Source organism: Phyllostomus hastatus, unplaced genomic scaffold (genome assembly GCF_019186645.2).
Source record: "Phyllostomus hastatus isolate PE091 unplaced genomic scaffold, TTU_PhHast_1.1 phas_scaffold_177, whole genome shotgun sequence".
Taxonomy (NCBI): domain Eukaryota; kingdom Metazoa; phylum Chordata; class Mammalia; order Chiroptera; family Phyllostomidae; genus Phyllostomus; species Phyllostomus hastatus.
This window is the reverse complement of record NW_025334012.1, coordinates 373,473-427,266: the sequence shown is the minus strand read 5'-3', so window position 1 is coordinate 427,266 and position 53,794 is coordinate 373,473. Positions and strand designations below refer to the sequence as shown.

General features: G+C 36.2%; 5 protein-coding genes and 1 pseudogene across 5 annotated transcripts; 4 read left to right on the top strand and 2 right to left on the bottom strand.

Annotated features, from left to right (window-relative positions):
* The first annotated feature begins 6,395 nt into the window (after positions 1–6,395).
* Positions 6,396–7,340, top strand: LOC123831429 (olfactory receptor 5M3). Its single transcript, XM_045858308.1, has one exon. The coding sequence runs from the start codon at positions 6,408–6,410 to the stop codon at positions 7,338–7,340; it is 933 nt and encodes a 310-aa protein (XP_045714264.1). The 5' UTR covers positions 6,396–6,407.
* Positions 7,341–17,704: 10,364 nt separating this feature from the next.
* On the top strand, positions 17,705–18,637 carry LOC123831472 (olfactory receptor 5M9). Its single transcript, XM_045858351.1, has one exon. The coding sequence runs from the start codon at positions 17,705–17,707 to the stop codon at positions 18,635–18,637; it is 933 nt and encodes a 310-aa protein (XP_045714307.1).
* A 4,158-nt stretch (positions 18,638–22,795) lies between these two features.
* On the bottom strand, positions 22,796–23,751 carry LOC123831471 (annotated as a pseudogene).
* An 11,413-nt stretch (positions 23,752–35,164) lies between these two features.
* LOC123831457 (olfactory receptor 1038-like) lies at positions 35,165–36,123 on the top strand. The gene is given in 2 exon segments (XM_045858336.1): positions 35,165–35,960; positions 35,963–36,123. Coding segments are annotated over 2 exon segments (957 nt in total).
* Positions 36,124–43,533: 7,410 nt separating this feature from the next.
* Positions 43,534–44,490, top strand: LOC123831456 (olfactory receptor 1038-like). Its single transcript, XM_045858335.1, has one exon. The coding sequence runs from the start codon at positions 43,534–43,536 to the stop codon at positions 44,488–44,490; it is 957 nt and encodes a 318-aa protein (XP_045714291.1).
* Positions 44,491–50,278: 5,788 nt separating this feature from the next.
* Positions 50,279–51,268, bottom strand: LOC123831489 (olfactory receptor 5AL1-like). Its single transcript, XM_045858371.1, has one exon. It carries the CDS (start codon positions 51,218–51,220, stop codon positions 50,279–50,281), a length of 942 nt encoding a protein of 313 aa, XP_045714327.1. The 5' UTR covers positions 51,221–51,268.
* Between the last annotated feature and the right edge of the window lie 2,526 nt (positions 51,269–53,794).

The window sequence follows — 53,794 nt, the reverse complement described above, 5'->3', positions numbered from 1 at the left end:
CAATCATATGTAACTCCCTCATCCCATCCCACTAACTATATAAGTTCTCAGGATAAAGGACCTGATGCTTTTTGCCACCCCTGCCTTTACCTATGCCCTTTGCCTATGCCTTTTACTCCCACCTTGGCAAGGCCTGGTCTCCTCCATGGAAACATATCTCTAACAAACTTTGCTTGCATACTAGTAGACTTGCTTATCTGTAATTCTTTCCTGTGTGGACAAGAACAATTGAGTTTTTCCTGCAACAATACTTAATATCTTATGACATTCACTTAAGATCCTATTTATGCCGTACCTTATAAGGACTATCAGAAGGTGATAACAATCTTGTTGGTGTTTTGGCATTCAGAGTGTATTTTTATAAATATATTTAAACAAGTTATTTTTAGGAAATTTGGGGAAAAGCAGAGATATATTTACTTTTTTTTCCCATTCAAGTGTATAAAGATTATGATGTAACATACATTAACATCAATCATATAGTGAAAATGAGAGTCTTTTTGGGTCAGAAATTGAGACTTTTACTTTTCCTGCTAATAGTTGCTGTGTAATAGAATGAGGTAATTAGCAGTGCAATTCTGGAATCATGTTCTGGAGTCAGGAATCTATTCCTTGATTTATTGAAAGTGTGACCTTGAGTAAAGCACCGGGACACTCTAAGACTTGGATTTTTTGCCTGTAAAAGAGAGAATAATATGAATATATCTTAGGAGATATTTGTGAGAATTAAATTAAATTGTTTGAAATGTGTTAACTTTAATAAGTGCATTATTGTTGCTATGATTAAGTTTCTAGTTTCCTTGTTTTTAAACTAAGTTAAAGCAAACGTATTTTTCCTCCTTTGATGAATTACAAATTTAATTATAAGGAATAATACTTGTTTCCTCTTTCTGTGGAAAAGCCAAGTGACACAGACTGAAGTACAGAACAAAAGATACCCTTAAGCAGACTGAGTAACACTATCACCAATTTCATTGTGATGCAAACCTAAAGCAAATTCCGTAATTGATCCCAGGACACATCCAAAGAACTTGAGTTTGGGGGGGCAATAAAATTGTGCAAATCTGTCAATTGGGACTACTGTAATAGCATAAACAATAGAAATATTTAAAAATAATACATAATTAATTATTTAAAAAATGACTCCTAATGTTGGCCTTCCTCCTTACACTGTCTTCCCTCACTGTCAAAAAAAGCAATTCTACATTCTCCTCTTCCTCCAGAGATGTACTTCCCCCAGGGTCATTTCTAGAGGAAGCTTCTTAATTACTTCTTTTCTCCTAAGGCAAAGATTTCAGGGAAATGTCTCTTATGATCCTCCAGTTCTCTTCTGCCTGGTATATATAAGCTGTTTTCCATTCTCTTTTTTACTCTGCATCCTTACTGGGGGCATTTTTACACATACTCAGGTTGATATACAAATGCATTTGTCTAGAACTGTCAGATGAAGGTTGCATCTTGGATTTTATGTTATTTTGTATTAATTAACATTAATTATTCCTTAAATGTTATCTGTGTGTAGGTGTGCTGTTTATATATGTGAAAGACAAGAGAAGTGATTGCAAGAAAGAAAGTTAGAGTTTTTTTATGGAGATTTGATGATTTGATTATTACAAACTATTAATGGAAGCTACAATTTTCAGGAGTTCATTTAGTAATAATTATTTCTTGTGTATTATTGTGGTAATGTGTAATGTTTCTTTTCATGCTCATAAACACAGATGAAATGATTACTATTATTGCTGTTACATCACATTAAGGCATAGAAAATCTAAAAAAAACAAACAAAAAATAAATCTTCCCCAAGTTCATAAAATATCATGGACTAAGCATTTAACCAAGATGATAGAATCAGAAGTCTTCAATTGGAATATTGAATATTTTTTTTATTCCTGGTCTTGGGGAAAACATCTACCTTTATTGGTAACTTAATTTGAAATACAGAATTTTACACTATAAAAATTTTGAATGTATGTTTTTGCTTTTAGATGGTGAAGAAAAGTGCTTCTAAGATTCCCCAAATTCAACAGACCACATACCCTCTAAGATCAGACCTAACCCTTCTTCCACTTTCCCCACCAGTTCACCATTGCTGTTAGTTGGCTAACTACCACTCAGTTTTTCTTGTATTTCACTTTTGTAAAATAGCAACACTGCCATCTTTTATAGACATTTTTTGTGTGTGTGTGCCGAGTCATCTGTGGTACTGTACAATCACATATGACTTTCTAAATAAAAATTTCTCTCTCACAGAGCTTTGCAAAATGCAGAAGGTTGAGTAGCACAGGCAGCCACAGGAATAGTCTGTTGATCAGATGTGAGTATGATCTGTTGACATAGTGGCCATTTCTTTTTGAGCTACAGAATCTGTACTCACCCCTGTATTTTCTCTATCATCTATGATGGTGTCTAAAACATTTTTCATGTCTCTGTCAAACTTTAAAAATCCAATTTCTTTTTAAAAATTTTTGTTTTAATTGTTGTTGCAGTATAATTTTCTATCTTTTACTCCCATCCCAGCCCACCCACCCAGCCCTCCCCTCCTACCTTCCATTTCCACCCACCCCTAGTTTTTTATCCATGTGTCCTGTATACTTGTTTCTGTAAAACCTTCCCCTTTTCCCTGAAATTCCCCCGAATTTCTTCTTCTTTAGAAAACATGTTTCTTTTCAAAAGTTAATGCTTTTATAAAGTGCCATGGTTTGGGTAGTTTGCAAATATATCTGTGATCTCTTTTTCCTGCTCACGGGATGCCTTTGGATGGCACACATTCAAAAGCAGTTCACAGTGACCTTTCAATCATTCCAGACAAACACTCAAACACAATTCCTCTTCCTCTAGGAGCTTTGAGAAGCATCTCCAAAACTGAAAACACAACACACTTCAGAGCATATATACAACAAGGAGGGAAAATATTTTATCGAGTTGCTTTCCGGCAGAGTATGAATTTCTTTTTCTTTTTCTTGAATGCAGGGTAGGGTAAAAGTAGATTTACTGTAGTTTGTACGTGAAACACAGAGTTTATTCTTGCATTACTATTGATTAATGATTGTATTATTTCCCCTGTGAACAACTGTAAACCTCCTCTTTTGCCCCACCCTGTAAATGAGAACAATTTTTAGCTTTAGACAAAGCAAAGCAACCAGTTTATGATTTTAGTGGACTTCAATATTTAAAAATTAGTTTAAAATTAAGCTTATGTTTATGTCAGAAAGGGTCCACAAAAATTGTAAAGAGAAAAGATTGTCAGGAAGACCTGAGCCATCACAGGTCACTGACCCCTGCAGAGTGAGTGGCAGTGTGCACAGCTCACCTCACACTGAGGGAGCACAGCCCCACCGTGCACTGTGTTCACTTAGCTGCTAGTCACAATGCAACTGAGTCACATGTATAAGTCACATGTATATCTTTGTTTGCCTTGGGTTATCATTTTTTACCTTAATGAAAGCTGTATAAGTGCTACACACAATTACTGTGAATAAATCAGGAATTTTCTAATTAAAAATTGTTCACATTACTAATGTCCACTCTGATCTGATGCCATCCTTTACTTCTTAACAACTCTCAAATATATTTCTTTAAGGTGGTAGGTAGTTTACCTTTTGTGACATGAATGATAAATTGGTAGATAAATAATTTTGGCCAATTTATTAATACACAACCTATTGAGTAGTAAGCTGAGCAATACCAAAGTGCTATTGAGTTAGACTCTAAAATAATTTAAAGGAAACTCTCCTTTATGCACAGGAGATTGAGAGCCACTTTAATTTAGTGCGATCACATGTACTTTCTAAGCTTCAGTTTATCTCTGCATGTCTGTGTATGCTTAAGTCCAAAAGGTCCTTACAAAATAAACATTGAAAATCTCTTGATACATTTAAATAGAGTGACTGGGTGTCTATGTATCCTTTTTAACCTGCAGGACCATGGGACACAGTTAAAAAACTTGAAGACCAATAAAAACAAAGCATTCCTCACATCTCCAATACAACAAGACAGGTTGTCTGCTTTGTCAATCAACAAGCCTCTCTAGACATGGACAAAGAAAAAGACTGAAGATAAAGTGGAACTCTGCAGTGAATTGCCAAATGGTAAATATACAAGAAACAATATAATTAGGGAATCTCCACCTGACTACCATCACAGTAATGACAGATTTACCTAAGAACATCACTGCCTGTTACCTAGTGGCTGAAAGTCTGAGGAGCAACATGGTATTCCCAGAGCACAGTCTCTTCCCCACCCCCACCTAAAAAATACACAGTAACGCTTAATTCTTGTTAAGTAATAAGTAGAAAATACTTGTTAATTACAAGTATGGTGCTGAGACCTGGCAGATTTCACAGCCAAATGAGAATGACATAAATACGTTATGTCTCCCTTGATGCGATAGAGGAAACACATCATCATTACTGGGGCAATTATGCCCAAAATACATGAATGATATTAATTCTTAATGACATAATAACAAATCAAAACAAAACCATTTTCAACAAAATCTCAGCTGGAAGCTTTTGGGAAATGTTGGTGTTGGGAAACAAAAACAGACTCAGATCCAGACACCTGGCACCTAAAGGCAGGACACCCTTCTGGACTGATCCTGGGACAGTGAAGGAAAAGAAAGAAGGGCATTTCTTTTCTCTCTCTCTGTCTCTCTCCCCCCCTCCTTTTTTCCCCGAAATTTGCCTAAGGACTAATTTTTTAGCCCTTAGTTAATGCCTCAACTTTTATTTAATTAGCCTGAGACTCTTTAATTATACAGTCTTGATCTGATCTGCTTTGATTGTTAGCATTCTCCTTTCTCCAGAGAAAACTTTCCTTTCCAAATGAGTTGAATGGGAGGTAGTGCATCACCTTTGTGGATGCGTCTGTTTATTTTCACTATGGCAGTGAGGTTTATCTTATTGCCTGTTTTTATTTTTCCTTGTCACTACGCAGAGATAAACCATGGATAGATCCCATCAGATTGTAATTGAACAAAGTGTAATTCTGGAGGTTAAAACAAGAGTTTTTGGAATGATATTTTGTCTTAGAAATGATATTGAACCTTGAAGGGCACAACACCATTCCATTATACCTTCATTGTGCCATTGAAAAGCTGTCTCAAGATTTTTATGGGATAGAATTACAGTGTGTGTTCCATGTTCACTGAGGCTGATGGGATCTCTCTCTCCTCTCTTCCTGAGAAAAGTCAGTGCAAAGCTAAACTAAATTTAATAGATTTTTTGAGATAAAAGTTCTCATAGTGTAATTTTACTAGGTAGATTGTGTGTTTCTAAATGATTGGATAGGATATAAAGATTTCTCACTATTATTTGATGAATGGACACTTGTGGATTTTTCTTTATAATCCCTAATAACATTATAAGAGAAACTAGTGTTTTCTTAGGAAAATAATTTGTAAAATATTGTTCTGGAGAAAGGTGCATGTGATACAACCTAGTATTGGAAAATAAGTTTGCAAAACATCCAGGAAGCTTTCTTATAACTCCACTGGATCTCAAAGAAGAGTCAAGCATTGCTTCCTTTCTTCCCTTGGGATATTTCTGTAAGAGTGTATCATGGTTTCAGAACATTTACTTACATTAATACCACTATAAGTAGTAACACTAATCTCCTTGTTTTACTTATTTTTCAATCTCCAGGACACTACAGTAGATGCTACCTAGTAGACTATAATTACATGTGATATGCAAAAGAGTCAGTACACAGGGAATATGTATAATGTATGAATACATATGTACATGAATAAGTGGTTCACCCTTTTAACTTGGTTTTGATGATGACTGTGATTAGTTTCTGTCACTTCAGTTTAACTGAGTTAGAAGTATGTGATTAGATTAAAAATATTATTTTATCTGGCATTTGGAGCTGATGGGTTATTTGATTAATTGGCTTTCTCATGAAGAATATATTTATAATAGCAAAAAAATGGTATAAAAATTTATTTTTGACTTATGATGAAAAGAGAAGTATAACTCTCTATCAATATCTAAAAAATGTGAAACTACCAAAACATGCCAGCATTGGAAAGGAGAGATGTCTAAAAGGTAGTCTTGGAATCTGGCTAATCACAATATTTAATATTAGCATGTTTTAATCACAATACTTAGTGTAAATGCTATATAGTAGAGCCCATGTATTTATTCACCTTAGTGACCACCAGAGATCTGCTGAAAATAATGCAAAAAGCAGTCATAGGCATGTACAAGGAAAACAATGAAAGTGGGCCTTGATAAAAGTATAAATTAATAAATAATTAAAATTTGATTTTCAAATTTATTTCCTTTTTGTGATCACAGAGATTTGTAACTAACATTGGGAAAATGGTCATAAATGATTAACACTTGGTTTTCAAATTTATTTCCTTTTTGTTATCCCAGAGATTTGTGACTAACATTGAGAAAATGCTCAACTTCACTGATGTGACAGAGTTTATTCTTTTGGGACTGACCAGTCATCAGGAATGGCAAATTCTCTTCTTCGTCATTTTTCTTGTGGTCTACATTATCACCTTAGTGGGCAATATTGGCCTGATTTTGTTAATTAAGGTCAGTCCACAGCTCAGTAGCCCCATGTACTTTTTTCTCAGTCATTTGTCATTTGTGGATGTGTGGTTTTCATCCAATGTTACTCCTAAAATGTTGGAAAACTTGTTATCAGAGACAAAAACTATTTCTTACAATGGCTGTTTGGTACAGTGTTTCTTCTTCATCGCCCTTGTCCATGTAGAATTTTTTATCCTTGCTGTGATGGCCTTTGATAGATACATGGCAATCGGGAAGCCTCTGCTCTATGGCAGCAGAATGTCCAGGGTTGTCTGTGTTCGACTGATCTCTTTCCCTTACATATATGGTTTTCTGACTAGTCTGGCAGCAACATTATGGACTTATGGTTTATACTTCTGTGGGAAAATTGAGATCAACCACTTCTACTGTGCAGACCCACCTCTCATCAAAATGGCCTGTGCTGGGACCTTTGTCAAAGAATTCACCATGATCATACTTGGAGGCATTAACCTCTCATACTCTCTGACTGTAGTTGTCACTTCTTATCTGTTCATTCTCATCGCCATTCTACGGATGCACTCAGCAGAAGGGAGGCGGAAGGCCTTTTCCACCTGTGCATCCCACTTGACAGCTGTCACCATATTTTATGGGACTCTCATCTTCATGTACCTCAGACGCCCCACAGAGGAGTCTGTGGAGCAGGGGAAAATGGTGGCTGTGTTTTACACGACAGTGATCCCCATGCTGAACCCCATGATCTACAGTCTGAGGAACAAGGATGTGAAAGGGGCCGTGAACAAAGTGATGAGCAGAATATGTGCAACAAATTAAAATAAAATTGAGTGAATTTTGTCTTCTATGTTATATTTGTCAGCAGATTGTGGCTTAGTACACAGCTAAAGACCTTTTACAGAAGCTAGAGACTGTACATTGAAAAGAAAAAAAAGAAAGACTCACATTACAAGAAAAATAGTAGATCGACCCATTTCTGTTGATGTAAGAAGTGAGGATAACTAAAACTTCATAAATTAACTAATGAAAGGTTATTTGAGTCAAAGTTCACTAGCACACTAATAGAAATTGTTCAAATTCTTAGCTAGAATGAACAGGTTTTTATCTTATTAAAAAATGCCTTAGATGAATTTGGGAAATATCAATGTGCTTATTGAGAGAGTAAACTGGGGCAGAAAAAAATAGTATGTTTTATTTAATTTTTTAGAATGAGAACATACAATATTCCTTGTAAAGGCTGTGAGATTCTGTGATGTTTATTGTTTTTCTGAATATGAAGTGCAGGTGTGTTTAATGACAACTACTTTGAAAATAAGAATCTTATGGTATTTAATTCCTATTCAACTTTTTGGGTTTTAAGAGATACAACATGATGTCTCTCTTTTACAGATTCTAATGACTTCCATAATTCATCCCCAAAGTTGCCAACCACACTGTGCACGTGTCGTGTGCCCCTACCAAGGGTGTCCTGTCTGAATGAAGTGTGGGTGTGACTGTTGGATGGATGGGCCATTTTGAAAGCACTGCTCTCCAGATTCCACTTAACACATTAAAATGATGTGCACATGGAATATTATGCACATCTGTGTCAATACAGTACTTAAATATTTTGAAATAACTTTTGTCTTTGAAAGAAATAAAACATTTAGGATGTTCTCTTTCTTATTACTGATAACCTGTCCTGCCAGGATAATGTTAACATGATTGGGATCTCTGTTTTGCCTCATTTTGTGAAGTACCAGCACGAAGCAGCAACTTGACAACTAGAACTTACTTAAAGGCTCTTTGTCCTCAGTAGCTGCACAAATAACCTGATGTTTTGATGCAGACATGGGTAGCTACAGAAATGTAGTTCACAGATTTAGACTACACATTTAAGTAACTACAAATTTATCTGCATGGATAAAAATATAAAATTATATGGTTGTAATATGAGGAAAAACATTTTTCATTTTTTCTGTTCTTATTTTCCCCAAGGAAAACCCAAAATGCATATGAACTCATTTCCACATACACACATATATATCATGGGCAACTCCTCAAAGCTATTCACATATAAACAAACCATTATTTTAGATTAAATTGCAGTGTTGCTGTGTCTCTGGTTACAAACCATAAACTCCATAAAGAATTTAAGATCTAACTTCTGTAATATTACTTTTGGAATGTGTTACAAGTAATTTGTTTTGAAATTAAAAGCATTTATTGTAGAACTCTTGATAAGCTGTGTTATAATATACTTAAAAATATAATATGAAAGCATTTTTGATGCGATTCACCAGCTGGCAGTGACTGCGGGACGCTGTGCATGGCTCATCAACACGCAAGAAAAACATACAGAGACAACCAAGTCCTGTGGGGAAGTAGGAATGAAATGGCCACTCTCTCTGGTGGGGAGAGAGTGCGCTGTGCCCCGTTCCCCCTCCGGAGAGGCTTTTAATTTGGTTTTCCTTTGCATAGGAGTTTAGGTAAAGCTCATGAAACATTGCCGGGAAGTAAGGATCAAACAATAGATAACAAGGAAGTCTGAGGGCCTATTTTGAGTCAGGATCAAAGAGCTGTAAAACTTTGAGGAACAAACTTACTTTTTCCTTGAACCCTTATCATTCTACTGAGCATTGTAAACAAAGCAGGTTTCACAGAATTTTATATATTCTTTCTTAGGCCTGATCATCCTGGGGAATCTGCCCTTTTCAGCATAGAGCTGCACCACCCTAGTCATTGTTTCAGGCTTAGGTGGAGCAAGGGAAGTAAGGCAACCAAGAGATAAGGAGATTTTCACCCAGACAATGAGGACTCAGGCTACGTCAAAGCCGAGGGGTGAGGGTCCATCACCCCCTTTTGCTGTAGCCCACAAAGTCCTTTCTTGGGGGCCTCCCACGTGATCATGCCTGTCCTAGATTGTTCCCCCCTTTGGGGAATCTTATACATCATTGGCTAACTGACCAAGCATTGGGGTTCAGTTATGAATGAAGCAGCAGAAGCAGCGTTCCTGCCAGGGAGATAAGCTTTTGTCTCCTTGCTGGTTTAGGGTCGAAGGCCACTCCCTCAGCCTTAGCCTTGGCGGGGGTTACAGCTTCTGATACCATGCAGGGCGGTCCCCAACACATTTTAATATTCATAATCTGTTAGCAGGTAAATTTGGATAACCTTTGTTGCTTCTGTTTTTCAAAGGCTAAATGTTTTCCCAACTGAATTTTTGAGAGAATTACTTTAATGTTACATGAAGAATGATGGCACCCAAGATCAATGTTAAATCATGTTCTAAATTTTAAATTAATTTGTGTGTGGTGGACAGTGTCGGGGGTGGGGACAGCATGAAAGAAGGTGAAGGGATGAGCCAAAGAACCTATCCTCACACACAGACACAGTGTGGTGATTGCCTGAGGGAAGGGGGTGGCAGAGGCTGCATGGAAGGGGCAAAGGGGAGGAAAATGGGGACATCTGTAGTAGTGTCAACAAGAAAAATCAAGTTTAAAAAAAGAGGAGAAAGCTAAAATCATTAGATCACTGAAAATTTAAAAAGTTAATTTGTGAGTGACTTTGGAGTATTCAATTTCTGTTATTCATCTAGTTAATTTTCAGGTTGCAGGCTATTATGTCCAATATCTTCTGGTTCATAATTCCCACGAGCTGACAGAACTTAAAAAGAAATTTTGACATTAGCTGAAAATTCAGGATATTTCTGTAAAACATGTTTTAAAATAGATTTTATTGTTACAGTAATTCCTACATTTATCATCTTTGTTATCTTTCAACATCTCCCCTTGTCACTCTTTCATGCTCTTTCTGTCTCTAACACACACACACACACACACACACACACACACACACACACACACACTTTCTTCTTTTCAAAGCTACATTTTCTTGAAAGGGTACATAATATATCATAATAACCTGGTGCGAAAAAGTTCATTGGATGCATTTTCTCCATAGTGAATTAGGAGGAACTCAGGAATTCTGGGTACTTGGGAACTGAAGAATTCAGGAGAAAACTGCTTGAGCACAACTATGTCTATAATTTTTCAGGTTACATTGAGATAGTATACAGTTTAGAGTTTATGAACAAGCCAAGGTTGCATTCTGGGTCTTCAGCTTGCTAACTATGTAAACCTGGTAGAAACACTTAATTTCATAGTTACTTCCCATATGCATATTTTCATTCTTCAACATATGGATAATATTAGTCACAACAATAGAGATGGTGGGATCATACTTATAAAGTGTTTAGAGGTGAAATTGCATAATTTCAGTTTTTTGAGTGTGTCATGTGAAACAGGCATTGTTGTGAAAGTTATCCTTATGTCATCTGAGATCATTAAGTCACACTGCAACATAGTAGTTTCCCCACTCTTCAGGTAAGTATCGAGCTTGGGAATTGTTACTTTTTCACAGTTACGTAGTTATAGTGGTAGAACTATGGTTTGATTCCTGATATGTCTGACCAAAGTTGATGCTTTACTGACTCCCCGAAAAGCTTAAAGTGCACAAGCCAAAATGCTCTGCAATTGACTACTTCATGAATACTTTTAACTGTATACTTTCTCCCTAAATGTTTCCAAGTGATCTATACTTTTGATGCTTCGGGCACCTGTAAACAAACAAAAAAAGTAAGCACAGGGCATGGGTTGCTATGATCATGCATCCTGACACGTGATGTTTATTAGAACTGTAATACAACAGAAAAGAAAGTGACTGCCTAAAGTTTTGCATGATGCAAGCCGAGAATACTTTTCTGACATGCATAAGCACCAAGTGTGAATGAAAGAGGACAGAACAAATATGAAAGTGAGAGATTGTACCATGGTATCAAGAATTTTTATTTCTTAATTTTATTAAAAGAATTGTTTTTCCAATTAACACCCCTTAGCTTCTCCTACCCCTGAGATGTTTCTAGAATTGTAATCATTATTCCTTTCATAATTACCTGGATTGTTCCTTGGGGGGAGATGCTATTAATGTTCCAGATTCCATTATATATTGTAAGAAATTATCATCTGCTTGTCCTCTCTGCTGAAGGTAGGTCCTTAAATTGTATTCTGTGCAATACAGATGAATGCAAGTCTAATTTTTATCCCTGTTTTGAAGAGAAGACTGAAACCTTATTGTTATTACAGTGTTTAAATTTGTGAAATTATATTACTGGTAAATATTTTTATTTCTATTCAGAGTTTATTCAAAACTTCCTAAGAATGATCTTGCTACAATAAGTATGTACAAAATTTTTACTCCTCATTTTTTACTCATCTATTATTCTTTACCAGTTCCATTAATTTGCACATCATTGTTTTAAAAATACATTAATGAAGTTTGAGGATATTGTGTCAGTAAGTATGATTGCACAAGTAATTTTTCTTCATGAAAAATTCCAGAAAGGTTAATAAAAGTGAACTTGGTTTTTTATTTATAAATTTCACATTCTGTATTTTTAATTGTTTTCATAGATGATGCACACTTGTGCAATAAACTAGCTCTATCTCAGAAGTGCCTTGCTTATCTGATCCTGGGTCTCTGGGATTACCTAACTAAGGAAAGATAGGGAGAAGCAGAGGTCCACTATCTTTGTAGTTCAGCCCGTTCTAGGGTCAAACTAAGCTCTTTCCATCAAGGGTTTCATATTAAAAGGATAGATTTATTCAGTCTTGGAGGATAATCAAACTGAATTTTGAATGTGTAAAAATAGAATAATAGGTTATCAGAGAGGTAGCAATATAAGGTTATTAGGGGGTACCACCCTGGAGTTAAAGTAATTGGCTTGTACCTCAGTCTGGTCAATTGGTAGATGTCTGACCCATGGAGACTTTCCTGGCTTTCAGTGAACTTGTTTCCTCATATGTAAAGTGACAGTGCTAATAGAACCTGTTTTGTAACATTTGCATGCAAGAGGTTTCCTGAGCCTTCAATAAAAGTGAATATTCTTACTAATATTATAAAGTTGAGATGCTTGTCACTAGAAAATTTTTTTTCAGAGAGTTTTAATAATATTGGAATATTATAATACATTATATGAAGATCTAGATAACTGGACACTTTTTGAAGAAATCATATGTGTGAATATCTCTGAATATTTGTTCTATGTAACATCCGAGCTAGGCATTTTAAAGAGTCCTGGGATGAACGAGGTAAACTCTCCTACCACAAAGCCAGTAACTATGTGTAGAGGAAGAGAAATAAACACATCACACAAGGACTGAAGCAAACTTAGAGAAGTAGTATTAATTTATGTTTTCTGATACTTTGATGCTTTTTATATGTTTTATACTGACAATGAGATAATAGTAGCATTAACCAAAGCGGAACTCTGTTCATTAGAGAATTATGGGATCCTCCAGCGACGTTAGGAATGTTTACACAGAAAAATCCCTGATCTGAGCTTTCATCTGCCTAAGCATTTCCATACTTATAAAGAGCAAAACAGATGAGATACAATCATGGAACTCTACAGGAAGGGGAAACTGAGATCAGAACTGAGACGGCAGTGTCTAGTCTGTAAGGTGCTCAATTCATTTTATGTATTATATATTTAATTTATGTATTAAGCATTTCAGCGGTAAGAAAATAGTTTATTGAGATTAATGAACTTCTCAAATGGGCCCTGCTAATAATGGAAGGTGCTATGATATCATCAAAGAATTCATGCGTTTTTTTAACATATAAAGGATTGCCTCCAGCAGCACTCATGTTCAACATGCCAGGCTAATATTTCCTCTCCTGAGCTTTTGCATTTGCATCCACTGCTTCCTTCATATTTCTACACAGCTGGCTACTTCTCACTGACTCAGTGGCCACCTCCTCAGAGAGGTCATTTTGACGAGTCTGTCTGTACTCCGCCTCCCCTTATTTCTTAGCATTTTTTAGAATGTTATACATGTGTTTTTATGTTTCTTTTCAGAAGCTTTAGATTGCTCATCATTTTCTAGGCTCTACATGCCTTGCTTACTTTTAGTGTGTTTCTTCTTTTTGGGAGAATTTTAATTTTTTCAATTTATTTATTTATTTATTATTGTTTTATTGTTGTTTAAGTATGGTTGTCTCCATTTTGCCCCCATGACTCTCCCCCACCCCACTCACCCCCATTCCCATCCTTAATCCTGATCCCCTTTGGCTTTGTCCATGTGTCCTTCATGTATGTTCCTTGACCACCCTTCCCCTTCTGTCCCTTGTTATTCCCCTTCTCCCTCCCCTCTGGTTACTGTCAGTTTGTTCTTTGCTTCAATGTCTCTGGTTGTATTTTGCTTGCTTATTTGTTTTGTTGATAAGGTTCCACTTAAAGGTGAAATGATCTGGTATTTGTCCCTCACTGCTTGGCTTATTTCACTGAGCATAATGCTCTCCAGTTCCATCCATGCTATTGAGAAGGATACGAGTTCCTCAGTACTTTCTGCTGTGCAGTATTCCATTGTGTAAATGTACCACAGTTTTTGATCCACTCCTTTACTGATGGGCACTTAGACTGTTTCCAGCACTTGGCTATTGTAAATTGTGCTGCTATGAACATTGGGGTGCATAGGTTCTTTTGAATTGGTGTTTCAGGGTTCTTAGTGTATAATCACAGCAATGGAATTGCTGGGTCAAAAGGCAGCTCTATTTTTAGTTTTTTGAGGAAATTTCATAATATTTTCCACAGTGGTTGCACCAGTTTACATTTGCACCTAAAGTGCAGTACAGTTCCCTTTTCTCCACAACCTTGCCAGCACTTGTTGTTTGTTGATTTGTTTATGTTGACCATTCTGACTGGTGCGAAGAAGTGTTTCATTGTGGTTTTAATTTGTATCTCTCAGATGGATAGTTATGCTGAGCATCCTTTCATATGTCTCTGGGCCCTCTATATGGTCTCCTTGGACAAGCGTCTGTTTAGGTCTTTTGCTCATTTTTTAATTGGATTGTTTGTCTTCATGGTGTGAAGTCATGTGAGTTCTTTATATATTTTGGATATCAAACCCTTGTCCAAGGTATCGTTGGCAACTGTATTTTCCCACACAGTTGGCTCCCTTTCATTTTGGTGTTGTTTTCTTTAGCTGTGTAGAAGCTTTTAAATTCGATGAAGTACCATTTGTTTATTTGCTCCTTTATGTCCCTTGCCCTAGGGGACATATCGGTGAAAATATTGCTATGTGAAATATCTGAGATTTTCCTGCTTATGTTTTCCTCTAGGACTTTTATGGTTTCATAACTTATATTTAAGTTTTTTCTACATTTTGAGTTTATTTTTGTGTATGGTGTAAGTTGGTGGTCATTTTATTTTGTTGCATGTAGCTGTCCAGATCTCCCAACACCATTTGTTGAAGAGGCTATTTTTACTCCATTTTATGCTTCTGTCCCCTTGTTGAATATTAATTGAGCATAGAGGCATAGATTTATTTCTGGGCTTTCTATGCTGTTCCATTGGTCTATGTGTCTGTTCTTATGTCAGTACCAGACTGTTTTAATTACTGTGGCCTTGTAATATAGTTTGTTATCAGGTATTGTGATCCCTCTTACATTGTTCTTCTTCCTCAAAGTTGCTGTGGCTATTTGGGTCATTTATGACTCTATACACATTTTTGAAATGTTTGTTCTATATCTGTGAAATATGTCATTGGAATTTTAATAGGGATTGTGTTGAATCTATAAATTTCTTTGGGTAGGGTGGATGTTTTGATGATGTTGATTGTTCCAATCCATGAACACAGTATATGCTTCCATTTGTTTGTGTCTTCCTTAATTTCTTTCTTCAGTGTTGTTTAGTTCTCTGAGTACAGATCATTTACTTCCTGGTTAGGTTTATTCCTAGGTACTTTATTTTTCTTTTTGCTATAGCAAATAGGATCTTTCCTGATTTTTGTTTATGATATTTCATTGTTGGTATAAAATGGGAAAATTTCTAGAAAAATATAATTTTCCAAAACTTAATGAAGATGAAGCAGAAAGCCTGAACAGACCAATAATATCTGGTGAAATTGAAGCAGTAATCAAACAACTCCAGCATACAAAAGCCTTGGACCAGATGGTTTCACAGGAGAATTTTATAAAATATTTAAGGTAGAGCTAATCCCTATCCTTCTCAGACTATTCAAAAAATCCAAACAGAGGGAAAACTCTGAAACTTTTTTTTGAGGCCAGCATCATCCTAATCTCAAAACCAGCTAAAGACACAGCAAGGAAATAAAATTATAAGCCAATATTGCTGATGAGAATAGATGCTAAATGTTAAAAAAAATGACAAACTGCATTCAGCAATACATTAAGTAGGTCATACTCCTTGATCAAGTGGGATGCATCCTAGGGATGCAAGGATGGTACAATATTTATAAATCAATAAACATAGTACATCACATAAACAAAAGGAAAGACAAAAATCACATGATCATATCAACATATGCAGAAAAAAAACATTTGATAAGGTACAGCATCCATTTATGATAAAAATATTCAGCAAAGTGGTAGTAGAGGGAGCATATCTCAACATAATAATGACCATATGCAAGAAACCTGTAGCCAACATCATACTCAATAGGCAAAAACTATAAGCTTTCTCACTAAGATCAGGAACAAGACAAGGATGTTCACTTTCACTTCTATTCAACATAGTATTGGAAGTCCTAGCCACAGTGATCAGACAAGAAAAAGAAAAATAAGGCATCCAAATTGGAAAGAAGAAGCAAAAATATCATTGTTTGCAGATGACATGATACTATACATAGAAAACCCATAGACTCCATCAAAAAAGTACTCGACCTAATATGTGAATTTGGCAAAACAGGGGGATGCAAAGTCAATATTCAGAAATGAGCATGTTTCTCTTTAAAATTTATTTATTGTTGTCCATTTAAGCATGTCATGCCTTTTCCCTGTTGCTCTCCCCTAACCTGTCCCACCCCTCCTCCAAAAGTCAATTTCCCCCATTGTCTGTGCCCATGTTTCTTCTTATCTTATTAGTAAGCTATACTTCTGTTACAGCAATTCCATCCTTAAATTATCTTACTTGTATATTTATTACTTATACATTTTCAACAAGAATAAAGTGTAATGGAATGTAGACTCTTATCTACTTTGTTCACCCTCATATTTTTATCTACAAGTAATTTATATTAGTTGTAGATGCAACAAATATATTTGACATGTAATTAGCTTTGATATTTGTAAAATAAATTAATGTAAGCGATTGCAAACAGGCCCATTTGTAGTTCAGCAATATACCCTTTAAGTACTATTATTATGCAGAGCTTAAATTCTCAAGATTGTGCTAATCCTATATTTAAATCCTTGAGAACTTATGGTAAGTGTTTAGCTCTTGGAGAGGTGCAGTAAGACAGGAATATGTTGTTTGAAGAGCTTTTTCTTGCAGTGACACCAAATTTATATATGAATAATAAGGCATAGAGTTGATTGGTTCCCTGAAACAAGACATACTAGTCATTACAACATGTTACTTAAACTGTACCCCGAGGCATTTATCTATTGATGTGATTTTGATAGTGGGTGCTAGGTGATTAGACCACTTGTAGTTTCCTTTTCTGAGATAATTGTACAACTGAGAGAGTCTAGGCTGTGAAGTCCCTCTTACCTCACCCCTGCAAATAGTGGCAATCAGACAAGCATAACGTAGCTAAACAAAATAAAATATGACTAGAAATTTCATATTAGGAAGCCTGTGATATCATATGCTGGCTTAAGTGGGACAAATATGTTAATAACTAGATTGTAATACCAGTGTGTTGAGACACTAGTTGAAAATTCTGACTACAATTTTATTTTCAAAAATCCATGTACATATGAATATTAACACTTTTTAAAAATAAACCAGTCCATATGGAATAGGATTTAACCATTCTTTGACAACCTTCAGTCTGACTTTAGTCATATTTGTTCCCTGTGATTTTAACATTAGTGTCATAATCTCGCAAAATATAAAGGCCTATTTTTAAAATGCATTAGCAACTAATGTAATTTTTTCTTTTACAAATAGAAAACTGATAAATATTGATGGTAACTACTTATAACACCTGTTAAAGAAAACAATTATGCCTATATATTCTTATCTTGGACATTGTGAGAAATTCACATCAATTTTTAGATTATTTGAATTAGAAAAAAGATAAATGTGACTTAAAATTTCAAAAATACAACAAATCCATTTATATTTTCTATTATTTTTAATTTCTCCACAGACTTTAACAGACTGAGTCTATGTGACGACAATGCCAAATTTCACGGATGTGACAGAATTTATTCTTCTGGGATTAACCAGTCGCCAGGAACTTCAAGTTCTTTTTTTTGTGGTGTTCTTAGTAGTTTACATAATCACTCTACTAGGAAACATTGGTATGATCATTTTGATCAGCATCAGTCCCCAGCTTCAGAGCCCTATGTACTTTTTCTTGAGTCATTTGTCTTTTGTGGATGTGTGGTTCTCTTCCAATGTCACCCCCAAAATGCTGGAAAACTTATTATCAAAGACAAAAACCATTTCCTATGCAGGGTGTCTGGTGCAGTGTTACTTTTTCATTGCCCTTGTCCATGTGGAGGTCTATGTCTTGGCTGTGATGGCCTTTGATCGCTACATGGCCATCTGCAACCCTTTGCTTTACAGCAGTAAAATGTCCAGGACTGTCTGTGTTCGGCTCATTTCTGTGCCCTATGTCTACGGATTCTCTGTTAGTCTAATATGCACACTATGGACCTATGGCTTGTACTTCTGTGGAAACTTTGAAATCAACCACTTCTATTGTGCAGACCCTCCTCTCATCAAGATTGCCTGTGGGGGCATCCACATCAAAGAATACACAATGATTGTGATTGCTGGAATTAACTTCACATATTCCCTCTCAGTGGTCCTCATCTCCTATACCCTCATTGTCATAGCTGTGCTACGCATGCACTCTGCTGATGGAAGGAAGAAAGCATTCTCCACATGTGGGTCCCACTTGACAGCTGTTACCATGTTTTACGGGACTCTCATATTCATGTATCTTAGGCGGCCTACCGAAGAATCTGTGGAGCAGGGGAAAATAGTGGCTGTATTTTACACCACAGTGATCCCTATGTTGAACCCTATGATCTACAGTTTGAGAAACAAGGATGTGAAAGAGGCAGTCAACAAAGCAATCATTAAGGCAAACTTGGGGAAGTGAAACTACTGTAGTTATTTTTGTGGTGTGATGCTACCTATTATAAATGCCCAGGCATAAAAGCCCTAGCTCAAAAAAGATTTTCTAAAGACACCTCTTATACATGATCAAAGGCTTAAACTAATACAGTGATGCTTTACCCCAAGAATAGACTTGAATGGTTAGCTTACTTCATCTTCTATATGCAACCATATTATTGAATCTGAATATTAATGTCATTCACAGTGTATACAAGATTGTGCTAAGTGTAGTCATTGGAAGAACTAATAAATAAGTTTAGATAGAAAATCTTAATTTGGAGGCACTCTTGTTGAAATCAAACATAGTTTCCTATGATATATTTTGCATATATATTTCATGAGAGAAAGAACAAGTAAGAATTCATCTCCTTTCTATGAATACAGGAAGCTGATAGACACTGATTTACCAAAAAAGTATTCTATAGTGTTTATGTACACATGGATTTTTGAAAATGAAATTGTTTTCAGGACCTACAACTACTTTCTCAATACAATCATAAGATTTGTCCTCAGTATGTATTGTTTTATAGTAAGTAATGTTTGTATTTCAACAATCTGTTTAATTACCCTTATTTTTTGTTTTAGATTGTAGTATAAATTCCCTGATGTTAAAAGGGTTAAATGTTTATGACTAAAGTTTTTCCTGCCCTCATCATAATAAAAAATAAATCAGTATAAGGTTTCTGATATTTAAAGTCTGACCTTTGTCCTATTAAACCTTTGGTTGACATGATTTGAAACTATCATTTGATGCCAATTCTTCCTACTCACATTCAATGTTTTGGTTGTGTTTCTCCCAGGTTAAGCCAAGCTTTTAGCACCTGGAGTGAATCACCCAGATAGCAAACACTGTCAACTAAATGCTGTTGCACAGAGCATGCATTCCAATGTAGTAAATACAGGTCAAAATGGTATCCCTTTGGGTCTTATTAAAAATCTTCAAAAGCTCACTGTTCAGTTTATCTATGTAGATTGGGGCATCTACAGCCTACATCATCTACACTCCGTTCTTTCTACAAGTAGAATACAAATCTGTCTACCTTTGCTGATTCTTGTTAACTTACCCATATAGGGCAAATGGAAAGTAGAAGTTATTGCTAATGAGTGAGTTTATCCTTGTATAAGTGCTTATCTAATTAAAAGGGGTACACACATGCATATGTGAGGGAGGACTCTGAGAAGCAGCATATAGTTGTAGCAATACCACCAGTAAGATGCACTAATTAAGAGACAGTATTGCAGCTCAGATTAACATGCCAAATAAGCATGGGCCACTTTTCCTTAGAATGGATGCGAGGAAAGGCAGATGGTGGAGGAAAGGGAATTCTTATTCATAACTTTAAAATCTGAGTAGGGGAAAAGGGTACCATTGGTTGGTATTGGAAACTATGTTAACAAAGCATTTTAAAAAATGTTTTTAAACAACTCATGTTTGTTTCTAAAGGGTTAGTGTGAAGCACAAAATGTAGGGCTGCTCATGGAATAACTGCTTTCATAGAGATTGACATTATGACCTGACATTCTAAGACCGTATTTTCTGTGATCCTCAGGGCAGAGATATTGCTACTATTTAAAAAATGCTGACCATCCAGGTATAAACTACAGTTCTCATTTTCTCTTAACAGCCAGGTCTATAACTTTGTTATGAAGTTTTGTCAATGAGCTGTTAGTAGAATGTTATGAATATAACCTAAGGATCATCACCTCAAGGTATAAGCCACTAGACCTGGATATTTCCTTTCCCCTGCCCACTGAAAAACGTTGCCACTGAAATTCTTGCCCTAGACCCAAACATGGAAGCCACACATTGAACGTCTAATGGTCTTACCTTAACCCCTAACTCACACTGTTGCCTGAGAGAGAAATACAATTCTATCTTATTGAATGAATCACTGTAATTGGGGGGTTCACTAGTTATACCACTTAACCTGTATCCTCATCTTCCCTTAAAGTGTTCTTATAATACTTTTTCAGAAATATGACTCTTGTCATCTCCTCTCTACTTCTTAGAGCAAATTTTTCTTTGAGGGTGATAAAAATCTCCTCAGATATTTGCCTATTCTCCTGGTATTGAATAAAGTAACCCTGGTCCTCTGTCCTAACCAGAAGGAGGTAAAAACCCAAACTTCTGGTCTTAGATTTGGGTTATAACCCTTCTGTCCCCCTGCTTTGATGAGTCCTTAGACTTGTCATGGCCTCCAATTGTCCCAACTTCTGGGCCACTTCTCTGCACTAGCATTTTTAGATATTTATAAGCCTTTTTCTTGACCTCAGGATTTCCCAGCTATTTTTTTCTGCACTGTTTGTAGGTATGGACTAAGTAAGCTTTCATCAGACATGTGACTGACACACATCTTTAGCTATTGTTCCTTATGGGTTGAATTGTGTCCCCCCAAAATATATATTGAAGTCCTAAGTTCAAGTACCTCAGATTAACATGATTTGAAAATAGAGTTATTTCAGATGTAATTAGTTAAGATGAGATCATGTTGTAGTAGGCTGGGCCAGCCATGCCCCAGTCCTCCTTCTCACTGTGATATGGTGGATGGAATGCCTGGGAAGATGACCCTGACTTTGATCTCCCCATTTCCTAGTGTCTGTCTCCACTGCCCAAGTCTCCATATTCTTCTGAGTGTCCCAGTTCTGATCTGTTAGGTAGAGTAGTGGTAATGGTTTTGAAGTGTTGAAAAAGGCATGCGGTGTAGGATTAAGACTTATTAGAAACAGTTTATTATCAGGAACGATGAGAAGCACATTTTTTCCCCATGGCTAACTGCAAATACAACCCAAAGAGACAGACAGCAGCCTGGCCATAAAAGTTCCACAGAGACTATGCTTCTGAAAACCCTTGGTTCACTCCCTCATTAAATGTGTCCCACTTTTGCCAGGGCCTTGCAAACACAAGATGTGCAAGTGTCCATGGGTAATAAAAACAAACTGGTGAATGGTTTATTTGTCTGTGTACATGAAACAGAAAAAAAATAAAATGGGAAAATTATAACCTATTGGAGAATGTTGGGAATGTTCATTTCCATCCCACAACTAGTCCAATGAATTAGAAAGTGGAATCATTCTGTAGCTCCTTGGAACCCGGTTATTATTGTATAGACTTCAGCTCATTATTAACAAAAAAATGGATTTATAACACATTACCTAAATATACTACTTTTGAACTCAAGTGCTTCATAGTTACTCTTGAAGATAATTTCCATTTTAAGGGATTTTCAACTTCTGACTTAATTCCTTTCTCAAAGAGGGGTAATGCTTAGTTCCCACAGTTCTTGAGTCCAGCCTTTGAGAAAGGCTTTTGAATACTTGAACCTGCTGTGACTGAGAGGCCCTGGACTCTGGGTTGTGACAGGCGCTGAGAATTAGTCCAGCAAGTATACTTTTAGTAGTTTTGTGACTTTGTAGCAACCTTATCTGAATCCCAAAGGAAAGGCACAGATTCCTGTATGACGCACTAACCTTTAAGTCCTACTCACATTGCCAGTCTCAGCTTGAGCCCTTGCTGCTGGTGGTCAGAAATATGGCTCTTGAGTCATGAATTCTTTCCCACCCTCCACTTTACTGCATAAACTTTGCACTACTGTCTTAGCTTTTTAACATTCTGCTATGGAATTACAAAACAAGTAATACCAAAATAACAGCAAAGATATTCTCTTTTCTTGAGTACTTGCCCTTGACAATTGATAGTGATGACTTTCAAGACTAATTTCTCTGTGATGGTGCCAATTCAGTTTAAGAGCTTAAAAGTCATAATTATAATTCAGTGTTTTCACTCTAAAATCTGTACCATTTGACATGAAGGTGGACAAGAAACTTACTTCATCACCCTCCTTATCCCCTTTCTGTCTTCTGCTAGTATACAAAACCAAAACCACATCTCCAAGGAACAGCTAAATCTTCTTATTAGTTGACTAGAAACTCTCCAGGTCTAAACTATGAGTCACATACCTAAACAGCAGTAATTTGTTAAAAAATTAAATTCTACTTTCTTTAAATATTTAATGTGTTATAAACTATATAAAAATAGAACTCATGTATAAAATAATATTACTTATATGAAAAATGGTAAAAATGTATTAACTTCATCTAAAGATCATAAAATCAACACATCTGCATATGGTCTTGTTCCAAGTCACTTTTTGAAGTTTATTAGAAGCAAGCCATAACATTTTTCAATGGATTTTCTCAAGGCACTTTTTACCTCTTGGTTCCTCAAACTGTAGATCATGGGGTTCAGCATAGGAATGACTATTGTACAGAACACTGAGGCCATTTGTCTGTGTCAAGGGAGTGGTTCGGTTTTGGCTGCAGATACATGAAGATCAGGGTCCTGTAGAATATAGTCACAGAAGTCACATGACAGGCACAAGTTGAGAATGCTTTGTACCTCCCTCCTGTAGACTGGATTCTCAGAATGGCAGCCACAATGTATAAGTAAGAAATAAGGACAGTGGTCAAAGGGCTGGTCATGTTGAATCCAGCGAAGATGAAAATCAAGACCTCTTTGAGGCTGGAGTCCCAGCAGGCAAGGAACATTAAAGGGACATCATCACAGTAGAAGTTATTAAAAATATTGGGGCCATGATAGACCATTTGGAAGGTAACAACTGTGTGGAGCAAAGCAACAGAAAAGCTGTATAAGTAGGGGCCTGTTACCAGCTGCAGACACACCTTTCGGGACATGATCACCTTGTAGACAAGAGGATTGCAGATGGCCACATAGTGGTTGTAAGCCATTACCACAAGAAGAAACATCTTCAAGATCAAGAAGTTCAGGAAGAAGCCCAGCTGTGTTGCACATGCATGGAAAGATATAGACCTGTGCTAGGTCAGGAGGGTCTCCAGGAACTTGGGGGCTATTGAAGAAGAATAACAAACATCAAGAAAGGCCAGATTACTGAGGAAAAAGTGCATGGGCATGTGAAGTTCAGCACCCATTTGGAGTAGTGAAATCATCCCAATGTTTCCTACCAAAGTTAGAGTATAGTCCACTGAAATGAACAGAAAGAGAATGATTTCAATCCCCCTATGCAGTGAAAAGCCCAAAAGAATGATTTCTGTCACCGGGGTGCTATTCCGTTCAGCCATTTATTCCAGGGTCTCAGCTGCTGAAAAAAGATAAGATAGAGCCAGAAACAAATCATTGGGACTGAGGAACTGTTATCTGGCACCAACTCTAGTGTGCTTTAGCTTCAGAAGCCATTGTTCATTGAAGTAGAATATCAGAACAACCAAATACATTTTCAAATTATCATCTCTCTCTATATATAATTTTACAAGGCAAAAAATTGAGAGACAATAAAAAATAAGTCAATTGAAAACTTTATAATAAAGATTAAAAAAACAAAAAGAACTTTCTATGTTTGTAGATATCTTAATACTTTAGATTTAGCTCATTTAAATTATATTGGATAAGGAAAAAACTTTAAAAAATTTCTGGTGCTTTATTTTCTTGGTGGAATGAAACTATAATGTACTATTTTGATCTCTTTGAATAGATTTTTTTCTATTTTAACAATTATATATTATTTTAAATGGAAAGTTAAGCAGGATATTCAGTGCAGAGAAAACAAAAGGGGAAATTTTCTATTTATTGGTCAGACAAATTTTGAATATATATATCTAATCATGTGTATATACTGTTTTCTAAAAAGAAAAAAATCTTGTGAACAGAGCTAATATATATATATATTTAAATGTAGTTCTCCAAATTAAAGTGTTCTATAGTGTTCTATTTTAACTACTTTCTCCATTTATAATCTTTGCTAAAGTTTCCGTGAAATGGCAAAAATTTCTGCTTTTAAAAGGTGGTCATCTTTTTGATAAGAGAAAGAATAATTTCAGGAAGTAGTACTCCAGTATTTTCATGTTTGAATGTTATCATTGATAAAGCGATGACTTTTGTCTTTACAATTATGAATATATCAGTATCACCTCATGGTCCAGGCTTAGGGGTTCAAGCTGTCAGTCAGTCAGCAACCTGTACAACTATATGAGGAAGAAGGGAAATAAGACAGAGCAAGACTGTGGGCAGTTTTCTTTAGGTTGCTAAAAGTCACCTCCCCTTATTCCGATTCTATGTTCATAGAAAATACAGAGCAGTGTCTTCCTCCAATTGCCACAATATTCATGAAGTCTCCTCACCTCCTCGACCCTCCATGTCCTCCCATCTCTACCTCCACACCAGAATTAATGCAGCTTATTTTTCTGCATGTAACTCATCTATGATTATAACCACCTTCAAGGTGTGTTTATTGGAAATTATAAGCCTTTTTCCATCTGTATGGCTGAGAAAGCTAACCTTAATTTTGGGATTAAAATAAAATAAGAAATTGTCACCATATCAAATTTGAATGACTAAGTAAAAAGTGTATAAATAGAAAGAATACCCCCTTCTCTTCCCAAAAATATTGTCCAAAAAGAAATGCTTTTTAACAGTTTGGTGAAAGTGCTCAGAAATTCTCTTTTCCTTCTATTGACTCAATTTAATAGTATAATTTATACCTAGTGTGTTCTCCAAAATCAAAACATCTCTCTCTCTCTTTATATATATATATATATATATATATATATATATATATATATATATATACACACACACACACACACACGTATATGTATACACAAACACACACATACATGCATACACATAAAATCTGACATGAAAACAACTTTCTCTCTTATCCATTTACTTTCTTGTTGGTGGAGCCAAAGCCTACTTTGTGGGAGGAGTGTTTGGATGAAATTGTTGAACTCTCTTGTCTTTCTGAACTGGCATCTTAATACAGCTATTAGAACCACAGCTCACTGTCTTGGTGTAGAATAAAAGGGGAACTGAGGAAGTATTGGCCTGGACAGCATTTTTCCACTTCCAGACATAGGAACATGTTGAATCTGGTCCTACTTGCAGTTTTGCACGATAAACATCACTTTTGATGTTTTATAAGTAATTAATGAAATTTTAGCATTGAAGTTCTTTTCTTTGCACACATACTGTAACCAGTTAATTTTCCTTCCTTCTACATCCATAGTAAAAGGAAAAACATGAAAACCTATACACCCTCATCAATTTCAAATTTTGAAAAGACCAGCTTCCATTTTTGCGTATTATTTTCACCTGTGAATGTCTGATACACATTTTTTTAAACCACCCAAATTTTCACCTGAAAGGCAACTCTCTCACACACACACAAATGCTCTTCTTCAACAGGAATTGGCTTCTGAAGTTTGATTAACAGATAAAAAAAGTTTTTGTCTTCCAAAAAAAACGTGCCTAAGTCTTAGGGGGCCAGTGAGGGAAACATTTTGGGAGAGTTACGAAGGTTATTTCATTTTGGTGGATAGATGTCAGCTTTACTAGTTGGAGCAGAGTAAGACAGGGTCATCTACTTTCTTTTTAGAGGAAAAAATGGTGGGTGACTTGAGGCAAGGGGGCTATGGAAACGACCTGTTAACCTACTTGGTTGTGGGAGAAATCTCCCCCTGACTGTTTCCACAGGGGTCTCCTCCCCAGTGACTCTCTGGGATAGGGAGGGTATGTGTGATACAGGCCTTGACGGACTGAGTCCCTATTCCCTACAGTATTAATGCCTAAGGTTCCCCAGACTTGACTGCCCCAAGGTTACGGCCCTTGTGAGTAGAAATATCCAAATATCAGCCTATAAAAACAAAGGTAAAGTTAGTTCATATTTGAACTAGAATAATCTCACTGTGAAATCACTAGTCTTTGGTGATGTGTATGCAATACAATTTGTATAATGAAAACAGAGAAAAGCAAAAATAAATGGCAAGCAATTTAAGTATTGAATCCACTTCTAATATATTGTCACCATTTGTTTACACTTGTCTCTCTTCTTTCCCTGTGGTCTGAGTCAGAGGGGTTCTGATGTCATCATTCAGTGTACTGTTTCTACCTTCCTTTCAAGTAAATTTGCTGTATGCATCCTTGCCCTCTCCAGTTGATTTTTAAAGAGTAATTATTTTAAACAATAAATTAGACAGTGAAGTTATATTATCTCACTCCCTGGTATAGAATCTTGCAATGGTTGTGCATTTCACCCCCAGTAAAATCCACAATTCTTTCTAGGTCCCACAAGATCCAGAAGCATTTGGACATTGGTAGGCTTTCTGACCTCAATGATCTTAATCCCTGCATCCCTATTTGCATCCTTCTATCCACACTGACTTCTAGTACTCCGGGCACACCAGCCTTAGGTATTTCTATTTGTTCCCTTTACTTGGAATGCTTTTTTTTTTTTTTAATCTCATGCCTTCTTCACCCCTGGGCCCTTCTGTAGAGGTGAAGATTATCTGGGTCACATAACATCCTGTGTCTTGTTGCCATCATCTTTAAAACAATGTAGTAACTGCCTCAAGTGCTGCTTTGAGGTTTAAATGAGCTAAAGAGTGTAAAGATCTAGAATCATGTATGATCTATCATAAGTCTTACAAAGCACGAATTACTACTATTACTCCCTCCCTTCCCTGATTTCCTCTTTTTCCCCTTCCATATCATTTACACATATATTTTGCTTGTGTAGTTTGTTGTGTCTGTTTTCTATTGGGTAGGAAGGGGTTTTCAACTCTTTATAGTGGCTTTATCTATTGATGGTCCTGACACAAACTGGGGACTCAGTCAGTCACCAACTCTCAAATAAATAAATCTCTCAAGAAGGTTTTGGCGACTTAGCTTCCAACAGTGCTGGATGTGCATGAACTTTGTGCACTACCTTTAATGGATATGTATATTTCACTTTGCCAAACTCATTCTTTAAAAATGGTGTTTTCTCTTTTATGTATATTTATTTAATCATTAGTAAAATGAGTATTAGTAGTAAACTTCATATTTTACTAGTGATTAAATATGTACATAAATTCATGTGTGTATACATACATATAATACAGATACATATAACGTATATGTATATACATATATAATTTATATACATAGAAATGAAATTTATATTTTACTAATAATTAAATCTATATCTATATCTATATCTATATATATAAAGGGAACCGGTTTAAAGCAATGAACTTGGCACTGTTGGGAGTCAAATTGCCAAAAACTTCCTGTGAAATGCATTTATTATTTAACTATGATGTACTGAACCCCCAGTCTGTGTCAGGGGCCACAGATAAAGTAGCTAAAAAGAAACTTCTGTTTAGTTGCTTGTACTTTTATTTTGAATTCCTGACTTAATTCACATATACTTTTTCTTCACTAAATTTTTGATACTTAATTCCTATGTTGACATTTGAACAATCCTCTGCATATGCTTTCCTTTGTATTCCTCTAGGTTTATTTAAATACACACACATATGCAATTATTTTCTTGGTGCTTTTAAATAACAATTTGATAAAATTTGATAAAAAATTTGATATTTTTGCAAGCAACTTTATTATATTTGTTTTTCCTGAAGTAACTTGATTTGATATCTTTTAATATAGTATTTCTACTGTGATGAGATTCTTGTGTCTTACTGTATTTCTGAAAAAATAATCAAACTGCAGTCATAAGCATTTTATCATAGTGTACTTCATAACCTGTATTCTGGGCGTTTGGAGAAACCAATTCTTTGCCTAATTATTGCAAATAGCAAAGCATCACCTCCACCCAAAATGGGTACACATGGCACATGTTATCTTTTATTGCTAGAATGTGTGCCAGACATGTGATATTTCTATTCTATTTACATTTGAATAGGACTTGACCTAGCTGACTTTTGTATGTCTTTAGTAAGGAAAGAATTAAACCTCCACTACCATCCTTAGATATCCTAGGAGGCATTAACATTCTCCTCAAGACTTCTGGGTCATAGCATATGTCAAAAACCTTAATTGTGAAAGAAGTAGTAGTTGGACACAGTATTTGAAAAAAAATTAATCAGTAAGTATATTTCCAAATTGTTTGGGACTGGTTTACATGCAGTTATCTCATCACAGAATTTAGAAGTTCCCCAGTGCCCACTGCCTGCCCATACTATGTAATATGGAAGCAATTAGGTCAGTGTTTGCATTTCTAGTCAGCATGGAAAAGTTTCAAGTATCTGGGAAAATTGAGAAAAGTGTCATTTCCAGTAGCTACCATTCTTCATCTGTTGACTTTAATTAAATAAAATGCTGATCATTAAGTAAAGAGAAACTGAAGTCAGAGTTTGCAAAAGTGTGGATGATGAAACTGTCTCTCTGGGTCTTGTTACAATACTCTTTACTGCAAACAAAATTCCCCACTGCAATTGCTGAAAGTGAGTTTATTTGCTAATCAGTTTCAAGGGGCCTTATTAAAATGACGCCTCTCAGTTTTTTCATGGGGACATATTAACTAAAACCAATTTCAACAAACAGAAAGTTTTATTTTAAGGTTAATGAATTTGCATTTACTTTGAGTGTATGGAGTTAATTATCTGATTCCTCAGGGATGGTCATATCCTCTACCTTGAAGCATCTTCCTTTGGGAGAGAAGATAGTGTCATGGGAAGAGAAGAGGATTTGAAGCCAGATCTACATTTGTGCTCCGGCTCTCCTACCATCAACCCATGTCCTCTGGGGAAAGTCATAAACTCCGAGCCCCGAGCCTGAAAAGTGACGTACTACTTACAGCCCAGTGCAATTTTGATGCATAAATCTATAATGGATATTAAATCACTTTAAAGCTGCAAATTGATGATATTCTCATGATTATGAGTAGAATGGTAATATAAACAATAATAACAGCACTGACTAGAATTTACTGAGCAATTGCTATGTGCCAAGCAAGGTACCAAAAGGGTCTATGTACATTATATCACTCTTCTTCACAAAATGTGGTGGCCTATGCAAAATGTTGCCTTTTACATAAGAGATGCTCACAGAATTTAAATAATTTGCCTTAAATCATGTCTGATAAATTTCAGTACAAGAAATGATACTGAGATTGGAGAGTGGTAGTAGAGATTAAAAGAAAAGTCAGAAAAATGACAATATCTAAAAAGTAAAATAAACACAAGATTTGAAAGGAAATGTAAAAAGTTCAAAGATAAGTATTATTATTTGATCTGCATAGCAGCATTCACCAAGATGAAGCACACAGGATGAAAATCAGATTTGAGAATCTGGTCTTTGGCATGTAGAACTTGAGGTGCTTTAAGACATCCAACTGAAACTCATATCTAGACATTTGGATATAAAACTAAAACTGAAAGGAGATATCTAAGATAAAAAAATAAATTTGAAATTCATTGATAATTGATGTTGTGGTACAAAAAAGGATTCTGAAAGAGAGGAGGAACTAGAAGAAATAATAGCAGAAAAGTAGAGGCAAATAGTGAACTCAGTATGATAAGAGAAAAACAACAAAAATGTCATCTCTACCAAAATCCCAGTGGCATTTTATATAATCCTAAAATTCATATGGAACCACAAAAGACCCTAAATGGCTAAAGAATCTTGAGAAACAAGAATAAAGCTGAAGGCAATAAAATTTTTGATTTCAAAATGTATTACAAAGATTCAATAATTAAAATAGTATGATGTTGGCATAAAAACAGACATATAGATCAATAATACAGGACAAAGCACCTAGAAATAAACCCACAAACATCTAGTTAACTGACTATTGACAAGGATGTCTAGATGAATAATGAAAAATGAACAGTCTCTTTAACAAATGGTGTTGGAGAAACTGTATATCCACATGCGAAAGAGTGAAACTGAATGCTTATCTAACACCATACAGAAAGCAGCTCAAAGTGAATTAGAGACTTAAATGTAAGACTTGGAGCTGTAAAACTTCTAGAAAATAATACAGAGAAAAATCATGGCTCTGGGGCTGGCGCAGTGACTTCTTAGATATGACACCACAAATAGAAGGAACAGAAACAAAAGTAGACACACAGGACTTCATTAAACTAAAAAGCTTCTGCATGCAAAAGACACAAGTAAACAGATTTGGAAGGTAACCTACAGAATGGAAGAATAGATTCTTAATATACTCATATATCTGATAAGTGGTTAATGTGCAAAACATATAAGGAACTCCTGTAACTCAGCAGCAAAAGAACCCATGTAACCCAATTAAGGACTTGAATAGCTATTTCTCCAAAGAAGACTGTAAATGGCAAACAGGTGTATGAAAATATGGTCAACATCACTAATCATGAGAGAAATGCAAATCAAAGCCACAATAAGAAATCACATCACACCAGTTAGTATGGCTATTATTTAAAAATGCTAAATGTTGGTGAGGATGTGGAAATACTGAAATCTTTACACACTGTTTGTGGAAATGTAAATTGTCCCAGCCCCTATGGAAAATGGTATGGAAGTTCCTCAAAATAGTATAAATAGAACCACTATATCAGTTCTTTCCACTATGCAGTTCTGAATATGTATCCAAAGAATTAAAATCATGTTGTGGAAAATACTCCCATTTCATATTCATTGCATCATTGTTCACAACAGCCATGATGTGGAAACAATTTAATATCCATCGATAGGTGATGGATGAAGACAATGTGGTATGTACCTATAATAAAATATCATTCAGCTTTTAAAAAAGGAGGAATTGTGCCACATGTGACAACATGGATTAACTTGGAGGATGCTATGCTAAGTAAAATAAACCAGTCACCAAATGAAAAATACGGTATTATTCCATTTATATGAAGTATTGAAAATTGTCAAACTCATAGACACAACAGAATGGTGGTTTCCAGAGACTGGGGGAGAAGAAAGTGAGAGTTGTTCAATGGATAAAAAGGGTCAGTTATATAAGATGAAGACATTATAGAGACCTGTCATACAAAATGTTTTGTAGAGTTAACAATATTGTGTACTTTCAAATTTGTTAAGAGGGTAAATCTCATGTTAATATTCTTGCCACCATTAAAAAAAAAGAAAGTGTGGCATCACAAATGACAAGACATGAGACAATACACATTTTCAAATTTCAGAGGAATGTACATTTTTAAAAATGTTTATTATATTTATCAATGACATAATAGGCAAGCTATAAAGAACTGGCTTCAGGGGTGGAGAAAAAAACTGGATGGGAAAAATCAAATGAATGTGAAAAATTAGAAGCTGTAAACAGCTTTTCAATGAATTTTGGCAACTGCTATGAATTTTGTTCAACAGATATATATCTGGTATATATGATATATATTAGATTGTATTTATTTTTTTTATTGTTGTTCAAGTGCAGTTGTCTCCATGTCCCTCCGTGACTTTCCCCTGCCCCACCCACCCCAACCTTCCACCGTCAGTATGTCCCCCCTTTGGCTTTGTCCATGGGTCTTTTATATATGTTCCTTCATGACCTTCCTCTTTCTATCCCCCATTATCCCTCTTCCTCGACACCTCTGGTTACTATCAGTTGCTTCTTTATTTCAACGTCTCTGTTTGTATTTTGCTTGCTTGTTTGTTCTGTTGATTAGGTTCCACTTATAGGTGAGATCATAAGGTATTTGTCTTTCACTGCTTGCATTATTTCACTTGTCATAATGTTCTCCAGATTTTAAAATGGCTTTCTAGTTTGAAATTTAATGACAAACTGGACTTTACCATGAATAAAAACACAATACCCTTTTCATATAGATTCACCAAGACAGAGCCTGAAACTATGATACAAGCAGATTTGTTTTTTAGGTACATTTGTGGAAGAGATTGGCTTTATTTATGTGTCTGATTGCTCTTACTTTTTAAAGCAAATATATTTTGAACATTTACTAATTACCATAGAGTTTATAGAACCCTTCACATATATTAATTCATTCAATATTAACAAAACATAAAAAATGCACATTTCCATTGATTTTACAGTTGAGGAAACTGAGGCATAAAAAAGAGTGTCAGTATTGTCCACGGTCTCCTAAGTACATTACTCAGGATTGAAGTGCTAATCTTGTCCTTTCACAAAATTTGAGTTCTTATTTAAAGAAACAAAGGTTTGTGGCCTTTTATGTTGTTTTCAGTAGTATAGCCTGGTTTGTCTTCACAGGAATAACCTGGTATACATGGAGTATGGTTCCTTCATAAACAGATAATTAAACAATGAAAAAGAACCTCGTTATAATTTGTCAAGCTCATCACTCTTTGAGAAAAACAGGAAAGAAAATATTATAGCTTTCAGATATCTCTAGAGGTTCAATTTTAGATCCCAAGGAAACTAGGAACTAATAAATCACCCAAACAACTACAGAATGAGCTCATAGGAAGCAAGGATCATGGCTAAGCAGGTGAGTCATATGGAGTTTGTGTGCTGTTTGTCTACTGAGTGGGTTGCCACACCTCCACTCTACCCTAGCTTCCCATTAGAAACTTCTCTCCTTGATGAGTTGTGGTGTTAAATGGAATCAATCTGCTCTTGGAGATAATACCTCTAATATCATAACTGCGTTTTTCACTCTCACACTCTCTGCTTTATAGTACTTTGTAAAGGATCTCTATTTGTAATTTATACTGCTACTCCATCAATCTCCAACTCCCTCTCTCTTACAAGCATACACACACACACCTACACACACCTCTTAAACGTCCTCATATTTCGCTCATCAGATAACCTCTTAGAATTACCCTCCCTCCTGCAGTGGTACCCACAAACAAGTTACTACATGGCTGTGAAGGAGAAATAAAAGGGCAGATAACATTTCCTGTCTAAAATTTTCTTTTGAGGGTGAGTTACCAAGAATGGCTTTACATTTACTCCTTCTTTCACTCAACTATAATGCCTTGGTGCAATATGAGAAGGATGCAAACACTACTTTCCAATGCCTGTTGAAATAATCAATTCAGGCAAAGAACGTTAATGGCTGCTAAAACCATTAGGGGAAAGGCTGATGAAGAAAAGGATAAGTATGAGTAGCTCTACACTTAAGTGACAGAAACAGTCCATCCTTGGCCTTTGGAAAACCCCAAGCATAAGATAAAAGGTTTTTCTGTTAGAAAAAGGATGGATACTCACTATAATTTTTGAGTGTTGAAATAAAACATAAATCTATTGATATTTGCTATCTCTAACATTGCTTCTCAGAAAAAATGTTTGGCCTCAAATAGGGATCTAAGGTGATCAAAGTCAAATCAGTACTTCACAACCTTTTTTCAATATCATGCTGTGTCACTTGTATTTGTTGTGGGATGCACAGAGGGGGCATCTGCCAGTTGAAGAAGTCACCATGTCTGCACACCTACAGTATACCGGTGGCAGACCGTGAGCCTCTGCAGGCTACTGGTGAGCTCTGGTGTAGAGCCCAGCTTGGTGAACCCTGGACTGCATGATGCTTGGCTTGAAGGAGCCAGGTAGACCCTGATAAAGTACAGGGCAGGTCCTGAGTAATGCTAGACTGTGAGTGAATCAGGAAACACCTTAACTAATTAAGTAGAGGACAGGAGAGAGGAGGATTCCCAATGACCCTTTTCTTCTTCCCTGTGACTGAGTGCTTGTATTTCTTTGCAACAGAAATAATAATAGTAGTGTAAATAAAACCTGAAATGTGAAGGAATTAGATGTTGTGACCTCTCAAACCTTTTCTTTGTTCATATTTTGTGAATCCTTTTTGTGGAAAATAAAGCCAGGAGCTAAATTAAAATTCACAGAGGCTAATGTGGGATTAATGAGACTAATCCTCTTTTTCAGGGCTGGCAGAAAAAACAAATAATTACAATTACTTTGAAGCACCCATCAAGAACTTCACCTACATATTTATGTTTCCATACAATTATGCTCACAACTGGATATTTCCTTAGGATGTGTTTACTAAAAAGTTCAGCCTACTAGAGTAAGTGCTTTGGAAATTTGAAGCTCTTGAAAAAGATGGATATACATAAGGAGAAAGATGTTTATCTACATGTAATTTAAAATAATTAGCAACCTGATAAACTATGTGATTAACTCATTGGGCAACCAGTTTCAAAATATGGATTTTGAATTGAGCAGAAATCATAGGTCTCTTGAATTCCTATGTAAATAAAATTGTATGTTTTCACATATTTGTAACAAGCGAATTGTTTTAACTTGTAAAGTATAAAGTACTTAATCTATATAACTGGAAATGAGATATAGGAAAATGGGTAAGTCAGATTACTGTGGTACATTTTAAAGCTGTGGGAAGATGCACAAAATTGAAACACAAGGAAATCATATAGTTTCATTTATGAAGTGCACATTTTTGTGTTGCCATATTTATAAATGCATAAATATAGTTTCAACAAAAACACTGAAATATTAGTGTTAGTTGCCTCATGAGATTTTCTTTCAGATATATTCAACTTTTAACCAATGTCCTTGCTTATCTTCTAAAAATACAAAGCAAAATAGGTGTTAAGAAGACAATTTTGAGAGTAAAAGACTCCTCTCCCTGGGCCAGTCTCCCCTGTCATTAGAGAGCTGAGGTGCATTTCCGACCACAGGAGGACATGATTTAAGGTGAGAAGACACAAGTGATCACCTTTCCCCAAAGCTGGCTGGGGCCGTGACAAGTGTCCTTTTTATTCTTCAACTTGCAACAACACCTGCCACAATAAATGATGGAAGTTAACATCACTTATGTCACTGAATTTATTCTCAAGGGAATTACAGACCGGCCAGAGCTTCAGGCCCCATGCTTTGTGGTGTTTTTAGTCATCTATCTGGTCACAGTGCTGGGTAACCTTGGATTGGTAACCTTAATCCAAACTGATGCTCGACTCCACACACCTATGTATTATTTCCTCAGTCACTTGGCCTTTGTTGACTTTTGTTACTCTTCTGCTATCACACCGAAGATGATGGTGAATTTTGTTGTGCAATATAACACCATTTCTTTCCATGCCTGTGCCATTCAACTGGGTTGTTTTCTCACTTTTATGATCACTGAGTGTTTCCTTCTAGCTTCTATGGCCTATGATCGCTACGTGGCCATCTGTAGTCCCCTGCATTATTCAACAGTGATGTCCAAAAGGGTCTGTGTTCAGCTGGTGGCAGTTCCATACATATACAGCTTTCTGGTTGCCCTGTTCCATACCATTCTCACCTTCCGTCTAACTTACTGTGGCCCCAATGTCATCAATCATTTTTACTGTGATGACATCCCCCTCATGGCTCTGTCCTGCTCAGATACACACATGAAAGAGATTATGATCTTTGCCTTTGCTGGCTTTGATATGATCTGTTCCTCTTCCATTGTCTTCATCTCCTATACCTTTATCATCACCGCCATTGTAAGGATGCGCTCCGCCCAAGGGCGACGCAAGGCCTTTTCTACCTGTGGCTCCCATATGGTGGCTGTTACTATTTTCTATGGCACCTTGATCTTTATGTACCTGCAGCCCAAATCCAACCACTCCTGGACACGGACAAAATGGCGTCTGTATTTTACACGGTGGTGATTCCCATGTTGAACCCTCTCATCTACAGCCTCAGAAACAAAGAGGTGAAAGGTGCCTCCAAGAAAGTCTTGAGTAAAGGATGTGAAACCTTCAAAATATTAAAATTAAGAAAATGATAAGAATAAATGCTTTATTAAATGTCAAAAGGGAAGGTCATCAGACTCTCTTTTGCTGACATTTCATGTATTTCTTTCAGTATAAAACTGAGAATGTGACTGTTGCTTTGACAGACCTTGACATTTTCTCCAAAGATGTAGGCCAACCCTGGAAGCTCAGTATGATTCAGACACTTGTCTGGCCTTTAGAGACCACTGAGATTGTGTTCAAACACAGGAACACTCACAGACACACTTGGGGATCTCAAGCAAAAGCAGTGGCGTGTTTTTGTCAGAACTCAGGACTCTGGGACCAAGACTGCCTGAGTTTGAATTCCACCTCCTTCCTTTATTAGCTGTGCAACCTTGGACAATTGGTTTGAACTCTGTGAATCTTTCCCCAGTTTTAGAAAATAATAGTGTTTCAGTGGAGAATTGGAACCCATCCCACTTGTAGATAAGCAGCATGTTTGTAAGAATTCTAGGAACAAACTTCAGAAGATACACACTCCAACCTTGAGTCATCCCAACTCTGGAAGATTTGTTGATGTTCAACTGTAAAACCAGGATGACACAACCAGACCATCGCTTGACCACTTTCGAGGTCTTTTCTGGATTGGGCTGTGCTTGACTGCACATGGAGGACTTTTCAACACCCTACACTTTATCCCTTTGTCCTGTTCCCCTCTACCTCCTTATAAAAACCTCTGCCTTCACTGAGATGTTGAGATGGGCTTTGGCACAACAATCCCCAATCTTCTCAGGTGGCCGGCACCTGAATAAGTCTCTTTCTTCTTCACCAGCAGCTGTCTCAGAAGTTCAGCTTTTACTGCACCAGGCAGCAGAACCTGCATTCAGTAACAGGAGGACCTGACTCATTGGTTTCTTTTGAAGACTAAGGAAGTTAATATTTATGAAATGCTTAGAAAAATATTTTGTGATAATAAGTGCTAAGTTAATGTTTGTTATATAAATGTGTGCTATATGTAATTAAAGTTTAATTCATTAAGCACTCAAAGATAATCAGTCTTTAAGTAAGTTCACACTTGGTAAGGTTTTTATTATCTGCCTGCAACTTAACAAGGAGTCTTAGTAATTTTTTTTTTTTTTTAATATAGAAGTGGTAAGGTTTCACCTCTGGGCCTCAATTATTTATAACTTGACTAAGGTCACATAACTACCTGTATGAAAATTCTAAATGCAAATTCAAGGCTATCTGAATTTTGTTTTCCTAACACTGTGACTGTTAATAATGTAGGGGTACTATAATGTAGATTATTTAGACTTTAATAGTCATTATCTGATTTTTAAATGTAATTTCAAGAACAGGATTTGTAACAAATTGTTTTTAAATAAATAAATTCAGCCCTGGCTGGCATACCTCAGTGGATTGAGTGTGAGCTGCGACCCAGGCATTGCAGGTTCAATTCCCAGTCAGGGCACATGCCTAGGTTGCAGGCCATGGCCCCCAGCAACTGCACATTGATGTTTCTCTCTCTCTCTTTCTCTCTCCCTTCCCTCTCTAAAAATAAATAAATAAAATCTTAGAAAAACACTTTACTTAAAAAAATAAATAAATAAATTCAATATATTTGCATTTTTGTTCAAAGACATGAAACTTGAATTCAATTAGTCTGTTGCCTCTTATTTATTCCATCACTCTTACAAGATCATGACATGAATTTTTAAAAAGTTGATAATTTGATGTGCTTTTATTTTGACATTTCATTAACAATGAATTCAGGATTTAATATTACTTTAGTATTTTACTATTTTAGAAAGAAACTGTGATAGTTGCAGTTGTAACAAGGACAGTTTGAGGTTTGTAATACTGGGTAATTATTTTGTCTTCTTGCACTTAATTTGTAAAAATTCAGGCATTCTACCAGCAGGTGCCTTTAGAACTTTGTGAATTGAATGAATTCTCAAATTTTTAAAGAAGTTTTGACAGAGAAACATGATGTTTCTATTCACTACAGTTTGTCTTCTGAATGTATATTCATATGAACAGATATAAATACCTTTTCTCACATATCACACACAAGACACATGGAAACATCATAGACAGTCTCTCTTTTTACAGGTAAAGAAATTCACACCTGAAGAATCTTGGTGCCTCACCCGAGAAATACACACAGCTCCTCTGGCGTTTCTCTGTGCCTTCCTGCTTCATAAAATGATCAACAACAGCAACAGACTAATTGAATTCAAGTTTCATGTCTTTACACAATTTTAATTCCTTACTATCAGCAATCACTTCTTAAGGGAAACCTGACTTTTCTCAGGAATGAAGGCATTCAAGTGTACTTGATAGACATGTTATTCAGCTTCTTACTGGGCAGGTGCATATAGTTCTGTGCAGCCTCTAGAACTGTATGCCGGCCATTGGTCAGGGCAGCAGGGCTCATCCCTGAAATTCCACTCCCTCAGTCAAAGTATCAAAATCAACATTCTTCCCATTGTCTCCAGGTATAGTAATATAAAATGTTTGTATTTTCACCCTTCCTTCTGTAGTTTCCATGTTGTTTTTGTATCTGGACTTAGAATGAAGAGGCTGATTTTAAAACAATAATAACCCATCATTGGTGGTGTCCAAGATTAGTGAAGAACATGATTGATTTCAAAGAGTTTGGCCCCAAAGTTGATGCTTGCTCCTCCCAGTTGGGTGGCACAAAAAGCTGCAGATACTTGTAAAATAAGGAAAATTCTCATCCTATCAACTGGTGTATAAACATTTAGGTGCAAATACATGTAAGGACCAAGACACAGTCATTGAGAACTAATATAGCATTGGTAATATTAGCTTTATCAGCATTATGATCAGTGCTATGGATCATTTTGAAGACATTGTCCTATAAATAAAATGTATTTTTATGTACCTACAACAGATTTGTGGTCTACTTTCAATTAAAATTGAAGCAATTATTCTTGCATAGAAATACTTAAAACTTCAGACTTTCTAATCTTTTCTCTGATGTAGTTTTGCTTCCATTCTTTTCACCTTAAGTGAAGACTTAATTGTTCTAAGAACAGCACCCTTTCTGTATAACTTGTTTTTAAATGTTTTATTTAAATCAAAGATTGTCACCCAATGCTAAAATTTCTGTACTGACATTAACAGAAAAAGATATAGCTGAAGTTGTTCCTAGTAGAATAATGGAACAAATGAATGCAAAGTTTGTTACTCTAAACCCTTTTTCTACCTCAGCTACCTTGATTTTCTTCCAGTACATGCCGCCTTTGAGTGATCTGCAGCAAAACCTGTCCATACTCTGCTAATACCAATCATACTTAACATTACTTAAGTATTGTTTGTTTTGTAGTATTTGGTGGCTCCTCTAGAACATTTTCTTTGTATTACATCACTTTAAAGAGTTTCTAACAAAAAAAATGCAATGAGGTCTCACAAGCATGAGCAATTATGTGACAGTTAATCTTTTGGGACCCAATTTGCTTAACAGGTAGGGAGCCATCCCTTGAAAGTTCAGATCTCTGTAGTGAACACAAGGACATTACTTTCCCCCTTTGGCTTTGTCTATGGGTCCTTTTCATGTGCTTTCATGACCTTTTGTTACAGAATGAACAAGGGGGGCCTGGGAAGATATAAAGGAGCCCCCAGGTCCGTTATGTCCGCCGCCAGAGGAAAGACGTCTCTCAATGCCAGAGATTTGTGAAAAGGAAAGGAAATGTTTATTTAATGCTATACAAACTTAAAGTAGGGACCTAATGTCTTCACCAAAAATCCTAAAGTCCCTTAAAGCACCCACAAACAGACACAGTCCTTTCTTCCTTCCCCCTTTGCCCAGTCCAGAGTACCGTATCTCCTAAAGCTGCGGGGGTCCCTACTCTGGCAAAGGCACATGGTCCTCTCTCCCCAGACCATGGGAGTCCCCACTCTGCCAGAGCCATGTGGTTGTCTCTCTCACGGTCACGAGAGTCTTCACTCTGCTAAAGCTGTGTGGTTCTCTCTTGCAGAGCTGCGCATAGTTCTCCCCCTCAAATGGCTGCCGTGTCTAGGTTTAAATCCCAGCGCCAATCTTCCTCTGAAGCCCCATTTCCAGCTCCTCTCACAATTGGCCACAGCTGCCAGGTTCTGGGCAGGTGTGGCCCTGTGGTGTGGAGCCAATTATCTCCAGGCTCTTCTGGATCTTATTACAGATCCCTATTTGAGGCTCCCCTCTTGGCTGCACCCTGTTACACTTTCTCTTTCTATTCCGTATTATCCCTCTTCCTCACCCCTCTGGTTACTATAAGTTGGTTCTTTATTTCAGTGTCTCCATTTATACTTTGCTTGCTTCTTTGTTCTGTTGATTAGGTTCCACTTATAGGTGAGATCACATGGTATTTGTCTTTCACTGCTTGCATTATTTCACTTGTCATAATGCTCTCCAGATTTCAAAATTGTTTTCTAGTTTGGAATTTAATGAGAAACTGGACTTTGCCATGAATAAAAACACAATACCCTTTTCATATAGATTCACCAAGACAGAGTCTGAAACTATGATACAAGCAGATTTGTTTTTTAGGTATGTTTTTGGAAGAGTTTGGCTTTATTTATGTGTCTGATTGCTCTTACATTTTAAAGCAAATATATTTTGAACATTTACTAATTACCATAGAGTTAATAGAAACATTCACATATATTAATTCATTCAATACTCACAAAAAACGTAAAAGATGCACCTTTCCATTGATTTTACAGTTGAGGAAACTGAGGCATAAAAAAGAGTGTCAGTATTGTCCAAGGTCTCATAAGTAAGTTATTCAGAATTGATGTGAAAATTTTATCTTTTCACAAAATTTGAGTTTTTTTTTTTAAATGAACAAATGTTTGTGGCCTTTTTGTTCTTGTTGTTTTCAGTAGTATAGCCTGATTTGCCTTCACAGGAATAGCAAGGTATACTTAAAGCATCATTCCTTCATAAATACAGATAATTAAACGATTAAAAAAACCTCACCATAATTTGTTTATCTCATCACACTTTGAGATACACAGGAAAGAAAATATTACAGCTTTTGGATATCTCTAGAGGTTCAATTTTAGATCCCAAGGAAACTAGGAACTAATAAATCACCCAAACAACTACAGAATGAGCTCATAGGAAGCAAGGATCATGGCTAAGCAGGTGAGTCATATGGAGTTTGTGTGCTGTTTGTCTACTGAGTGGGTTGCCACACCTCCGCTCTACCCTAGCTTCCCATTAGAAACTTCTCTCCTTGATGAGCTGTGGTGTTAAATGGAATCAGTCTGCTCTTGGAGATAATACCTCTAATATCATAAATGAATTTTTCACTCTCATACTCTCTGCTTTATAATACTTTGTAAAGGATCTCTATTTGTAACTTATACTGCTACTCCATCGATCTCCAACTCCCTCTCTCTTACAAGCACACACACACACACACACACACACACACGTCTTTAACGTCCTCATATTTCGCTCGTCAGATAACCTCTTAGAATTACCCTCCCTCCTGCAGTGGTACCCACAACCCAGAGGTACTACATGGCTGTGAAGGAGAAATAAAAGGGCAGATAACATTTCCTGTCTAAAATTTTCTTTTGAGGGTGAGTTACCAAGAATGGCTTTACATTTACTCTTCTTTTTATTATTTCACTCAAATAAAATGCCTTGGTGCAATATGAGAAGGATGCAAACACTACTTTCCAATGCCTGTTGAAATAATCAATTCAGGCAAAGAACGTTAATGGCTGCTAAAACCATTAGGGGAAAGGTTGATGAAGGAGAAGATATATATGAGTAGCTCTACACTTAAGTGCCAGAAACAGTGGTTTTTAAAGTCCATCCTTGGCCTTTGGAAAACCCCAAGCATAACATGAAAGGTTTTTCTGTTAGGAAAGGAATAGATACTCACTATAATTTTTGAGTCTTGAAATAAAACATAAATCTATTGATATTTGCTTTCTCTAACATTGCTTCTCAGAAAAAATGTTTGGCCTCAAATAGGGATCTAAGGTGATCAAAGTCAAATCAGTACTTCACAACCTTTTTTCGGTATCATGCTGTGTCACTTGTGTTTGTGTGGGATGCACAGAGGGGGCATCTGCCAGTTGAAGAAGTCAACATGTCTGCACACCTACAGTATGCTGGTGGCAGACCGTGAGCCTCTGCAGGCTACTGGTGAGCTCTGGTGTAGAGCCCAGCTTGGTGAACCCTGGAGTGCATGATGCTTGGCTTGAAGGAGCCACGTAGACCCTAATAAAGTACAGGGCAGGTCCCGAATAATGCTAGACTGTGAGTGAATCAGGAAACACCTTAACTAATTAAGTAGAGGACAGGAGAGAGGAGGTTTCCCAAATGACCATTTTCTTCTTCCCTATGACTGAGTGCTTGCATTCCTGTGCAACAGAAATAATAATAGTATTGTAAATAAAATCAGAAATGTGAAAGAATTAAACATGATGACCTCTCAAACCTTTTCTTTGTTCATATTTTGTGGATCTTTTCTGTGAAAAATTAAGGCAAGAGCCACAATAAAATTCACAGAGGCCAATGGGGGCTTAATGTGACTAATCCTCTTTTTCAGGGCTGGCAGAAAAAACAAATAATTACAATTACTTTGAAGCACCCATCAAGAACTTCACCTACATATTCATATTTCCATACAATTGTGCTCACAACTGGATATTTCCTTAGGATGTGTTTACTAAAAAGTTCAGCCTACTAGAGTAAGTGCTTTGGAAATTTGAAGCCCTTGAAAAACACTGACATATTTATGGAGAAACATGTTTGTCTACATGCAATTTAAAATAATTAGCAAACTGATAAACTATGTGATTAACTCATTGGGCAACCAGTTTCAAAATGTGGCTTTTGAATTGAACAGAAATCATAAGTCTCCTATGTAAATAAAATTGTATGTTTTCACATATTTATAACAAGCTAATTGTTTTAACTTATAAAGTATAAAGTACTTAATCTATATAACTGGAAATGAGATATAGACAAGTCGGTAAGTCAGATTATTTTGGTATATTTTAAAGCTGTGGGAAAATGCACAAAATTGAAACACAAGGAAATCATATACTTTCATTTATGAATTGCACATTATTGTGCTGCCATATTTATAAATGCATAAATATAGTTTCAACAAAAACACTGAAATATTAGTGTTAGTTGCCTCATGAGATTGTTTTCAGATAGTATTCAACTTTTAACCAATGTCCTTGCTTATCTTCTAAAAATACAAAGCAAAATAGGTGTTAAGAAGACAATTTTGAGAGTAAAAGACTCCTCTCCCTGGGCCAGTCTCCCCTGTCATTAGACAGCTGAGGTGCATTTCCGACCACAGGAGGACATGATTTAAGGTGAGAAGACACAAGTGATCACCTTTCCCCAAAGCTGGCTGGGGCCGTGACAAGTGTCCTTTTTATTCTTCAACTTGCAACAACACCTGCCACAATAAACGATGGAAGTTAACATCACTTATGTCACTGAATTTATTCTCAAGGGAATTACAGACCGGCCAGAGCTTCAGGCCCCATGCTTTGTGGTGTTTTTAGTCATCTATCTGGTCACAGTGCTGGGTAACCTTGGATTGGTAACCTTAATCCAAACTGATGCTCGACTCCACACACCTATGTATTATTTCCTCAGTCACTTGGCCTTTGTTGACTTTTGTTACTCTTCTGCTATCACACCGAAGATGATGGTGAATTTTGTTGTGCAACATAACACCATTTCTTTCCATGCCTGTGCCATTCAACTGGGTTGTTTTCTCACCTTAGTGATCACTGAGAATTTCCTTCTATCCTCTATGGCCTATGATCGCTACGTGGCCATCTGTAGTCCCCTGCATTATTCAACAGTGATGTCCAAAAGGGTCTGTGTTCAGCTGGTGGCAGTTCCATACATATACAGTTTTCTGGTTGCCCTGTTCCATACCATTCTCACCTTCCGTCTAACTTACTGTGGCCCCAATGTCATCAATCATTTTTACTGTGATGACATCCCCCTCATGGCTCTGTCCTGCTCAGATACACACATGAAGGAGATTATGATGTTTGCCTTTGCTGGGTTTAATGTGATCTGTTCTTCTTCCATTGTGCTCATCTCCTATACCTTTATCATCACCGCCATTGTAAGGATGCGCTCCACCCAAGGGCGACGCAAGGCCTTTTCTACCTGTGGCTCCCATATGGTGGCTGTTACTATTTTCTATGGCACCTTGATCTTTATGTACCTGCAGCCCAAATCCAACCACTCCCTGGACACGGACAAAATGGCGTCTGTATTTTACACGGTGGTGATTCCCATGTTGAACCCTCTCATCTACAGCCTCAGAAACAAAGAGGTGAAAGGTGCCTCCAAGAAAGTCTTGAGTAAAGGATGTGAAACCTTCAAAATATTAAAATTAAGAAAATGATAAGAATAAATGCTTTATTAAATGTCAAAAGGGAAGGTCATCAGACTCTCTTTTGCTGACATTTCATGTATTTCTTTCAGTATAAAACTGAGAATGTGACTGTTGCTTTGACAGACCTTGACATTTTCTCCAAAGATGTAGGCCAACCCTGGAAGCTCAGTATGATTCAGACACTTGTCTGGCCTTTAGAGACCACTGAGATTGTGTTCAAACACAGGAACACTCACAGACACACTTGGGGATCTCAAGCAAAAGCAGTGGCGTGTTTTTGTCAGAACTCAGGACTCTGGGACCAAGACTGCCTGAGTTTGAATTCCACCTCCTTCCTTTATTAGCTGTGCAACCTTGGACAATTGGTTTGAACTCTGTGAATCTTTCCCCAGTTTTAGAAAATAATAGTGTTTCAGTGGAGAATTGGAACCCATCCCACTTGTAGATAAGCAGCATGTTTGTAAGAATTCTAGGAACAAACTTCAGAAGATACACACTCCAACCTTGAGTCATCCCAACTCTGGAAGATTTGCTGATGTTCAACTGTAAAACCAGGATGACACAACCAGACCATTGCTTGACCACTTTTGAGGTTCTTTCTGGATTGGGCTGTGCTTGTCTGCACATGGAGGACTTTTCAACCCCCTACACTTTATCCCTTTGTCCTGTTCCCCTCTACCTCCTTATAAAAACCTCTGCCTTCACTGAGATATTGAGATGGGCTTTGGCACAACACTCCCCAGTCTTCTCAGGTGGCTGGCACATGAATAAGTCCATTTATTCTTCACCAGCACTTGTCTCAGAAGTTCAGCTTTTACTGCACCAGGCAGCAGAACCTGCATTCAGTAACAGGAGGACCTGACTCATTGGTTTCTTTTGAAGACTAAGGAAGTTAATATTTATGAAATGCTTAGAAAAATATTTTGTGATAATAAGTGCTAAGTTAATGTTTGTTATATAAATGTGTGCTATATGTAATTAAAGTTTAATTCATTAAGCACTCAAAGATAATCAGTCTTGAAGTAAGTTCACACTTGGTTAGGTTTTTATTATCTGCCTGGCACTTAATCCAGGAGTCTTAGTAAATTTTTTTAAAAAAACATAGATGTGTTGAGGTTTCACCTCTGGGCTTCAATTATTTATAAATTGACTAAGGTCACATAACTACCTGTATGAACATTCTAAATGCAAATTCAAGGCTATCTGAATTTTGTTTTCCTAACACTGTGGCTGTTAATAATGTAGGGGTACTATAATGCAGATTATCTAGACTTTAATAGTCATTATCTGAATTTTAAATGTAATTTCAAGAACAGGATTTGTAACAAATTGTTTTTAAATAAATGAATTCAATGTATTTGCATATTCAAATAGAAATAAGCTTAGGTGCCTCTTATTTATTCAATCAGTCTTACAGGATCATGACATGAAATTTAAAAAAATCGATAATTTGATGTGCTTTTATTTTGACATTTCATTAACAATGAATTCGGGATTTAATATTATTTTATTATTTTACTATTTTAGAAAGAAACTGTGATAGTTGCAGTTGTAACAAGGACAGTTTGAAGTTTGCAATCCTGGGTAGTCATTTTGTCTTCTTGCACTTAATTTGTAAAAATTCAGATATTCTACCAGCAGGTACTTTTAGAACTTTGGGAATTGAATGAATTCTCAAGTTTTTAAAGAAGTTCTGACAGAGAAACATGATGTTTCTATTCACCTCAGTTTGTCTTCTGAATGTATATTCACATGAACAGATACACATGCCTTTTCTCACATATCACACACAAGACACATGGAAACATCATAGACAGTCTCTCTTTTTACAGGTAAAGAAATCCACACCTGAAGAATCTTGGTGCCTCACCCGAGAAATACACACAGCTCCTCTGGCATTTCTCTGTGCCTTCCTGCTTCATAAAATGATCAACAACAGCAACAGACTAATTGAATTCAAGTTTCATGTCTTTACACAATTTTAATTCCTTACTATCAGCAATCACTTCTTAAGGGAAACCTGGTTTTTCTCAGGAATGAAGGCATTCAAGTGTACTTGATAGCCATGTTATTCAGCTTCTTACTGGGCAGGTGCATATAGTTCTGTGCAGCCTCTAGAACTGTATGCCGGCCATTGGTCAGGGCAGCAGGGCTCATCCCTGAAATTCCACTCCCTCAGTCAAAGTATCAAAATCAACATTCTTCCCATTGTCTCCAGGTATAGTAATATAAAATGTTTGCATTTTCTCCCTTCCTTCTGTAGTTTCCATATTCTTTTTGTGTCTGAACATAGAATGAAGAGGCTGATTTAAAAAACAATAATAATCCATCATTGGTGGTGTCCAAGATTAGTGAAGAACATGATTGATTTCAAAGAGTTTGGCCCCAAAGTTGATGCTTGCTCCTCCCAGTTGGGTGGCACAAAAAGCTGCAGATACTTGTAAAATAAGGAAAATTCTCATCCTATCAACTGGTGTATAAACATTTAGGTGGAAATACATGTAAGGACCAAGGCACAGTCATTGAGAACTAATATAGCATTGGTAATAGCAGCTTCATCATCATTATGGTCAATGCCATGGATCATTTTGAAGACATTGTCCTGTAAATAAAATGTATTTCTTATGTACCTACAACAGATTTGTGGTCTACTTTCAATTAAAATTGAAGCAATTATTCTTGCATAGAAATACTTAAAACATTAGACTTTCTAATATTTTCTCTGATTTATTTTTGCTTCCATTCTTTTCACCTTAAGTGAAGACTGAATTGTTCTAGGAACAGCACTCTTTCTGTATAACTTGTTTTTAAATGTTTTATTTGAATCAAAGACTGTCACCCAATACTAAAATTTCTGTACTGACATTAACAGGAAAAGATATAGCTGAGGTTTATCTGGTATTTACTTCTGTTTGACTTAATTTTACGTGTGTAGCATTTATTAAATATGCACCGCAATGTTCAAAACAGCATTATTTGCAACAGCCAAGTGCTGGAAACAGCCTAAGTGCCTATCAATAAATGAGTGAATCAAAAAACTGTGGTACATTTACATGATGGAATACCACTCAGCAGAAAGAAAGAAGGAGGTCCTACCTTTTGTGACAGCAAGGATGGACCTGGAGAGCATTATGCTAAGTGAAATAAACCAGGTGGTGAAAGACAAATACCATATGATCTCACCTGAAAGTGGAACCTAAACAACAAAACAGACAAACAAGCAAAATATATCCAGAGACATTGAAATCAAGAACAAACTGGCAGTGGCCATAGGGGAGGGAGAAGGGGAATAGCAGGGGAGAAAGGGGGAAGGGACAAGCAAAAGAATATGAATAGAGGACTCATGGGCATGAACAATAGGGGGGTGGGGAGATTGACTCTAGGAATAGAGGGTGAAGGGGAAGGGAGAGCAGTGGGAAAAATGATGGGACAACTGTAACTGAACAACAATACATGTTAAAAAAGAAATTATTTTAGCACATTAAAAAACATTTGCTTTAGAAACATAAAATTAAAAAATACATCTAGAATATAAGGATTCTGATAAATGTAATATATAGTTTTTATGCTTGTGTATAATTTCCTCATATTCTCTCAATTTTATTTCTCATTTATGTATTAGTTCAGAGATGCCCATTTTTTCTACATAATTTGACCTCATCCAGTAAATTAGAGTGCAATCTATAAAGAATCATGAGTGAGTATATACTTATAAGCCTCTTTTTTCCTCAGACTTTCTTGGTACTTAGTTTGGTCTGTACATAATGAAATTAAACATAAAGTGCTGGTATTTTGTTATGTAAATAATCGCACACCTTAATGCCCATTTGAGATGATTTCTCCAAGTCTCAATTTACATGAGAAAATTATGCCCCAGGGTTGTTCAGGTTCTAAAACCAAGGCAGTTATATAAGCAAAGAGGACCCAGTGACATCAAAGTGTCAAAGTGAAATATGGTTAGGTTTTATAAGAACAGCTAACAATCTGGCTTTGAGGGGAGATGGGAGTCCCGGAGAACATTTCAAATTAACATCATGGAGAGGCAAGGAGATGATAAAGGCAGAAGGCCCTCTGCCCCATATACGGTGACTTTTCCCTTTACTCTCTTTGTCCGAGTATGTGAGCAATATGAGGGACCCGCTTGTTGTGCCATGTTCAGGCTCACGCACCATTCTAATTATATGTTCGACATCTGAAAAATTTAATTTAAGTCTAGTGTTGCATGACAATTTGTGGGTCACTGTTCAGTTTTTTCAATGTTGCATAACTGCAGTTGGAAATTGAAGATAGTCACTAAAAATGTAAACTTTGCAATTGGAAAAAGTGAACTCTTGTTTTTCTATTTACTAGCAACGTGTGTGTTAATAAACTATGGAATGGTTTTTGAGTTTTTTTATTCTATAAAATACCCATGTTAGAAGGGTGGTGTGAATCTTAAGTGAGACAGCCCGTTTAAAGTACCTCAAATGGCATCTGACACACAGAAAAATATTTACTAGATCATAGTTTTATTTTTACTTTGAAAAGTTTAGAAATAAAAAAAATCATAATTTACTAATGCAGTCTTTACTACAGGTAACAAAAGTGGTTTCTTTTCTCAAGAAAATAAATGATGCTTATTTTCATAGCAGTAATGGAGGAACCTAAACAATTCAGTTTAAAATATGTTCATACACACAAAAAGAAATTTAAAAGAATTCAATTGTTTTAGAGATCACAATAAAATAATTCCTTACTTTTATATTTCCATTTTTTACTTTATTTTTAACAATTTTTACTGTTGACAGTAAAAATGTCCCCATTTTCCCCTTCTTTGTCCACCTCTACCCAGCCCCTACCCACCCCTCCTCTGACCATCACCACACTGGTGTTTATGTCTGTGGGTTAGAACATTATGTTGCCAGTTATTTTTTTAAAAGCTAGTGCCCCATTATGTGTATCTAAAAAAAAAGAAGATTGTTGGTGCAACGGTGTTGATAATTAAATATAATAGTCAACATTTATGAATTGTTTCCTATGTGCTAGGAACTATGCAATGATTTTTATGTTCATAATCTTATCTAATCTTATAATCAGTCTGAGAGAAAGGAAATATTACTGTTTTTTGAAGATGAGGAAACCAAGATCCACAAATGTAACTTATCAATGGCAATAGCTGGTACTTGGAAAAGCTGAAATTTCAACCACACTGTGAGAATGAAGAGTCCACATTCCTATCCACAACTTACATAGAATAACCAATGAATTACAATGGTGTTGAGTGGCTGCAAGACCTAAATTGATACAGACTCAGTGTCACTAAATGCTTAATGTCAAGGTAGTTCTGCTGGTGCTATTCTTTCAGTCAAATGCAGAGAATTATCCAGAGTGTTCAAACCAAAAATTCTTACTATTAAACTTTGACACATCTTCCAGATTATCTCTGCAGCAAGCTTGAAATCCAAGATACCACTGTTGATCTATTTCAGTACTACTGAAGTGTCCCAAAATGACACATTCAGATATAGCTACTATTTTCTCATTTTCTGTTTCTTTAATTATGAAGGTAAAGTGATATTCAGACTAGATTCACATTTCTCTTTCTCCTTTTCTCTCTCTCCTTTTACAATTCAACAACTCAAAATTTACAGCATTCCCTTCATATGGAAATCACTGAAAATGACTGTAGGTGAGAGATATTTTGAGTGACTCTGAGCCTCTGAAGGGAGAATTTGACTCTACTATTTATCAGCATTGTGACTCTGGACAAGATACAACTCAAAGTCCTCTGATCCCTCCTTGTCCAATGAATTTTCAGTTATTTAATAGCTAAACACAAATTTTCTTTCATTCTTTTCAGTGAGTTTTTTACTTCCTGGTTTCTCAAGCTGTAGATGAAGGGGTTTAACATGGGAATCGCTACCACATAGAACACAGAAGCAAATTTATCTGTGTTCAGAGAATGGCTTGACTTGGGCAGTAGGTACATAAAAATGACTGTCCCATAAAATATTGTGATGGAAGTCAGGTGGGAAGCACAGGTAGAAAAAGCTTTCTGTCTTCCTTCAGTAGAATGGATCCTCAGGATGGCAAAGAGGATGAAGACGTAAGAAATGATCACGATCAGAAGAGAGCAAAGGGTATTGAATCCAGCAATGATTAACAGCAGCAGCTCTTTGACTTGGGTGTCAGAACAGGCCAGAGCAACCAAGGGAACGTCATCACAGTAGAAGTGGTTGATCACCTTGGAGTCACAAAAGGACAAGTGGAATGTTGCTACTGTCTGTACAAGACCCACAGTGAATCCATAAATGTATGTGCTAGCAATGATTTGATTACAGAGTTTTCTAGGCATGAGGATGACATAGAGCAAAGGGTTGCAGATGGCAACATACCGATCGTATGCCATGATTGAGAGTAGGTACTGTTCACAAACTACAAATGTGATGAAGCAGCACACCTGGACGGCACATGCATAAAATGTTATGCTTTTAACTTCACGCAGAAAATTCACCAAGGTGTTCGGGGTGACAGAAGAAGTAAAAGAAAAATCAACGAAAGCCAGGTGGCTGAGGAAAAAGTACATGGGTGTGTGAAGTTGAGGACTGACTCGGATGAGCATAATCAAACCAAGATTACCCAGGACACTAGCTAAATAGATAACTAGGAATATACCAAAAAGAATGATCTGAAGGTCTGGATTATCTGTGAGTCCTGAGAGGATAAACTCAGACACTGCTGAATGGTTGCCTGGTGCCATGGAACAGATTTGAAAGTTTTGTTTTTACATCTTAAAACCCTCCAGAGCACACAGTCTTAGTAGTCTGGTCTTCACTGGCAATCATCAAGCAGATGTTAGGAACTGATACTGACCCACCATAATCACACTGAAAGGAGCATCTTCATATTAGTTCTGAACGCAGAATGAAATCACATGTTCTAGGCAAAATTTTCAAAATGCAAAACTCTGTGGGGATTTGTAAAGACAGACAGAAGGTATTTTATTTAAAATTTTACATAATTGAATAATCTATCCCATAACTGTTTTAATAAAAAAATGAAGGTTAAGAGCTATTTAAACACAGATAACAAAAATATCCTTTAATCATTAGAATATTTAAACAAAATGCTAATCCCCCAAAACTATTTTTTTAGTATAATTTGAAGTCAAGGAGTGTAATACTTCTGGCTTTGCTATTTTTTCTCAGGACTGCTTTGGCTATTTGAGGTCTTTTGTGGTTCCATACAAATCTGGTGATTTTTTTGTTCTGTTTTTTTTTTTTTTTTAATATCCCTGGGATTTTTATGGGGATTGCATTACATCTATATATTGCTTTGGGTAATATGGACATTTTCATTATGTTGATTCTTCCAGTCCATGAATACAAAATGTCTTTCCATTTCACTGTGTCTTTTTTTCAGCATAGAGGTCCTTTACATCCTTTGTTAAGTTTATTCTTAGATATTTTATTCTTTTTGTTGTAATTGCAAAGGGATTTTTTTTCTTCTGAATTTTCACTGTTAGCATATAGGAATGCAGTGGATTGTTGTACATTGATTTTGTATCCTGCAACTTTACTATCGTTGTTTATTGTTTTTATTAGTTTTTTGGTGCAGTTTTAGGGTTTTGTATAATCATGTCATCTGCAAAAAGCAATACTTTTACTTCTTCATTCCCAATTTAGATGCCTTTTGTTTCTTTCTCTTTCCTGATTGTTCTGGCTAGGACTTACAGTACTATGTTAAAATAAGAGTGGTGAGAGGGGCCATCCTTGTCTTGTTCCTGATCTTAGAGGAAAAGTTTTCAGTTTTTCACCATTAAGTATGGTATTAGCTGAGGTACAGGCAGAAAAGCAGATATACAGAAAGGTGGAACAGAGTTGAAAGCCAAGAAATAAACCCACATGTGTAAAGATGAATACTCTTTGACAAAGGAGCCAAAAACATATGGTGGAGAAAAGAAAACTTCTTCAATAAATGGTGCTTGGAAAATAAGAAAGCCATGTGCAAAAGAATGAAACTAGACTACAGTGTGTCTCCATATACAAAAATTAAATAAAAATGAATCAAGACTCAATATATAAGACTTACATATAAGATATGAAACAATAAATGAGATAGAAGAAAACATAGGTACTAAACTTATGGACCTTGGTATTAGAGAGTATTTTATGAATATGACCCCAAAGACAAGGGAAGTAAGGCAAAAATAAATGAATGAGAGGATATCAAACTAAACCACTTCTGCACAGCAAAAGAAACTGCAACAAAACAAAAAGGCAACCAACGAAATGGGAGAAGATATTTGCGAACAACAGCTGCAACAGGGGTTAATATCCACAATTATATTTAAAAACTCATAAAACTCAAAAGCAAACAAATAAACAGTCCAATTAAAAAATGGGCAGAGGACTTGAATAGATGCTTCTCCCAAGAACACATAGAACAGAAATATGAAAGATGCTCAACATCTCTAGGTATTAGGAAAATACAAATCAAAACCACAATGAGATTACCATCTCATTCCTATTAGAATGGCCATTGTTAACAAGACATATATTAACAAGTGTCGGAGAGATTGTAGAGAAAAAAGAAACCCATTGGTAAGAATGTAAACTGATACAGCCGCTATGGAAAGCAGTATGGAGTCTCCTCAAACAATTAAGAATAGAGTTACCACAGGATCCAGCAACCCTCTTCTGGTTATCTACCTAAAAAAAATTAAAACATTTATTTGCAAAGACATATGCACCCTTATGTTCACTGCTGCATTATTCATCATGGCTAAGACATGAAGACAACTGAAGTATCCTTTGATAGATGTTTGGATAAAGATGTGGTACATATATACAGTGAAATGGTACTCAGTTATTAGAAAAGATTGAATACTGTCTTTTGTGACGGTGTGGATAGATCTTGAGAATATCATGCTAAATGTTCAGAACCATCTGATTTCACTCATATATGGAATGTAAAGCTAAAAGCAACAAATAAACAACCAAGAAAAACAAAAAAATAATCCTAGACAGAGACGACTGTGTGGTGGGTACGAGAGGCAAGGGGGTTGTGGGGGAAGTAGTAAAGGGTAAAGGTGGTAAACTATCTGGTGATGAAAGATGTTGGACAGTGGGCACACAATGCAATATAAAGATCATGTGTCCTAGAAATGTACACTGGAAACCTGTATAATCTTATTAACCAACATCAGCCCAGTAAATTTAATAATAAGAAGAAAACATTTTTCATGTATCTAACTTCCACCAATAATCAAATAATTATTAAATGCTACTAATTATTTAACCTATTTTTTTAAGATCTGTCTAGTTCTAACACA

Coding starts and splice junctions, on each gene's coding strand:
- LOC123831472 (XM_045858351.1), top strand. CDS start 17,705: ATGCCAAATTTCACGGATGTGACAGAATTTATTCTTCTGGGATTAACC.
- LOC123831489 (XM_045858371.1), bottom strand. CDS start 51,220: ATGGCACCAGGCAACCATTCAGCAGTGTCTGAGTTTATCCTCTCAGGA.
- LOC123831456 (XM_045858335.1), top strand. CDS start 43,534: ATGGAAGTTAACATCACTTATGTCACTGAATTTATTCTCAAGGGAATT.
- LOC123831429 (XM_045858308.1), top strand. CDS start 6,408: ATGCTCAACTTCACTGATGTGACAGAGTTTATTCTTTTGGGACTGACC.